General features: G+C 37.7%; 3 protein-coding genes across 10 annotated transcripts in view; 1 reads left to right on the forward strand and 2 right to left on the reverse strand.

Annotated features, from left to right (window-relative positions):
- The window catches only part of LOC100162798 (high affinity cationic amino acid transporter 1), a 15,832-nt gene extending 9,745 nt beyond the window's left edge, over positions 1 to 6,087 (forward strand). Inside the window, exons 4-12 of the mRNA XM_001951928.5 lie at positions 1,746 to 1,850; positions 1,939 to 2,213; positions 3,870 to 3,967; positions 4,528 to 4,667; positions 4,846 to 4,948; positions 5,060 to 5,247; positions 5,337 to 5,491; positions 5,590 to 5,698; positions 5,870 to 6,087. Of these exons, the coding sequence (XP_001951963.1) occupies positions 1,746 to 1,850; positions 1,939 to 2,213; positions 3,870 to 3,967; positions 4,528 to 4,667; positions 4,846 to 4,948; positions 5,060 to 5,247; positions 5,337 to 5,491; positions 5,590 to 5,698; positions 5,870 to 5,976 (1,280 nt within the window). The 3' untranslated portion in view covers positions 5,977 to 6,087. The remainder of the gene's footprint in view (positions 1 to 1,745; positions 1,851 to 1,938; positions 2,214 to 3,869; positions 3,968 to 4,527; positions 4,668 to 4,845; positions 4,949 to 5,059; positions 5,248 to 5,336; positions 5,492 to 5,589; positions 5,699 to 5,869) is intronic.
- Positions 6,088 to 7,755: 1,668 nt separating this feature from the next.
- Mrpl22 (39S ribosomal protein L22, mitochondrial) lies at positions 7,756 to 9,325 on the reverse strand. Its single transcript, NM_001161982.2, has 3 exons — positions 8,954 to 9,325; positions 8,669 to 8,882; positions 7,756 to 8,071 (listed from the first exon to the last, which is right to left on the reverse strand). Exons 1-3 carry the CDS (start codon positions 9,176 to 9,178, stop codon positions 7,851 to 7,853), a joined length of 660 nt encoding a protein of 219 aa, NP_001155454.1. The 5' UTR covers positions 9,179 to 9,325; the 3' UTR covers positions 7,756 to 7,850.
- Positions 9,326 to 11,664: 2,339 nt separating this feature from the next.
- LOC100161469 (serine/threonine-protein kinase tousled-like 2) lies at positions 11,665 to 53,382 on the reverse strand. 8 transcript variants are annotated; one of them, XM_008189801.2, is made up of 15 exons: positions 53,364 to 53,382; positions 51,467 to 51,533; positions 32,535 to 32,623; positions 15,488 to 15,916; positions 15,146 to 15,349; positions 14,806 to 15,053; positions 14,369 to 14,735; positions 14,090 to 14,293; positions 13,487 to 13,578; positions 13,276 to 13,423; positions 13,074 to 13,185; positions 12,876 to 13,014; positions 12,667 to 12,778; positions 12,489 to 12,596; positions 11,665 to 12,327 (listed from the first exon to the last, which is right to left on the reverse strand). In XM_008189801.2, exons 2-15 carry the CDS (start codon positions 51,495 to 51,497, stop codon positions 12,094 to 12,096), a joined length of 2,517 nt encoding a protein of 838 aa, XP_008188023.1. In that variant the 5' UTR covers positions 51,498 to 51,533; positions 53,364 to 53,382; the 3' UTR covers positions 11,665 to 12,093. The 8 variants fall into 8 exon arrangements, with proteins under 8 accessions (XP_008188023.1, XP_029346036.1, XP_001947282.2 ...); XM_029490176.1 differs by lacking the exon at positions 53,364 to 53,382 and adding an exon at positions 52,496 to 52,513; XM_001947247.5 differs by lacking the exon at positions 53,364 to 53,382 and adding an exon at positions 51,839 to 52,435.
- Positions 53,383 to 56,041: the final 2,659 nt, after the last annotated feature.

Raw genomic sequence — 56,041 nt, forward strand, 5'->3', positions numbered from 1 at the left:
AAATCAAAAATGACAGCACCCTATTGAAACTAGCGGATAAAAATTTGTTATGTCATACGTTTGTAAGACGAAGACAACACATGCGGGTGTGACGTCCTCTTAAGTACGTACCTAAATGCTTGAACCTATATAGTAATATAATATGAAGTTTAAAATAAATACGTTTATATCGTTTGATCTTTGATCGCTTTTTTAATATATATTTCTTCAGCGTAAAATAATTATTTATTTATTTATATTTAATATATATAGGTATACAGGGATTTACAAATATTGTGGGGATTATGTTAGTTCTTAAGGACTTCAGAGATCCCTGCCATTTTCGTAACACACAAATTAAAAGATCCTATATACATACCTAATTTTTATATTTATGTGGTTAGATTTTCGTATTAAAAAGTAATAACTATAGTTAATAATAAAAAAAAATACTGTTAATGAAATTTAAAAAAAAAAAATTTTAACATTTATCTTTAAAGGATAAAATCTTTAATTTATTTTATATTTTATTAAAATTGTTTTATTTATTTAAAACTATCAAAACGATGATAAGACTTACGTAAGAAGTTTTTTTGATTATTTAGGCACATATTTCAATTTGAATAATCTTGTTTCAATTGGCTAATTTTCAATTTTGACCTATCGACATTAATTGATTATCAATTCTGTCTTTAGCACATTAACAGTTAAACATCACTCGATCAATTCGTGAATTCAATCATCATATCACATACCTGACCGACCGACCGACCGACCGTTTTATTGAGTTTATTATAGATAGGTAGATAATTTACGAAATGCGTGCATGCGTGCTGTGGTGTGAATGTGTGCGTAATAATAAGCGATTTAATGTGCGTACCTATATCTAACGTACCTATAGTAGTATAGTGAACAAGATAGAACTTTACTCTTAAGTAAAAATCTCAGTATTTACTTAATAGCTGTAAAAATAACCAAAAAATGTTTTAAAAAAATAGGGAAAATGGGAATTTTTAACAAAATATATAATATATATTATATAGATTTTAGTTTTTTTACCAAAAGCATATTACCATAATCTATATATGGAATCATTTTTTAAATATTTAGGTTCATTTTTTAGCTATTGTGTTTACGATTTCTATCATCTACAAACGAATTTTTTCCGAAAAAAAACTCAAATATATGCAAGCAAAAATCCTCAAAACATTTGTGTCTCAAGTACTATAGTGCATCTGCGTATAATTAGCTATAACTATGGACTATTATTGAGTTTACTTTTAAATAATAATAAAATACATTATATAAATAGGTACATATCTATATTTGTACATCTAATATAAAATGACCCTCCACAAATTTAAAATTTAATATTTTCTTTTTTTCAATTTTTTTAAGCTTTAACAAAATTTGAATCATATCTGAGCTGTCATTTTTTAGGTACAATAAAGTGCACGAGATCAGCCAATATTAAATATTAATAATAATATATATTATTATACCTAGGTATATACAGAATAAATAATAACGAGTATCTGACATTTAAATGTAATTTTCTTGAAACATTTGAAGATCTTCATTGTATACTCTGTAATATATTGTTTAATGATTGTCCTTACCTCTATATATAAGGGAAATGTTAAAATAATTGAATATACTTATACATTATACCTACTTAAATAAACGAATAAATGTATATCTAAGTACATGGGTACCTAATACATTACCATTATGCATTACCTATTGAATATTATGTTCTGTTTCAGTCGCTCTGGCTTGCGGTCTCAAAGACTCGGTGCGTCTCAATAACCTATTCACGTTATTGAATTGTGCAATCATGGTCATAGTCATCGTTGGTGGTTCATTTCACAGTAAAAATTATTTAGTTAAACGATTTGCCGTATGCAGAATTTAATGGTTTGTATAAGTTATATCGATTTTTGTTTTCTCGGATCTCAGTCGATTTCAAAAATTGGTCACTACCGAAAGCGGAAGTGCCCAATTGGGCAGGGGAAGGCGGTTTTTGGCCTTACGGTCTGCAAGGAGCATTGCAAGGGGCGGCCACGTGCTTCTACGGGTATGTAGGGTTTGACTGTATAGCTGCGTCTGGCGAAGAAGTGAAAAACCCTCAGAAGTCATTACCATTAGCCATCGTATTATCGCTCTTCATCGTGTTCCTCGCCTATTCCGGAGTGTCCGCCGTCCTCACGTTGATGATACCGTACTACGCACAGGTAGGAAACGCCGTAAAAAAATGAACTCATCTAATAATAGATTACATGATAATTTTTTTTTAAATTGCTCAAACCCAAAAAACCCATATACGTATTATAAATTAAATTTATACCAATGCCAATGAAAGATTCTTCATACTTTTTATTTTATTTTTGCGACTGCCCTATTATTGGTGTGTCAAACTCGGGACAGTCAGACAGTCTTAAAATGATTTTGAACATGAAATCCAATTCTTTACAAAATTGACATAATTGCCTAAAGACATTGATGGTGCAAAAATAAAGGTTTTTACTATATTACAAGTATGAAGTAGCCAGTAGATACCTACCTACAAAGTGTACTCGTAAATTATAATAAAGAATCTACAATATCTACTTTTATTTTGTTGCGAAAATATTTGAATATATAACACGGTATAGGTAGGTGGGACGACTCAAGTCATAATTTCGCTGTAAGAAAGACGTGAATATAATATAAATATTATGAAAAATGCAGCTAATATAATATAAGATACATAATATTATTTATATTATTAATTTATTAATTTAATATTATTCATCATATACGTACAAAGTACACAGTCATAGTTAATAATTAAAAAGTAATAGACAAATAATAAATGATAGCGATGTCAAAAATATGAAAATACAACTAATATAATATAATATACCTATATACACATTAGGTACATCAATATGATAATTTAATTTCATATTGTTTATCATATACGTACAAAGTACATAGTCATAGTTAATAGTTTAAATGATATTAAAAGTTATGAATTAATGATATTTCTCTCAGGTTGTCGTCAATCGGTCGATTATTATCGTCATCATTCATCACATATCTGTTTAAGTCCAATCACAGAATCTTTATATTTTTTTTTATACAATACACGTGTCTTCAAAATAATTTACTAAATCTGATATACATTCTTTATTTCCTATTTAAAACTAGGAATCAACTAAAGTTTCAAATACCTACTGAAATTACATTATTTTCTGGTAAATCTCCCAAATCGACTGGGTTATTGAGAGAATGTTACTCTATGGATTTACACATTGAACTTTATTTTCGTAGTTACCACCTTACCAATGGTACTTACTCTAATCTAATTTATTTCTACTTTAAGTAAATTAACCAACTAACCAGTAACCACTGAACCAAACACGGAACTACGAGCTACATCGGCAACTGCAGCAATATCTTACCAGCTTATGCGACATTTTTTGTTTTTTGACATATTTATCGCTACATTTTTGCTGCAATATTTTTACCATGACATATATTTTATAAATTATATGTTGACATATTGACGAACCATGGATGTACCTGGTGTACCAGGTGGATGATGTAATATGTGCTAAATACTGATATATATTTTAAAAATCTATTTTTGTTCCAAGTGACAAGTTATACCAACACCCATAGGCGCAAATAGGGGAGGGGAAGGGGGCTTTAGGGGCTAAGCCCCCCTAAATGTCCATAGCCCCCAAACATTTCCTACATTTTGTTTTAAGCTTATTTGATATTATAAAATCCCCCACCCAAATCCCAAACGCTATTTGCGCCTATGCCAACACCCCAAGTTTACCAGTTTGACATCGATAATATTAAAATACTTACGAATATTTTAAATACGCATTTATGTCTAGGACGCAAATATGCCATTAAGTCATGCGTTCGACGTTATTGGATGGACGTCTCTGAAATGGATCATAGGAGTAGGAGCAGTTTTCGGGATGTGTGCCTGGTAAGTATACCCAAATCACTGAGAGAACGTAAGTTGCTTGCGCATCCAAATGAACGCAATCCGCAGTCTTGAGGTCTAAAAGGTCTAAAAGTCTTCCACCACGGGGTGCCTTTATATGTATACAACGGCGATGCTGCGCAGTCTAGCGGCAGCGCCAACGGTTGACAGGCGGCACTCGCACTGGTAAAGTGGTGAGAAACCGCAGCAATAGACAAGTTTTGGGCGCCGCCGACTTGCGTTCTCTTGGTGACTTGAGTATAGTTATACTTAGTATGCAATTATGGAAATATAATCCTATGTACAACAATCGAACATTTTAACGGTTGGTGCAGCCATAGGCAGCATTTGGGGAGGGTCACCAGGGAGCAGTTGTACACCTAGAAAAAATATTGAGAGGGCAAATTTATCATATTTAATGGGTCAGGAATTGTGATTAATTTTGTCCTCTCTCCCAACAATTAGAACCAATCACCAAGTGCCACCTATGGCTGCAGATATTAATATTGACAAATAATAAGAATAACAACAATAATATTTGAGTACCTACCTAACGTTCTTAGCATGTTCGGTTCAATGTATCCACTGCCGAGGATTTTGTATGCAATGTCCAACGACGGTCTGATATTCAAAAGTTTGGGGAAAGTACACCCAAGGTTCAAGACTCCATTTTTTGGAACGATATTTGCCGGCATCATTACGGGTACCTACTGAACTATTTTCACTCATATAATAATAATATTTAGGTACCTATTAATGTATTATGTATATTAATATACAGAATGGTGATCACAATATAGAATACCTACCTATTGATTATTGATATAAAAATATTTGTGTTTAATTATATCAATCAATTTTCGGTTTTGTTTTTTTAAAAGGTTTTTTTGCCGCCTTACTAAATCTCCAACAACTAGTGGATATGATGACAATCGGCACTCTGCTTGTATACGTCATGGTCGCTGTTTGCGTACTGTACACAAGGTAAAAACAAAATTTGTCGGACATTTTCGTTACCTACATTTTTCGTAGGACTCAGCAATAACATAACACTACTTTTTCTATGTTATTATCTTGCAACAATTTTTATAATAGATATCAAGAACAGAGCGATATGGACTACGATATATTGGCTGACGAATACATCGAATCTACGGCATTGGTCACGATAAAAGTACAACACACAAAGAAACAAATACTGAAACAATTATTCAACTTCCACAAATTCGTGAGGGCAAACAGTCTGAGCAGTTATGTAGCGTCTTTACAAACGACGTGTTTCAGTAAGCAAAACCATATTTGCCCAAAGATATCGAAATACTTAATCGAAAACCATTTTTACCAGAACATAATAAAAAAATTTCAATTTCAGCAATCGTATGTTTGCCCCTTGGTCTTTATTTAAGTCACTGGTACGAGCTAAACAGTACCCATTGGATCATTGTTCAGGTTCTTGTAGGTGTCATGATTTTACAACTTGTATCCATCGCTATGCAACCAACGTCTAAAACTCCAGTAGCATTCAAAGTAAATCAACTGCCCGCTAATAATAATTATCATAATTCTATTTCAGTAAATAATATAATATTATGGTCTTTATTTTTTTATTTTTTTTTTTGTTACAGGTGCCACTTGTACCACTTACCCCGGCACTGAGTATATTTATAAACATTTATTTAATGTTCTTTTTCGACATATACACGTGGACGAAATTCATCATTTGGATGATCATTGGTTGGTATTTATTACGTCTTTAAAGAATATAAAATGTTTAACTTAGAGCTTATTTATTAATTATTAAAATAAATTAACAGAAGATTCTAGTCATAAAATAATTCTGGAATCACCGCAGATATATTTGTTATTACTTATTATTGTTTGTTAAATTTATAATTTATTTTTTAGGTTTTGCCATTTATTTTGGATATGGTATCACGCATAGCAAGGAAAATAATCCAGAGATAAATATTGTCAACAGTAGTCAGTCAAAAACGTCATTAAACATAGATTGACATAATATTTTTAATATTTTTTTAAAAACATGTTCTCATTACAATTGTCAATTATCATCAATGAAAATAATATACAAATAAAAACATTGTTATTTATAACCTGCATAGCAACAAATGTAATTTCTCATTATAAGTAGGTAATCACTCAGAGGTTTTAGTAATATTTGTCGTCGTATTCCTACACGATAACTAAGGTTAACACACCATGAAATAGTTTGATTCCAAACATAAACTTCTATGTAAATTATTAGGGATAAATTGGGATAGCCACTATACCTATAGTAATGTGCACCATCGTAAGACTTGAATTTGTGTATACATATATAGGCATAAGCATTGACATAGGCGTAAATGGTATATGGTTACAAATCTGGGGGGGGGGGGGGGGGGGGGCTATAGAAATATCAATTAACACTTGTCATGAAAAATATTATACAACAAAATAATTTATAATACTGACACAACGTTAAGTTAGGAAATACTTTAATAGGGGGAGTATAAGCTCCTCTAAGCCTACCAATTTATACCTATGAGGCTAAGGAAAGCAGAGCCAGCTGCAAGTTTTTACTGGAGGCAGTGGTTGTATGGTTGTGTAGGTAACCTACCTATAAATTGTATTTTGTTGCAATAAATTATGCTGCATAAGGGGAAGTGATGCAAACATGATCTCCCTCATATGGTGCCGTGGTGATTCAATAAGAAAAAAGGGTGTTAGGTATATCAATAAATTAAAACATTTTGGTTTGAATGTGGCAACATCACTTTAAATGTTCTATCCTATTTTACTGAATGTATTATGGAATTTTAATTGTACGCGCTCTATACGCAGTATTTCCTTGATTGTTTGATTTATTTAAAAAAAATTAAGTTTAGCATTATTACCATAGGCGCAAATAGCATATGTGATTTGGGGGGGCTAAAACCTTACTTTGATAATATTGAATAAGCTTAAAACAAAATTTAGGAAATATTTGGGGAGCTTAGCCCCTAAAGCCCCCCCTATTTGCGCCTATGACTATTACCGATCCCGGTAATGTTAGTTCAAACTAGGAAAGGGATTGAAAACAGTTATGAAAACGACGATTAAGTTACTTAGATTTTCAAAAGGAAGGAGCTTATTTTAACCGCTGTTAAACTGCGCTATACTATTTATTTAAATGGTGATCTATACGTAATAGAAAAAAAATTGTAAAATGTTATTGTTTTTCCAAAATATGTGTTGGTGACACACCTGTTGAAGGCTTTTTTATTACAAATAAATGTGAAGCAACACATGGACCATAAGATAGCCGCCACTGATGTACCCAGCTTATCTATTTCATTATGCGTTATTTGAAATTTTGTACATATGTCTCGTCGCTTTCATCTCCCAATGGACCACGTTTAAGTTAGGAACTCATGTCATAATGCTATGATATACATATCATTCATCAACAATTACATCAATATAATACGAGTATAACATTTTATAATTTGGGTTGCACAATAACTTAGGGTATAAAATGTATAATAAGCATAAATTATGTTTAAGTTTTTTTTGTACCTTAGTGCAACTTGAGTGAAGACACCCACTGAAAACTTACGCTCATTTAGTCCTTTAATATTTACTCAACATATGTATGTTAAAAATCACATCAATATTCTTTTTTTGTTATAGGTAGGTTATTTGGATATTATTTGTTTAAGTTATGAAATTATGATAATTTGAATAATTTTTTGCTATTATGTTTTAGGTTATTAGCTTTACAAAGACAAAAATATAAAATGAACACATAATTCTTATAAGTTTACAAACATTTATTTTTTTATTTTATTAAATATATATATATAAACAAATACATTTCTTACAACTAGTTGTTATCTTTGAATGAGCCTTACAATGATCCTTGAATTTTACGGTCACGAACCTCATCAACCCAGTGGGCTAACAGAGCTGGGCCTGTCTTAGGCCAGCTATAATAATAATTTTCTGGGGGTGTACCTTCTTCTAATCTTACAAAATAATGACAGTACCTGTACATGACTTCACCCATTCGCATCCTAGCATGTCTGCGCATACCTTTTATCACTGGACCTTTACCACAAAATGACTCAGCTAGAATAAAAAAAAAATGAATACTATTATAAAATTTGAAAATATAATAATAATAATCTGTTCTAAATTAAAACTGTACTTTCAGTGATCATATCATGTACCTACATTTAAACTTATTCACATTTTTAAATAATACTTTATAATACTTAAATTAATTGCCATTATAATTCTAGGTAATAGGTATTATCGTTGATTTTATAATAAAATAAGATGTTGGTTCATTGATATTAAACAGAAAATAAAATTAAAAAATTTAATTTAATTTAACTTCTCATCCAAAAAACATAACAAATGGTTTATAAATAACTCGATAAATAATAAATTTATTAATCTATCTTAAGGTTGCTACAACATAATCTATTAAACTAAATAAGAAATCAAAAATGTTTGAATATACCTATTATATATTACCTGTACTGTTGAACTAAAGTAACTTAAAATTGATCTAAGCATAAATTACTGTTTAATTATTGGTGGTAAAAGGTATTGAATAATGAATATTAAAAAGAAACATTATAACAATGTTATTGAGTTAAAATTAAACACAGAAATGTTAAAACAATGTGATTGACAAAATTAAACAAATGTTATTCTTACCAATCCACAGATTTGTCTTAAATTCAACATTATGTTTTTCGATGGCTAGCTGTTGAGCTTCTAAAATAGTATCTTTAACTATAGTGGCACCTTTACGCCCGACCAAGGGTAATTGTTTTAGTGCTTCGTCCACAGACATGCCACGCACAAAGCTCGCGACATACCACATTTTTTTGGGGCTGTATTTGATATTTAATTTTTGATGACACACAAACTGTAACATTAAAATAAAATAGCATAATTCAAGTATTCAATATAACCACATAAATGCTATAGTTAACATACAGCCGGTCTTCTCTCTTCCCCTGGTTCCTGTGGTGGGTATATAACATCATTATATGATAACCACCGTGTAGGTTCATCTTTAGTACCAGCTAATTTGATGGAAGAGGTGCTGAAGTCCGTCTTGGGAGTAGCAAATAGTGCCACACATTCCCGAAGATTGATGAAACTTGATGGAAGCCTACTATGACAAAGTAACGTCAACTTACTGGTCACACAATTTAACATTTTGTGTTTTAACTTTTAACAGACTATTTTTTCTTAGAAATTTGATGTACAAAAACTATTGTTCTTATTATTTCGAAAAAAATGTTAGTACCACAATTAATGACAAATTTAGAGTTCTAACTAACTTAAAAATAAGTACACAACTGTAAAAAACTCGGTAAAAGTGTGAAACGGCCAAACGAAGTAGGTACAAAATACTATTTTAGTTTTTTTTGTTCAAATGCCAATAAAATATTATCAATAAATAACAATATTATTTGATAAGCAATAATTTATTAATTTACAAGAACCACATGATAATATTGGGCTGCCCAATTTGGGCCTAGGTCTTATCTTTTAAACCGCGTCACGATGTAGATATTATATAATATTATCTACATCGTGTACCGTGTAATGTGCCCAGATGTTTCATTATTTACTACTAGATAGCGTTGAAAATATCGTATAAATCCATTGTTTACCCAGAGTAAAAGGTCTATGTATAAATCCAAAATTATGAAAAATGTAAATAGATACCACGGCTTTGGATCTATCTAAAGCAGTGATAGGTGCTATATTATTAATAATTATGGAAGTTAACCATAGTCCATGATAGTCACCTTTAATAGTATGTAGTTTATGACGTTATGTTAACTAATGTGCTGTTTTTTTTTTTTTTTTACTGTATAGTGAATACTGATTCACTATACAGTAAAAAAAAAAAATATGCAATATGTTATGAATTTACAAAATATTTTGAAACTTCATCATAGCTTTTTTTTTAAATAATTTCAAAAGTATAATGGATAGGTATCGATATGGACGTATAATGTATTAAATAAATATTGTGTTTTTGTGTGAGTACTTTTATTTCTTATTGGCTTATTCAAAATAATTTTGGATTTTGTCATAAGCATAACTAATAAATATTTAATTGTAACTACAAAATAACTATTAATTATAATCATAACAATTTAGAAATTCGCTTTCTAAAACCAGTGTAAAAAACGTACCGGGATATATGCAACATATTGTTTAAGTAGTTCATTATTACACAGCATGATAGTAATGTAGTGTGGAGATAATTTTACACCAATTTTGAATCAAAATATTTCTACGACACTATTCAATCAAACTTTAATGTACTTAATTTAACTTATGGTAGGGACCTAGATCTTAAATATTCAAGTATTAGATCCAATTTTTATTTACTTTCAGTAATTTTATCAACAATAGTTTGTTTTGTTGATATTTTAACATTTATAAGATAATAACCAATATAAGTATAATAAAATTGTTGAATATTTTATCTCATTGTTCATCCTCACAACAATTAGTGTCATCTTTTTTATGGTTTCTAATAAACAGATGATCAATGTTTGAAAAAATTGGCCCCATCACAATATGTACAATAACTTAACAAACCCTACTTTAAAAACATTTACTTTATAGTTTATAGTTGCGCCAATTATGAATATTATAAAACAATTGTAAATGTCCAATCTAAAATATTATTACTAACATCAATAATTAGTTTTAATCAGACAGTCATCAAATACTTCACCAAGTCAATGATAAGTGACAGTATACCAAATACATTGCAATTTATTGTTAATTAAATATAATTGTTAGAAATATATTATTAAATGATCGGGGTATTTTTTTTTTAATATAAATGTTTTTGTGCCGAAAAGATACACTATAAAATGTTTTAGACAGAATTTTCGAAAGGTTTTCTTTGTTATGCTAACTTATTAAGAAAAACACATTAATAATTCATTGATTTTCCTTGTAGAGGAAAAATATGAAGTAATGTGCTATGGTATTTTATTATTATTATTTCACATCCAAGTAGTTAATAAAATCATAAAAATAATATTAAGAATATTATTGAATGGACAAAAAACAAAACCATGCGCAAGGAGTTTATGACAAAAAAATAATAATGCGAACATAAATAGGATACACATTTGAGTAAAAAGATTTAGGTACACATTCTTTTTTTTAAATTCATTTTAATTTTATTTTTATAATAGTAATAATAATAGTATCAATAATAATTATACAATGTTTGTTATTACTAAAGATAGTAATAAACCTTACAACAAATCTAGTGTGTCTAAAATAATAATTATAAAGTCTCATTGGCTCGAAAAAAAACCGCCTTTTAATTTTTCCAAATGTTAAGGAAAAACTATTATTATTATCATATTAATATTTATTTTTCTCCACAATTTCTTTTTGCGTATTTTTTTTTTTTTATCACAACAAAATAAACATTTTTGTGTTAACAATAAACAAACTAAATAACATTTTATCCTCAAAATTCTTAAATCGAATTCACATGTCATTTACAAAAAAAAATCAGTATGTATGTACAAATATATTTATACAGATATACATATATACAAAAAATAAAATGGTGAAACTGTACAAAGCAAAAAATAAAAATAAATTGTGATGATGGGACAATTATATCATTATAATGAAATCTAACATATTAGGTATTTGCAGAAAATAGTTTATAAATTAAAGCTTTCATTATTTTCACATTTGTTTAATAAACAACTAATCTTACTTTTGTAGTGTAAATATTAATGTGTACAGAGTACAGTTAAAATTATTGTCCGCAAGAATCAGGTGATTCTCGAACAATTATCACTATTTTTTATTTAGGTAATAGTAAAACATAAACATCATAAATGTACTCAGGAACTCATTTGCAGCAGTGACAAAAACGATTTGACTAGTACATTCATATAATAATATAATAATAATGATCACTCAATTAAAATTTCCTAAGGCCGTTTGTGAACACCATTTTTTATTTGGTTAAATAATTTAATCCAAATGGCACAAGGCGTGTTTTATATATTGTCCGTTCACATTATATTATTTGTAATTATTTAGTATTTAATATTAACTATATCTTGATCTTAGGACGAACTAGATGCATTCATGTTACCAAACATGCCAGATGCAAAATTAGCGGCTGATATTTGTTGCTGCTGCTGTTGTTGCTGTTGCTGTTGCTGCTGTTGTTGTTGTTGATTATTAGCCGACTGACGGCCATGTTTTGGTAATGGTGGTTGCAGGTATTCATGCCTAGATAAGGTGAACACATCAATACGATCTTCTTTACGGTATGCTAAACAGCAACGGATAAAGCTCTGTAAAAAAAAAAATATAATATTAATATGTATATTATTAGTTTATTTTAATATTGTTAAAATGATTGAGTCTCGTGCAATTTGGTTAACTTAATATATAATATAAATCATAACTAATGTATGAAATTTGAATACTCAATATATATAAAATGTTTACATACCTTTGCTTCATTACTGACGGTAGGTTTATTGGCAAATTGTACTTCAGTAGCCTTTAATATTGTATTTTCTTCTAAAATTGTAGCTTGAGATTGGTTATGACCAAAAGGCTATAACAAATAATAATAATAATCATCAAAAATAAATCAATATTAAGAATAAAAGTATTAGTTATTTTACCTTTTTGCCATACAGACATTGGTAAAATATTACACCAACACTCCAAACGTCCACTTTAGATGATATTTTAGGTGGGTTTTTACCAACTACAAAACATTCTGGTGGCAAATACCTAAAAGAGAATATAATATAGTTAGTTTTTATATTAGATTTATAAAAATTAATATAAATTAATGAAAATTATATATTTTTTTAATTCCATTACTCACCAATATGTTCCAGCTCCCTGTGACGTTAGGTCCATTCCATGATCTGGATTATAATTTTCCTCGTCCATCACTTTACTAAGGCCAAAATCTGTGATTTTTATTTCACCGCAGACATTTCCTTCAGTAAGTAATATGTTTCCTGAAACAAGTTTCAAAATGAATAATCATTTTAATTTAGTTTAAATAAATAATACATACCAGGTTTTAAATCGTAATGTATCACAGGAGGTTTGATCTCATTCAAATATTTAAGTGCAGATACCACTTGCATAACTATTGATCTAGCTTCTCGTTCTGCTATCGTCTTGTGCTTTAAATGTTAAATATCAAAAACATTATTTGAGGTATTTTACAGGGAATTTATATTAGATTTATGTCTTTTGTAATATGTTTGTCTCACCTGTTTTAAATAAAAATCTAAATCGTGTCCATCACAATATTCAAGTACAGTGCAAAACGAATTTGCATCTATTTCAAACACATCGTACAATTTAACAACCCTTGGATGGTCCAAAGATTTATGAATATTGTACTCTCGCAGTGCATGCCTATAAAAACAATATTTATTTATTAAATTTCCAAAAACAAAAACTAACAATTTTTTATATTACTTTATATAATTAGCCTTTTTATCCTCTTTCCAGTCTTTATTCAGTTGGTGAACTTTACATGCTACATAACGTTGTTCTTTTAGATCAAACGCCTGTAAAAAACAAATAAAAATATAATTTTAATTAATAAAATAAAATAATTAGCAACCAATAGTTAACAGCATAGGCGTGCGCAGCCCTCTTGTTCAGGGTATGCAGAATCAGTGGCGGATCCAGGAGGAGGAGGGGGGGGCCAAAAGGGACATTTCCCCCCCCCCCAATCGCCTTAGTTTCCCATTGTTTACAGTGTTTACACTGTGTTTAGCCAATTTTGTACTTTTTCCTCCCCCCCAAATTAAGTACTGGATTACCACAGGCACCCCCTGAAAGTTATTTTAAGAATGTAAAATTCTGATAAAATATATACACAATACACAAATAGTTTCGAGTTTAAACATAATAATATGTACACTCCTGGGCCGCACTATAATTAGTAATTATTTTTTTGCGCACAAAAATTTTTTTTCTAAAAACAATTTTTGCCCCTCAAAGAGCTTCAGGGTATGCAGCTGCATACCCTGCATACCCCCTGCGCACGCCTATGGTTAACAGTTTAGTACTCACTTTGTGGACTTCACTGAAGCCACCTTTTCCCAACAACATGAGCAACAAATAACGGTCATTTAACACAGGGTGATTGTTGAACCTAGATTGGTCTTCATTGTGAATCCTCTTCAGTTCCCTTATGTGTAAATTTCTTTCTCGCTCCAACTTCTCCATTTCCAGCTGCAAATCAGCATCTTCTTTTTTCAATGCTGACTGTCGCAACTGTATTAAAAAACGTATTAAACAATATATCAATTCATTCAGTTGGTTATATAATATGGCTAATATAAAATTTACCTTGAGTATCTCATCTGCTTCATAATACTCTTGCCACGATAAACCTGGAACAGCTTCTGGCTTTAGGAACGTTGCTGTGTCCAATGCGGACGATGGGGCTACAGTGCCGTTGTGCAAGACCGTGCCTGTTGTAGCACCAGTCACTTGGTTATTGTTGATACTTGCGCTGGGTAGCGTTATGGGTGGCGTAACAGAGGGTGTTGAATTGATTGGTACACTGTTAGTAGTTGAACTACTACTTCCTGTACCTGACTGACTGCTAGCACGTTTACGCCCACCAGTTTCGCTATTTGATGGCCGCTTTTTGACTAGCATCTTTTTTTGTCGGTCAATCTCTTCTCTTTCTGATGTTATTTCTTCTTGTCTTCTACTCAATGAATAACAACATATAAGTTATAAATAATCTGACTATAAGAAAAAAAGTGTTTCACACATACCTGGACAATTCTTGAAATGCATAGCCATCAGTCCAATTTTCTTGGAATTGCGCACCAACCCTTTGCGTCACAAACTGGCCAAGTCGAAGTCTGTTCTGCATACACCGTTGTCTCGCTTCTTTTTTTTCAATATTAGACTTTTCTTTCAGCAGCTTTTTTACCACATCTATGCACTTATTTATATGCGACTTGTGCTGTTCGATTGTTTTCTGTTGACTGCTTAATTGGTGTTTCAGTTCTTCATTTGTCTAAAACCAAATAATGATTTATTTTAAATTATAAATATATTATGTAATCATAATTTTATATTATACAAGCGATTTAAATCTAATGTCATTACCCTATTCAAATCATCAATTTTATTATTTCTGAGTTCCAAATCCGAAGAAGCCTGACATTCAAACTCTTGGATTGCATGACTCGTTAAATCAGTCTGTATACATTTTGTAATGGAACTAGAGTTAATCCTAGGTGGGTGGAGTATGGAAACATAGTCCGGAGGTAGTACGGGACTCAATGCTTGAGGCCCACTCGCCGGATTAAACTAGAAACGAAACGAGAAATCATTGTTATTGTTATTGCCGACGACAGACAAGCTCTTCTTCGGTGGACAAGTTTTTGTTTAAGTTTTCGTTTTGGTTTTTTTTATTTATAAAAATATTTTCTTCCGAATCACACTCACCATGGGGTAACCTTGTTGTGGAGGTCCGCCTGGCGAAGGTGACTTCGCCCCACCGTGTCTCATCGGGTTGGACACGGGATGGGAACCGTGCTTGGTGAAGTAGTCATTTATCTTCTTGGTATCGGCAACCGACCTAGGCGGTGGAGGAGGGGGTCCCCCGACCACCATGTTTGGCGGCTGCGGCTGCTGCTGCTGCTGCTGCTGCTGCTTGTTGCTGGCTATGTCGTCTATTTTCCGCTTGCGCTTGCGCTCGGTAGGCGTGCGGGTGATAGAGTTGGCTTTCTCCGGAGTGTCCTGCTCCTTGTCGCTGTGCGACGAACCTGTACTCATATTCGAGTCTTGGCTATGAATAGTACTCCCCGGTTGAGGGTGTGGTAGGTGCATTTGGCCAGCCTGCGGAGCCATCTGCAGCTGAGTCCCGGCTGACATCTATTTAACACACAAAACGAAAATACAAAATTAAAATTATATTATAATTTATAATATTAAATTTGTACATTATACACAACAACCTACACACGGCAATAATATTTTATCACAATCAATAATAATAATTAATAGTCGTCGTGGAAAACATTAAAATACTGTGGGAACGATGATTGTTACAGTGACACGGAGGGGTAGGGGGGGAAGGGATCATCTAGATTAAAATTGTTTTTCAATGTTGCGGTTTTCGCGGACAAGCTTTATCAGGGTATCGATTCCCAATTGTAATAAAAATGTTACTTATATTATTATTATTATTATTCGATGATAATAAACGAAACCCGCAAATATATGTCATGTGTAACATTATATGATACATTTTCCTAAAAATCAAATCTAAATATAAATTATTGATTAAGTCCAGTTTTTAATTATTTTAAAGAACGAATTATTATCATTTATCAAGTGCGAGTTTTGAAAAAACATCCACATAAACCGTACATTAAATAATGACTATGAAATGGACAACTGCAAGTATACAAAGTATACTTATAGACTATTACGTAATAAAAATCGATAAATAAATAATACCTAATTATGAAATAATATTATACGAAAAAATCTATCTGTTTACATACATTGATATCGACTCACTGGCCACCACGGATATAAAATGATGATATATAAATTTTCGATAAATATTTGGAATAAGTTTCTGATACTATTCTTTTTTTTGTCAATGGAATACAAAAAATGAATGGAAAAAATAATCACAAAAAATGCATATCTAACTTTTTTTTTTAAATTATAAAACGCATTGATCCTAAACAATATTTTATATATTATGCAATACGTACAACTAGAAAACGATTAAATCATTTACTATAAAAATTATAAACAGTAAAAAATAATGATCGATGTGACATCATATTATAATAATATATAACATTATAACGACACACATGTATATAGTAAACGAACAAGTGTATTCGCTTTTGGTTCAAATATATAGTTAAAAAAATTCACGTCGACGAGCCACAAGCGTTAGCCGTACTGCGAAAATCTCGACCGCCAACGACCGACAAACGAGGAAAACCGTTAAAGTTTATTTTTCGTCAACCGTTACGCGCGCGGTTCAAAACCGGAATTCAAAGCGATATCCATTCTCGCGTTAACCGCGGCACAATAGCAGCAATATTGTACTGTTATCTACGAAACGTACGGTACATATTTGGTCGTTCAGACTCTCGGAAGGCAGTTTTAGAGCGATTAAGATATGTAAAATCACTTATATTATATTGTGTACATATAGGAATAACGAGTAAACGCGTGATAAGAGGCAATTTCCATCATGTCATCGAGTTGGACGCGATGTATACACACGAAGTATCGGTGGTGCGGTTGACGCCCATCATTCGATGTTCATTATACAGATATAATCCCATTTGAAAAATCCTAAATACACCACCGCCGCAGCAGAGCACTTTACTATCTGTAAAAGCTATTTGAGTGCTGTACGCACATATATTTATAATACAGCACGGTCTGGCCGGAAAATCGGAATCCATTCTCGCGTGACCCCGGAAGTGGCCGGCCACCTTCAACTGTAACTCGGCGGTGTACCTACTACTGCAGAATTTTACAAATCATTATTCGGATCGTCTGCGTCGGATAAAACTGTCGGACCGAGCCTCGCTGTTATACTATAATAGTACACGAAGCTGCTTGTGGATGATACCACGTGCTGACGTGCAGAATTCGCCACTACTGCTGCAGCAGCTATTATAATATCCATTTGGACGCGACTTCAGACTGCGCGTATATAGATAGTATACGATATTGTTACACGGCGGGAGGAGGAAATCGGTCGATTGTCAACACTGTCGGCTTTACAACGAATCGATGTGTACACGCGAGCGAGCGGAACACTGCAGCGGCGACGGCGGCGGCAGGGGTGGTAGCAAATAGTATATATAAGTGTATAAGTGTGTACGTGTATGTTGTATATAAATATATATAGTACAGATAAATATATACACACACACGTGCACAATAGTCAGGGCAGAGTGGAAAGGAGAATAAGTTCGGTGATGAGGAGGGGGGTGGATCGCGCGGTGTGTCGGTTGGTGTGATGATGACGACGACGACGACGACGACTATACGTGGTGCACGGGGGAGGTGGTACGGGGTACCTACCATGTGACGGGGGGAGACGATAGCGAGGGGAATTACATTTCTGTTATATTCAGTTATATACACACAATTTTCTGCCGGGCAGCAGCCACAAGCCCACAGCACACGCACACACACAGACCCAGACACAGCCTCTGTAGCCCGACGTTGCCAAACCGATTCTTATAATACCACGACGACTGTGACGGGGTGAAAGGCGGTGGTTGGAGGGAGGGTGACGTGACCGATCCCCCCGCCGCGCCAGCGACGATCCGGTAAATCCGTTTTTCCACCTCGCCTACGTATTATTATTTAGCCGACGCCACCCGACAACCGGGCGCGATAACCATATTACAACGTGTACCATATTATAATATAGCTCGATAGGTAGGTATATATAATTACATCGTGCAAAAGTAATTGTCGTCATCGTCGTCTTGGTCTGCCTTTTTCATAAAAGCCAATCGATTACAACGAGAACCCTACGACAGTACGACAGTATTGAGTATTGACATACCTCGACGACAACAAACGTAAGATATGAATCGCGAGCAAAATGTATAAAAAACCATTGGCAAGGTATTTAATATCAAGCAAGCGTAGTGTGAAAGTCAATGCCCGGAGCCGAGAAATGGTAGCATTCGGTCGGCTTAGAAGGAGTGTTCACACGTTTTGGGGTCGTCTCAAAAACGAAGGGTTATGTACAGCGGAGACTGAGGATACGTACGCCGCTTCTGCCGAGAAAGAGGAGGTATCGATTAGAAGAAGGCCTATACTCTATATACAGCTGCTGCAGCTAGTAGTAGTAGTACTACTATACTATACTTCTACAGTTCTACCCCTCACACCCATCACATCCCTATATATTATATATGCGTGTTTGTGAGTGTGTGTGACCGTTACCCGATTTTCCACCTTTTACATACATATAACCCGTGCGAACTATTGATTTTGTACATAAACATATAAACATATATATATATATATATACTACGCTTTATATATACTACCCAACCCTTTTCGGCACATCCTCTTACCCCCGTCCACCATATATGGGCAGGAACGACAACTACGACGATGAGACTATATAATAAAAATATGTGTGTACGATACTGGCCACCGCTTCAGCGGACGGCATGGTAAACATAATAATAATATCATGTACCAAGTACCAACTAAATAAAAATAATAATACCTAATAAGCAGCATGTCCAGCTGAAGTCGTATCTATATAACATTAACATTGGTGATTGTTGCTGCAGTTCCTAACCACAGGTTTCGAATTTAATATTATTTCTCGATTGACGTGAACGTATAACTTCTTTTTTTTTTGGTTTTAATTTGACAAAAGCGAGAATCGATAATAGGTTGTCATCGACCCCTCCTCGTCCCCACAGACTACCGTTTGGCAGAAAACAGCATCTCGGATTGTCGAATTTCGTCCGCAACAAAATATAAACACGGTCGCGGTCGCAAAACGAAAGGTATTTTATAGGTACATAACGTTATATATATTAATATTATTGCTTACGACGCAACGTTATAAAATAATAATAATATTATAATAATGTAATCCGGCGGCGGATGTACACGGCCCCAACGACGGCGGGTCACCGAACCTTATTATAACGCAGCGCGCGAGCTACATTCCAGTCGACATTTAACCCGATTTCCTCGCCTATTATTATTTACTATTATTATCATTAATTTGAAATATTTTTGTTGTGTTATTACAGTCGGAAACTGGAAGTCGCGCGTCGGTTTTAGAAATCACCGATTGCTCTCTCGATAACAATAATAATAATAATTGCATAATCTCATCGATATGCACATCACATCACAGCAATATCGGTTATTAGTAGTCGTTACTCGTTACTAATATATTGTTTCAAACGCATAATATGGTCCACAAAAGTACTACCGCCGCCATCGACGTTCTCTTTCCGAACGATATACTTTTTTTCTCCTCAAAACGCGTATCATTGCGCGCGCCGATACGTTTTCGTAAATAAAACGACGACGACGAACCGCTATTACTGTATATATAATACCGCCGCCGCCTGCACACAACGACCGCGTAAATGGAAAACACTAGCGTCCCTCCCTTATATCCTCACCTTCCCCAGTTTAACGACAATAGGGTGTGCCAACCCGGGAGATTTCAATTCCTCGATTACACACGCATATACACACACACACACAAACACACAATGGCATAATGGAAACCTGACAACAGTGTATACACTGCGACGCCGATGCTTAAAACATTCGGTCCAATAATATAAATAATAGTGCGACCGAAAACGTAAATGAAAATTATATTATTCTTACAGCTAATACCCGACGCCTACAGGGGTCCATCTGTTTGGACGTCGTGGTGAAGATTTCTCGAACGACCCTCATACTCGGTGAAACAGCCATCACTGTGTTGTACTACCTAGTAACAAGTAACAATTATAATGTATTTTCTATTGTCTGTTCGCAAAATCACGACTAAAAACGTATACCTATAAAAGCCGTTTTTTACCGGTCGCCCAAACACTGTTCAACACCTGCTCTCGGCGGCGGGGTATTGCAGAACACGAATACTTAAACGAACAAAACAAATACACATTTTGGGGAGCACGAACGAAGTGCTATCGAAAAAAACCCAGTTCAAGGGTTTGTAACTGGTTTGGTACGATATTTGACGATTTCAGACAATATAATATCATGATTTCTTTTGGTATACACAGTAATTTCCCTCGTCTAAATACGATATTCATTGTCGGAAATGCGATGAGCACAAATCGAGTCTTCGAGAAGCGGAAAGAAAACACAGAACTTTGGTATCGGAAACGCATCACTGGAAGTAGCATCGATAAGGGAAACCGAAAAACAATAGTGTCGGCATGGAGTCTGAAAACTGCTGTCGTTCTCGGACGGGAAATCGTCGTAAAACCTCAGACAATGGCCGACCGCAAACAATAAAACGGAATATTCGGGTATAATAAGAACGGATTATGTTCCGAAATACGGGAAAAAACCGTTTTTCAATAATGAACATCGGAGACTGGGGCGCGCGATAACGGTGGCGGTACGGTAAGTATAACGACCACGACGACGACGATGATGAAAATAATAATAATAATAAAATAATGAAATGTAAAGAGACGATGATATCCAAAATGGCGGTCTGATTCACACACACAGACGTATGCGGCGTTTAATTAGAAGAGGCCGAAGAGGCGATCAGGGCACACGGAGAGAGAGCAACACGGCAACGTCGAAAACGGGTCGGTGGCGGTAGCGGTAGGCAGAGAGAGACGGACGGAGAAGACGACAACGAAATGGTAACGCGGCCGCGGCGCTTCGAAGAGAGGTGTTGCGGCGGCGGTAGATGGCGGTGCCGGTTTTGATTAGCCAACAATAACGCATAAGCGAGCGGCAGCGGTAAGAGGTGCCTCCCTCCGCACCTAACCACCCACCAACCCGAAAACTCACCGTAAATACGCACCACATCATCGGCGGGTGACGGCCGGCGGTGGTGCGCGCACGTTGAAACCCGGTCGTCGTCTGGTCGCTGCCGCCGCCGATACGGAACAACAGCGCCATCAAAACGAGAACGACAGTGCACTCGACTACGGTGTAGTATAAGTGTAGTATACTACTACTCTACTACTACTATACTACTACTACACTACTACTACTACTATTACTATTACTACGCCGCTAAACGGTGTGTGTGTATTGTTTTTTTTTACAGGGTTCTCGCAGGCACTTTAATACACGGCGCGCGCTCAGATAACCATCGGCAAAACAAAACCGGCCACCGACGCCGGCGTGCGTATACAGAGCGACTCAAATGTCGGTTGACACGAGAACGCATCACCACTAATAAAATAATATTATCATCGTGTCGTCCTGTGGTATATCAATATTTAATACGCTTGTGCGGTGGTATTTTGAAACGCTCCGCCTCACACGCACACACATATGCCGACGGCTTTAATCGTCATCGTTTTTTTGTGTTTTTTTTAAATATTTCATAAAATGAAACGATTTTATTGTACTGGTCGCGTTGTGTTTTTTTTAGAAAATTCATACCTCAGTCACGAAAACAGCTGACGCCGCCATTGCGTTCAATTATTCGACGCGAAACGCAAACAAATATTATAATATGCTGTACGTGGGAAATTAGCGATCGAGTAAATGTTATTTACATGATATTATACGAAACAGCATAAAAGAAAATAACGTATTATACTGATATTCTATCAACCGATTGGCCTTGTGTCTTTCCCCTCCACCTATACATAAGGATGAGGCCTACTATATGGTTGATTGTTTATAAGACATTCGAATCAGCACAACGATTGACCTTTTAGGTATTTTTCGACTAACAAACGACTTCGTTGTGCAAAATCCTTAAACTAAAACCGTGCATAAAACGTGTCTTGCCAGCTGATTAAGTCTCTAATGCGAAATGTTCGTAGTGGGCACACTACACAGTAGTACAATACACATCACTGAACAATTTTTTTAAACGCACATTCACGATATTTTCTTACTGCCGTTTTCGATTGATAGTCATTTAGTATACATTACTGATCAATTCATCGAATATAGGATTCCATCACAATGAGTAATAATTGGAAATAGTTTTTTTTACGTTTAAAGATAAAAAAAGTTTTCAGTGTTTTATCATATCAGTAGGTACATAATTTTAAGACATTATAAAAACCAACAACTTTAAAATTTAATAATTCAATAGGTAATACATTTACATCATACATACTCTCAAGACTAAACACATAATTTATCTCAGAAACACGAACAATATAAATAAAACAAAATTACTATGATATTTATTATTTTAAAATTGAGCACTTTTATATAAGATATTAAGAAATTGATAGTCAATTATACACTGTTATCTAACATAAATCGTAATAAATAATAACCTATAGGGAGTGCTGCAAATATCGTATAACAATGTTTACGATATTACTTAAATTAGAAATTTCGTTTTTTATAAAAATAAATTTCGATTTGATTGAAATGTTCGATACTCAATAAAGATTTTCGGGAAATCACTTCTAAGTTTGTTTAAAATGTTTAGTCTAATTATTAAAGTTTAAAAGTTTATATACAAATAAAAATACATACAAATTAGTATGTAAGTCGCATTATTCAACAAAGTGAATACCAGTTTTACAAAATTAACTGACTTTAGTAACCTTATTAGGTTAGGTCAGTGTTTATATTTATTAAATAATATTATATTCACATATGTGATCGAATTCTGAAATATGGATCGATTTTAATAATTGTTACTATTCTTAAAACGAAAATCGATATATCAACAATTATAATCGTGTAACAATCACAAATTGTTTAAATATATACGTCAGTCTGTTGATTTGTTAAGTAAATATCGAAAAAAATTCACAAGTTAGCCACTTGTAAAACCAAAGATAAACGGTATTACAATAATTTCAAGTTTACTCGAGAAGGTGATTCTCGGGTTGAACAAAATACATTTATTACATCAGTTCCAACTTAATATACACCTACAATTTACCTTTAATTAGTACCTACACATCGATAACAGTTTATCTGTTATCAACTCAAAATATACGAGAAGTAGCTTATCAACGAACAGGTTTTCGATCGAATGACCTTACACTAGACTTTAGGAAATTAGTGCGCATACATTAATTATGAGAACATCGCAAATACACGTATACCAGATACCTGTATATAAATAAATGGACCCGCAGAGTAAGTAGCTACGAATGTAGAAACCGAAGTTTCGAAAGTCGTCGTGCGTGCCAATAATACGCATAAAAATGTAAACGAAATTAATTGTCGAAACGGTTATTAAAACTCGTATAATATATAACAAACCGACCGTACCTTCGGACTGGTCACTTGGTTGAAAACGGAAAACAATAAATACGAATTCATCGTGTAATATTATATAGGTACCTACACATGTGCATACCGCGGGTTACCATATTATTTATTATAATAAGCGAGGCGGAGAGATAAAATATTTTCTAGTGCGTTGACTCTTGCCCGGGATACGAACAAACTTATATACCGGATTCCATTGCTAGAACATAATGTAATAATATTATTATGTGTATGTGTATTGGACGATTTCCTTTCATGTCCATACATTTATTATATATATTATATTGTTATATACATGTATAAATCGTCGGCTCGGCTCGGCTCGTCGTCGTCGTCGTCACCGGCCCACTCTTCGGGCAGCCCCTACATGGTGCGCCGAGTGTCCGCAACGACGACGTTCGGTTCAATTCAATTGTCTTGTCTTGTATTGTCGGATCGTCGGTCGGTGCGAGGGGTGCAACCACACGCAAGCGCATCAACCACCAGCAGTTCACAAAACGTTCCAAGAAATTCTGTTTTACGGTAACCAATAATATGGTGGCCAGCCACATATGTAGCGAAAAAACACGGAAAAATAAAGTCGGATCAAAATAATATTATTACATAAAATTATGATTTGCTTTTTTAAAACCCGTCGGAGAAACCTTGACCCTAACCCCCCCCCCCCCACCCCCACACATAAAACGGGCATGGACGCACACGCTCGCGGGCCATTAAAAGTCAACATAATATTAATATAATGGACATAACCTCCCATCGATTTCGTACGTCGACGACAACTTACTATAATATTATACAAATCGGACGTCATCCGACGGATTCTCAGCGGATAGTTGTTATACCTCTCGTACATTCCATCGGGGATAAAAAAATCCACCCGAGAACGCGTTTATGTTATTATTTCGCATATCGGTAAAATCTTCTGTAGATCGATCGGACCCGACTAAAACCGACGTAAATAAATATTATATTATTATAGTGGCCATAACTACCCGTCCAATTAGCACGAAATATATAATAATAATAATAATAATAATAATAATAACACAGAACATATATACTATTACAGTATTATAATCAGAAACCGGTTCGACGGGTTTTCGTTACTATGCACACAATATATATTATTGTAGCATAAGTATAATAATATTTAAACGCATCTCTTGTACACGCGGCTCGGAGTACAATAATATAATATGTGCCTACCTACCTACACGCATTATATACCATATATAAGTACGACGCATATATAATATAATACTATAATAGCAGTAAGTAGGTATCAACATTATTATTGTGATCGTAACCGACCAGTGTAATCCGGCACCGTTTAATTTGGTCAACCTGTCTCATATACCGACCAATATTTCTATGAGACAGACGTGACAATATTATAATATATTATTGTATTATTGTGCATACAAGACTGGAAGCCATCGAAACACATCGCATTACATGCTGGATTTCACTCAAAATTGTTCTTTTAAAATATAAAATTGAATTATTTGTAATAATTTAATTTAAAACCTGTAATCTAACGGGAAATAATTAACTTTTCCTTGTGGCTATCAATCCCGCCAACGGTTGTGGCCCGGTTGCATAATTAATAATATAGTATTAAAAATGTTTTGCATTGTTGACGGTTTAATTGATAGTTAGAACTCCTCATAATGACTATTCATCATAGTAACTTTCGTATGTATTATGAGGACTTTAAAGTCCATTATTTCGCTGTACGTTGAAATATAAAATACTATCCACACGGATACACACCTGCGCGCGCATTTTATATGTAATAAAATATTTTTCTACCAATTGGTAGAACTGTTGAAAACACTATAATACCTACATAAGTATTACGATTAATTACCAAATTCGAAACTATTTACACGTATATATTTAAATGAGGCTATGATTTGGTGTCGGAGGCCATTAGACCACTAGGCTTATTATAGTCGGGCCTAGTTAAATATTTGGTGATAACTGATAAGTGACCGATCCCTAAAAGGCACACCCCAATAGTGCATATACATTTTCCATTAAACATTTAAATTAAGTCACTTAAAAATCCCAAGTTGAGCCTATTTGTTTTTAAAAGTAAACAAATCGATTATCGATAACTTCGTCGTGTGAAAGATCTCAAAATTCCAAATTAAGTGAACATATTATATTTAATAACAACGTCTGTATTATCACTTATATTAATAGGTAAGTGCTTAAAATATATAAGCACTTAACTTATACACGCCGGGCACCTTTAAAACAAATATAGAGATATTTACATTCCAGAGGATATAATACAATATACAACATATGGTATTATAATTAGTGACGGATACATCGGTAGAAAGTTTTTAAATTCAAACAACGGATCAGAAGAAATTCCAAAATTCTTAAAGACGATTTTTGTTCAAGAAAAATAATACGATATGTATGTGCGCGCAAACGATTGGAATTCATTAGGGAGTCGTTTGTTCCGTTCGTTGCAGTGAGCATTATATTATGTCGACAAGAGTTTACATTTCAGTAACTAATAGATATTGGTTACCAAAAGACGGTACACTGTGATAATTCATTCAATATTCATTAATTAGTAAAACAAACAATTGCGGAAGTTACGACGCATATACCTATGAACTAAAATACATTTCCAATAACATCTTAAGTAGAATAAATAATAATAATACAATTCCCAGTAGAATTTTAATAGTTTTGGTTGATATAGATAATTAAAGGTGGAGTCGTCATTAGCAAAAAATATGGGTGTATCTAGTGATTAGTATTACAAGGTAGAACTTTAAAATATATTTGAGAAAGAAGGGTAGGACAATCACAAGGTAGCGAAAAGTTTAGTAAGAAATTCTGAAATTATATATTATTCGCATTGTGTCGCCGATTGGCAAGGTTGACATAATAATCCAATAATAATATAAGGGCATAGGAAAATAAAAATTGCGATTTCACAAAAATGAAATATTGCGAAATAAAAATGGTGTAAACAAAACGATTGTGTGGGCGACGCGGCGATCGCTCGGTATACACGGTGGCGGTAGCGATTACGTGGCACGCCGGTTGATCGGCCGTGGCGCAGGTTATGTCTGTCAACAACCGGGGCCCAGGCGGCAGCGACGGCTGAAAGGAACTACCAGCCGGCGATCACATGGCCACGCGCGTTCCGAGCCCACAGACTGACTGACTGTGAGCATGAATGGCACGCCGCCGACGTTCCACGCACGCACACCCGCCCACCCACCGACGCACCGGGTTACTACGTCACACGATATTACCGTGCTACGGCGTACGATAATTACCGTACTCATTGAGCATCGGTCGGCCGGCCGGCGCGCACGCCCACGAGGCATTACGGCACGCACACGCCGTAGCGCTCGCGTGACGTCGCGCACAGCGTATAAACCACAGGGACAGGGTAACGTGTAAATATTATATCATGTATATTATGTGCTCGTATATCAAAATATTATGTGTACAAGTGACGTGCATCGTTTCCATCGAAACGCCGTCGTCGAGTATCGGTTTTTTACCCATCGTTTCCGGGACTTTTTCCGCGGACTATCCACGACGACCTGCAGGCGGACGCGATCAAACGAGCACTGCTGCAGCTGCTGCTGCTGATGTTGCTGTTGCTGCCGATAATACGCGGGCCCGACGACGCGACACTTGACCATGATGAAGATAGCTGTTACTGAACGATGACGACGGCAGACAACAACGACACATGCCTCGGCGGCGGTGGCTCCGGTGCAGCAGCGGCCACACTACTACTTATATTACTAATACTACACTTAACGCTGTAACTGTTACACGTCATGTATAACTAAAAGCGCGTATCGAAGACTAGCGGTGTAGTGGCGGTGTGTGTGCGATGATGGTAAGCGGGGTGGTGGTGATGTCGTCCACCCTTTCCGCGCACACCACAACCGTTTGTAACACTCTTCCGCCGCCTATAATGCTCCGCGGCCGACGTTGATCAATAATACACGCGCAAAAGGCAGCATCAACCGAATCAAACGTCGTCGTCGAAAACGGGTTGAAAACGAAACACCGCGGAAACCCTGCCGACGAAAAAATACACTTCAGTCGCCGCAGCCCCCAGGCGAGAGATGCGCGACTTGAGCGAATAATACACACTGATACTGCACCGTGTGTGCACCACCGAACACTCGAATACGGTCGTCGTCGTCGTCGTCGCCCGTTGACCGCGCCGCCGACAACTGCTAGCCGAGACACGCGCCGCCGTGGCGTTCACCTCTCGACGACGACGACTCAAGGGGTAGGTGTGTGGGTGGGCGGATATAAATTGCGTAAGTGAGATTTAAAAAAAAAACACTCCCGGCGACCAACAACAACAACAACACACACAAACTCGCGGCGTTCGCGCGTGTACTACTCCGTGCAGCCCCGGCGATCGCGCACATTATACGCACGTCGTGTATATGTCATATACGTGTAGAGTTTGTGTATAGTATTTACCATCGAAAGTATTATACGGTTCACACACACCGAGTTTACAGTACGCACCGCCGCACGGCGCTACGGTGATTTTCACTTGTAAACGGCGGCGGCGACGGTTTATCGGGGAGAGCAGCTCTGCGGACGGAGTTGTTTATTACTAAAATAATAATATATTATATATGTATTAGTAGTTGTTGTTATTATTATTATTATTATTATTATTATTGCTGCTACGATGACGACGACGTCACGAGAAAAAGAACTAAATTAAATATGGCGTTCCACGTCGTGTGTATATCATAATATTATATTATATTTCGGGTTACCTAGCTCGATATTCTTTTTTCGTTGTCTACCTCCCCCCCCCTACACACACACACACACACACACACACACACACACTTATCACGGCATGACGACCCTCTATGCCTTTCCCAACGACTTATACACACACATATACACATATTATTCGATACGCGTTTAATACTACACAGCGCGTATGTGTGCGTGGACTTGTGAGTTTTGAGTGGGTGGGAGAGAGGAGAGAAAAATAGACTAATAGTATTATACGAATGCGTTTGCATTTCCTACTATTATATTATACACATTGTGATATTATGTGTACCGTAAAAAAAATATATTACGGGTCGTGTGGTTCGAAATTATCCCACCTCTGCGTCATGTTATACGCGTTATACATACCAAGCACACCAGGTAGATATAGTATATAGGTATATATATTATATAGGGTGTGCTGATAATGTACAGTTGACCATTAACATTGTTTTATACACGTAAACGGGTACGACGAAAAAACGAATACTTGTCATCCTAAATAAGTGTTTGCCCAAATTGATTTTTATTCCGTACAAAACGGGAAAACATGATTACGTTTTTTTAAGCGTACGAAACTACACTGTATTGGTTAGATATACACGAGGAAGCTCCTCCTTGCACCGTGTGAATGGATGTTGTGAACGTTCAACGTTTTAACTAGGAAATCAGCACCGCGGCGATGTCGTTGATAATAATACTCGCAGCTGTTGTAGTACAACCAAAGATATTCTCCGTTTGGGGAAGGGAGAACGATTGTGTTAAAATGTTTAAAACGATACTTGACGCGTGCGCGTAAGCATGTTCGTAATCGAGCGCCTTTTGAAAAAAAAAATATATTAAATTTCAGAATTTGATTAAATAAACATTATTTTCGACACATGAACACATTTTTACATAATATATCACTATTGATAAATTATCGACAGAAATTATTAACCAACCTAACCATTAGCGTTAATCAAATACGATGGTTCAAATTTCATAATACATTCTTTGAAAACATGAATTATTAAAAGATATTCATTATAGTTAACGTTGTAGATAAGGAACATTAATAATAATTATGAACTAATGATTTAGTAATAGATATAAATTTCTTGAAAGTTGAAAAATACGTTTATTTTAAATTTCTGGAAATACTGTAGGTAATATCTAACAACGATGATTACATTTTGAAGTTTTTCAAATATAATATAATATTAACTCATATATTATATAATATATAGGCTACATAATATGTATAATATATATTATTACATAAAGCAATATCATCAACTTAATTATCATCGTTCATTAGTCATAATCGTAATTAAATCCGGAACAATATGGTGGGGATTTTTTTCTACAACCCCACTGAACGTAAAAAATATATAATGGAGTTTTTTAGTTTAGTTAAACAAAAAAAATTAAAATATAAATTATCTAGAATATTATGAAATTATGATGTGTACATAATAGAACAATGTCTAATAAAACAGTTATTAAAAATAAAGATTACTGGCAGAGCAATGTGATGAGATCGGTGTTTAAGTTTTTAATATTTGAAATTTTTTTGAATGACTAGAATTTTGTGGAGGAAAATTAAAACGCGAAATTAATCAATTATATAACATTATATAAACAGTTTTGAAGTCGAATATATTCTTATGAATGTAAATATTAAAAAAAAAAACAAACATGTTCAGATTTTTCAAGATAGTGTGATAATAAAAACACGTTCCGATATATAGAATACCTATGAACTTTATAAATTTTAAAACGGAAAATATTAGATTAAAATAAAAATAAAATATATTATCGACAAACATTATTACATTAATGAGTATTAATAGGAACCTTAAAAACAATTCGAAGAGTATTATATTTTAGAACAAGCAACACGTAAAACGAGGAAACCACTAATATTATAATATCGTGAATAATCATAACCTTAATGAATATAATTTATTAGCCTTGTCGAAACTTCTACATTATTATAATATTAAATATTATGTATTTCTATTTAATCATTCTAATGTTCTATAGGTACATGATAATATTATGATGGTGACGATGACGTACTCGTTCGAAACATCCTCGACACGCGGTCGATTCGTAGTTACCCCCTCCGCAAACAACGATACCGTTAAAAATAACCATTAACATACAAAAAGACGCGTATCACATATACCTATATAATGATAATATTAAAATATTATGCTCAGAGATCGGAGAGCAGTTAAACGATCGCTAGTGTATGCTTGTACCGATTGTCGTCGACAGGGGATTTATAAATAGAAATAGAGACTCGTGCGACTTACGTACGGGCTGGAATGACGAACAGAATTATTGTAGAACACCGGCACTATCATGGTTGTCGTAGTGATTTAGCAGCGGTTTTCGAAGACGATCTTTTATGACACTGGCAAAACGCACAAAAGCAAAACAAAAACCGTCACATGTCGCAGAGGGTCACCTTGAAACGCAATCAAATAATACTGGTAATAATCGATCGTTTCCTGTTCCGAGACGATTAACTATGTAATGGAGAAAACACGCAGACTAGAAGGAAAAAATTTATATATTTTGTACGATAATCGACAACGATTTTGAATACGAATATCGATGTGCAATAGTTGAGTCGTTGTTATAACGCCTACGTCCGTTTAAACGTCGGAAAGAATCCACAGGGACTGTTGAGATATCGAAACAGTTTTTGTGCGTTTTAGAATTTAAAAAAAAAAACAGATTTTCATAACTGGTATGTATATAAATTATATTGGCAGCGACGACGACGACGACGACTTAAGAGTTTCGATGATAACTATAATTTTATATTGTAATGAACGACTACGAGCGGCGCTGTGTGATAACGTCAATGTGACAACAATTTTATGGATATTATTATTGGCCGAATAACGACGTAACACGAATCAACCGATTAAAGAGAAAGAAAGAAAGACACGTCGGCCGTGGTCGCGGTGCATATGTTCGAGCTGCTTCGATATGTTCGATATGCTAATAAATACAAATCGATCGATAATATTTTAAATATCGAATGAGCAAATCACGTACCGGCGCATAATAATATAAACGCATATTATATATATATATATTTTTTTTTCGTCGTTTCCGAGCCAAGTTTTGACAGCGTTATCGAGCAAGCAAACGGAACACGCGACTGTTGCCATTTACACGGGCGGCGGCCGTAACTCTATTTCGATTGCGCGGCGTAGGTACCTAATTTCGCCCGACGAAATAATATATTACTATTGCCTTTTTATTCACAATTATTTTTATATTTTAGACACCATTTTCCGGGCCCGATGAATTAATATATTCTCTATTTCTCTACAGTTATATTATTTCCCCCCGACCCGAATTTTATTCCACTCGACACAGTGTACACAGTTTCTCCGATGTAAATTTTTTATTTTTTCCGTCCGCATCGTCGTGCACTGAAATTTAATAATAATACTATTACAATATTTCCATTTCCTAAGACACCATGCACACGCGCAAAACTGGTACTGTTTGATGGTGTAGGGGGTGGGGGGAGCGCGTCAGCTCAGAGCTCACTACTAATATAACACAAACAAATCATCACTGACGGTGTTATTGCTTATTTATTTTAAGACACCACACAACGATTATAAAATTTATTTTATGCTAAACATTATTAATTATTATTATTACGATACCGTGTGCAGACGACGTGTAATATTATGGTTTTTGTGTTTTTTTTTTTTTTGAGTTGACTTACTCGTGCGCCGATGAACCTGGCTTCCAGTAATTCCTGTTTACGTGGATCCAGCGCAGCTTGGAAGTGATGCTCCATTTTGACGCTAGCACCTATACGAAACACAAAACCTTGGTCAGAGAAACTGTCGACAAATCAACTGAAAACGTGTAGGCAAAATAACATAATAATATTATATGATGGCACGCGGTGGCGTATATTATTATGTTTTGTCTCCGGTTATTAAATTTTACTTGGTTTCCGAGCTGCGCGCGGCGGTGACGGCCTAATTAATCGCCCGCCAGTCTATCTTGGCTGATCTCGCCCGCCTGCCCGAGCGACGATCGGATTTCGATTGAACCACATACAGAGAGAATCTCCCAAATCGCGGATTTCAATCGAACAAAATATTATATTAATACGATTTTTATTTACTCTACGCGAAAGAAAAACGAAAAAATGTGGACCTATTAAACTAAAATATACATAAACACATGACCCTACTCGGCCGTTGTCAGGCACTATAATTATTATTATACGCGACTCGCGATATTGTTCAGGGAAATCTCGTTTCTACGTGGTGATAGCTGCGAGATTGATAGACAATCCGATTGCCGCCGATCGAAATTCATATTCCGCCCGGCCGCCCGTTAAGTCGAAATAGCCTATTTTTAAACAGGTCGCGCGGCAAATGCCGAAGGTCAACGGCAAGTTAATTTTAACCAATCGGTGTATTTTGTTTTCACACTACACATTGGTGGCGGCAGCAACGTGATATTAAAATCATTATCATCATCATCCGTAGTATCGTTCTGCCGTCCAATAAATAAATAATTTCCACTTGTTCCGTACCTTTAATTTTCTCGAAATTTCCGTCATGCCAACAACAAAACGTACACAACAATATTGCGGTACTTTACCACTACCACCACCAACACTGGCGGTCGTCCCCAAACGCACACACAGGCTTGCAAACCAAAAATAAGCGCCGACGGGCGCCGGAAAGATTCTATTCTTATCGGGTTATCGCACTTGGACCAACCTAATCAGAGCCTCCCAGGCCCAAACTCACCGGTATCATTACGTGAGCGCGCCACACACCACACCAGCTCGTCAGGAGACAGCGTAAAGTGGAAACCCGCATTCGGAGCGAACCACCGCACCATAGGGTTCGGTACGCCGCAGCGGTTAGTCGAGGGGTAGGATAATTATTATTCTTCACTCTCGTCTCACGCACACGCCGATGTCGCGCCGTCTTATTATTGGTCCTTGCCCCTCGATTATTTTATTTGTGTGTATAACCGACAACCCACGTCTTCGTAGGGTTGATGGTAGTGGAGCGGGCGAAAGTGGAGATGGTGGCATGATTATTATTCGTATTGTTATTATCTATATTATATAATACGTATACGGACGACGAGAGAATAGGAGACGGCGTGTGTGTGTTTGGTTTGTATGCACGCGGTGGCCGTGTACACGTAATTATGGACATTTTCATCCCGACATTGTGTTCGACCGCCGCCGATATAGCGCGCGACGTTGCCGGTTTGCGTACGGTCGAGAGGGCGGCGGCAGACTCACACTCTCACACACACACGCTAGAGTATACCAAGACATCGACGACGACGACGGCCGCGGTGGTAGGCAGCAGTCGGACGGAGGAGAAACGTACAAAGCTTAATATTGTGTTTTTTTTTTTTCATTCTGTTTTGCTTTTTATATTGTTATTGCGTGCGCACTGTGCACACCGATATTCGTATTTTATAATACACGACGTGTATAATAATAATAATACACATAACAATATAATAGCACCGAGTGCGCTCTCTCCCTCTCACTCTGGCTCATACGGACATGCAGACGGATTACACACACACACACACAATCGGACAGATACACGCACACATGGGCACACAACACACGATGTTATACATATTATTATTATCGAGTATGTGTGTGGCGTACGGGAGTATTTAGAATTCACACGGATCGGGCCGCAGAAGGACCCGGAGTGGAAGAGGGTGTTTGTGCGCGAGGAGGGGAGGTCATCCGCCGGGCTGCGTTGCCGGATCGTGTCCGTTTCACGGCGCGTCTACGGAAAAGGGCAGGACCCCGCCACCGCCCGCCATCGGAGGGAGATGGACTGATTCGTGACACGAGGTATATGCCGAGTAGCAGCAGCGTACGTGTGTGTAGTGTGTGTGTACCGAGTTAGGCCGGCGGGCGGGTAGGCCGGCGACGGTGGCGAGTGGCGACTGGCAGGGCGGCGGGTGGGTGCCAGCCAAGAGAAAACGATCGATTCTCTAGCTATTCTAGCAAACTCCGTTTTATACATATTGTACATACGCGCGACCGTGCGTGTGCGTGTGTACACGTAAAAGCCACTGTGTCGTTGTCGGGCGGCCATGCATAAGTAACACACCGGAGCGGGCACACAGACGTTTGAAAACTCCAGCGGAGCCCTACCCCGCGCGCCCCGCCGTCTCGACAGTCTGAGTCAAGGCAGTAACAGTGCAAACAAAACCCATCGCTGCTGCCACCACCCTCCCGTCAACATTCGGTCATCGCCGCCGACGTTACCCGTTACCCGGTAGTACCCAGTCACAGTCGATTTGACGGTCTTCGAAGACACCGCCGCCGAGATTCTCACCCCCCGTCAAAAAGACGCATCCCTCCCGACCACCGCCGTAGGGTCCTCGAGCATCGTGGTCTCCTCTTCACGACCACTTTACACGATATTATTATTATTACAGACTACAAACGCGTATTGTTGACGCGGGGTATATAATAATATAAAAAAAATAAATAAAAACACTCGACTCCCGGGCGTAAGCACACCGCCGTCATTCTTCTATAATATACTGGAAGAGGTCGTTCAAAAAACCTTTATCGTTTTATTTTTATGCAATATGCGCGCGCGCAAACAAATGTGACGTTAATTCGACCGTGATCAGCGTCAGCCCTCGAGAAAACGAGCTTTTGAAAACATACACGAAACGTCACAACAAAAGCTTTTCGCAACAGTTGAAAACCGAAATGGCGTAAGAACGTGGAACCGGCCAGATCGCAAACTACATAGCTGCCGACCAAGCGGTGTAAACGCACAAAATAATGTGCTTTTTATGCGAAATAAATAAATGAAATAAAAGATTTTGAATACTCGCCACCCCGGAAATCATGCAAGAGTAAAATGAAAAATTGTCCAAAAAAAAATTGCTGTGTGGACAACTTAAAATACATCTCCGGATTCCGGCATACGTTTTAGGGCGCGTTAAACGATAGTAGTAATGGCGTTTTACGATATAATATTATTATACTTAATACCGGCATACCGTTTACGCTCAGCACCGCCGTCGCCGCGCACCGTATCGGCAGTGTTGGTGCAAATCATAATTTCATAATACTACTACTTTCATACAATATGAATATATTATTTACGTTTCGCCATCGCCGTCAAAGACGAATCGATAAAACACGACGACGTCGACAGATATTTAAATAAAAATAATAATAATATGATACAGCTTGATAATGACAAATGCGTTCAATTATAATAATTTTGAGAAAACGTTCGTGGAGCACAACGACGACCGGTTGGCATTTTTAAACGAGAATGAAAAAAAAATGGTGTTCCCGTTGACGTGGAAATGAAAAAATAATAATATCGCAAATGCGATTGCTGCGCAAATTTCGAAACGCAATTAAATAATAGTCGCCAGGCAGCGGCGGCGTGTAATACTCAATGACAAACGAGAAAATATTCGTATTGTCATATATATACATTATACATACATTATTATTATATGTACCTACGTGGTATTTTTATTAATACACACAAATAAGACTCCCACCGGCCGACAGACGACGCTACGTGTGAGATTCGTACTTAACGTCCGCAGTGCAGTTTGTATTGTATTTTACACAATCGTTAACACGATATTATAGTAATAATAATAGCTTGAAAAAAATTCTAATTTCGACGGAACTTACACATCGAACCAACCTACTCAGTGCCGTCCTATAAACTATATTTTTGAGACTCCGAAAATAAGAACAGTTGGGAATCGGTTTTTCCAAAAACATTCTGTTGTGGATTGCAATTCTCCAAATGTACCTACCTACAAATTTAAAATATTTTAAGTATTTATAACATGTGATCAAGTTTTACACTTATTATATGATATGATATAATATTAAATTTAAACAACCCCTCGAACGGACAAAAATATTAAATTATATTTCATTTTATTTCGTTTAACAAAAATATATATGATGTTTAGGCGGGGAGTGTAACGCTGGTTTTTGTAAGATTTGAAAATCGGATCAATTGCATCAATATGGCGAGCGCACAAGTGGCGGCGACGGCGGCGGTTTTTTTAAATCGTTATTCTTGTTTTTAGACGGATATAATATTATTACATTCGTCGGGCCGTTTTGGGGATTTAAAATAGGGTCCCGCTTGGTTTTCTCACGGCGTCACGTTACCGAATTACCGACATTTTACCGTCTACGACACTACGCCGACGACGACGTAGGCGGCGGTGAATCGTTCAAACACAACGACGACGATCATTCTGTTTTCTGTTATACGTTCTCTATAATGTAATGTTATATGGTACGCGGCCACGCGGGAGAGTAAATTATTTTATTCCGTCGTGTTTTTTAAACGCAATTATTATTGTCGGCCAAGAAAATATTATGTTCACTCGTTGTTCGACTCGGTAGAACACTTTGGGGTCAACGAAACTCTATATTATTACTATTACTATTATTTTATATTATAGTCAGACGATCGAATACCGTTTTTTTCTATTTTCACAGTACCTGTAAATTCGATCATGTCGATAATAAAATAATGGTTAGAAACGATTTGCACACGGCAATATAATCATTCACCGATCCAAGTCGAAAAACTCGAACGACGACGGTATCTCTGCTGTACTACCACGGACCACGGTTCACACTACTTCAGATTTAGTACCAGCACAAAAACATAATTTTTGTTTCTTTTTTGTATTCTTTTGATTGTACATTTGTACGTCGACTACGTTCTCAAACATTCTGCGCTAATAGAGCCATTCATTTAATCATCTACTTATTGACAACATGATATTATTATGTTGCTTAAAGATTATTTTTCTAGTTAACCGACGCAGAACACAACGGTACAACTAATTAATATCGATTTAAATAAAATATATGACTCGAATACTCAAAACACTTATAATACGATTATAATATAGGTACTTAAATACTTGTCGGATGATTATTGATAAGTTCGGTTAGATACGAAATGAAAAAACTACCTAACGTTTATGAATATTGTAATCTTACGGGGACACGTCGACGACGCACGGTAAGAAAATCGAAACATTTTAACAATAAAATAGATAGAAAAATAGCTTTTATAATCTGCCCTCTCTAGGTCACATAATATATAAATTAGTCCTTGGTCATGTTACACGGTGTCATTTTTATCAATTAAATATTCTGTACAAATGTCGTTTCAAATGCGGCAAGCACAATTTCTCTTGTGTCGCGTCGTTGTTTGACATATTTTATTAATTATTCACCAAATTATAAATTATCAAAACCGTGAACTCGTCGCGTGATCTACGGTTAGAGGTTTGATGACAGTGTGAAAAGTACATTCTATGCACACAGTAATGATATTATATTATTCCATAAAACAACGAACAATAATTTTCCAATGCTTTACACAATTGCTCTACACGCATGGACCAGTGGAAACGCATTTTCGAGTATTAGCACACAAAAACGTGAGAAACGGTCGAAAGTCTTGCGCGACGCCACGACCAACCGTCTAACTAATCGGATTGTTGTTTTTTTAATATATCTCTTAAACGGAATTAGTCGTAAGCGATTCTTAAGCGCGCGCACATAATATGTCACTGCAAATTGACTTAAAGCGTTATCGACAAAGTGAAACGACGTCATACACTAGTACCTATATAAGTAATACTATCGTGTTATAAAATAGTGTATGATCGGATTCGTTTCGTGTCCTTTACGACACAGTTGTCTTATCGTAATAATATTATTAATTATGAACACTTTTTCAAGCGCACAGAATTATAACGCCTCGAAAAAATAACGTCGGTCGTCGGACACAAAACGTCGAACACCGCCACAGCTCCTATCTACCTACCTACCGACCCGTCCACCTCTAGAGCGCGGAAATGACGCAAAGGCGGAAAAAGCCGACGAAACGGTCTATCGGTGCATGCGTACTCGACGATAAGTCGCGGATTTGGGTTATAGTCGTATGGGACGCGAGCGCAAAAATAAAACACATCGGAATGCGGCGGCAGAAACTTTGGCCGGTCATCTCTCTCTCTCACTCTCTTGCTCGCTCTCCGTCTTTCCCGTCATCGGTGCACACGCACACACACACACAAATAAGTATGCGCGCGCAAGTGTGTGTGTGTGTGTGTGTGTGTGTGTATGTTTGTGTGCGGTGTTCGGTCGCCATTGTTCGCGCGCGCCCGGTTACACTTCTCGGCCGCTTATTTATTACACGACGTATTTATCCAGAGCACATCTCCTCTCAGCTCTCGCGCTCCTCGCACAAGACACACACGCACGCGGTCTCCCGCCCTCCCTCACTTCGCGTACAAAAGACGACACAAGTGGCGGCGGCGGCAGCAGCCGCCGAGTGTTCCACGAATGTGCTACGCGAACTTGCCACGTACACGCACACGACGACGACGACCTATGGAGGAATCCGTTGCCAGAGGCGAATGCGATTATAAAAAAAAATAAAATCCACAAGACATGCATGTATATATTATATATATATGATTTCTTGGCGTATAATAATATTGTAAAGGAATCGAAACGCGTCTTTCGACGACGATGCAGCAATATCGCCATTTACGGATTTCGTCGTCCGAGCCACCACACTACCGTACAACAACCGACCAACCAACACGTGTGTGTGTGTGTGTGTGTGCGCGCGCTTCAATATATTATATTTATGTTATATAGTGTCGTTATGTGAGCAGCAGAGAATAAAATTATATTTAATTGAACAGTCGGCGGAGGAACATTTTGCGGAGGGAAACGGTCGGAACAAGGTAGTGTAGTACCGCGGTGTCGGCTAATATACAGTGGAGGGGGCGTGGTACGGCGGCGGCGACGACGACGACCGTCGAGCAATTTCTCGTACATTTTAGAATAAACGCGAACCGTATTTAAAAAACCCACCGAGAGGTCGAGGCATTATCGATCGGCGGTCGTCCGAAAATAATACGACTACTACAACTATGGTATACACAACAAACACCACTACGACGGCGGCGGACGCGGAGCAACCCTCTCGCCGTAACCGACCGAATAGGGGTTGTCTTTGTGCGAAGTAAGCGTACATGTGTGTGTTTTCGGTATACAATAATAATAATAATAATATAATCAGGACGACAAAGTATGTTCCCATTGAAGAGATGTTTTATAATATTATAAGAAAATAGAGACGTTTTCGACTCGGATGACGAGAAGCGAGTGCCGCCGGAATGCGGAAGAGACCGACCGTAGAGCATAATATTATTGTTTGTACGCGATACGCTTATATAATAATACTATTACAATATTATATTATATTATATCGAAAGTTTTTAAAAACGACTTCTTTGAGGACACACACGATAATAACGATGTTTACATAATATATATCGTATTATCATCGTGTCTACTATGAAGTATATTATATAGGTACACTGTACAGTATAAATATTATACAGTATTAATGATATATATTATATGCAAACATATATTATTGAATTGCATGGTCTTGTGGAACACATACAATTGTACAGGTGTCGAACTAACCTTGGGAACACATCATCATCGATAAATGCGCACCGGTCGCTGCTGCTGCTGACGACGACGGCGAAGGCGGCGGTGGCAGCGGCACGAGGTAACACGACATATGCACTGGCGACGCAACAATATGAACTCTGCGCCTCTTCCATGGGCCGAGGGGAGTAGGGTGGAGGTGGAGTCGGCGGTCGGTGACGGGGAAGATGTGTCGGCGGGAGGGGAGGGGGGTCGGACGGCGAGAAAAGTACACCCCACCGCCGTTCAATCGCTGCCGTTACACTAGTTAGGTACTACTACAACAATAGCAGCCGTTGGCGGAACTCATCGTCCGAGTTTCCACACGACATAATATTGATTTTACAATGAAATTCGCCGACGGCAACCGTTAAAAAAAAATAATAAGAAAAACTCTTCGCGACGTCGGGCATACGCGTATCCTCCGTGGCACAGACGAGAGCGCCGCCTCCGGTGTGCACCGGGTGCGAGCGCGCGCGCGCGCGCGCGAATTCGGACGGGAAGAAAAGCGTTGCGCGTATTTAATTATTGTCCGGGCTTCGGGATATAATAATAATAATATTATTGAAACAATAATATTATTATCGTTGTCGTCGGTGTTATCGCGCCTGCGGGCGGCGTTTGTTGGAAACCATAGGTACGGAGACGACGCACGCGGACGTAGAAGAGAAGTGAACCGAACGGACGGACAACGACGACGGACGGACGCGCACGCACTGTCGACTGGCGGTTTTGTGAAACGATGACGGCGGCCCGCACGACCCGATGACCGGACTCGGAATGGGAATAATGACTTTATATCCTCCCGACGATAATATAATATATATAATATGAAATAATAATAATATATAATATGACAGTGTGCACACGAGCAGCTGCTCTACTCTCGGGGGCCCGCTCTCTATAAAACGCGTGTATTCAATAATAATATCATACACTGCATCAGTGTTATAGTATACCGCTGTGTAGTAGTAGTGTGCATTCCTTTCCTGTGTTTGGTAATAATAATAATATTCAACTACTATAATTTTTTTCTCTCCTCTTCTCTCTCTTTTTTCGATTGCGCGCAATGCCCAATGCTGCGCGACCTTCGCACACCGCGCAACCACCGCACCAGTGTAACCACTCACGGGCTCTTCCCCACCGACACTCTCACACACTCTCTCCTTTGGCGTTCCTACCCTGTTGCAAATTTTCAACGACAATTTTCAACCACCTACCGTGTGCGTATAGCACACCGCGGCCCGCACACGTCCAGCTCCACCACCATTGTGTAACGCGCATACCTAAGCTACCCAACTGCACACTACGATCTTTTCAACTCCCATCACATTTCCCGTTCGTTTACGTCTTCTTTCGGTTCCATCGTGAAAACGGTCGACGATAAGATGTATACTACAATGATATGTGACAAAAGTAGTCCAGACCAGTCGGAACGAGAATATCGCAAAGCCGACACTTTCCTTCGACATGAAAATATACTACAGTATCGGTAGACGAATATCTGCTTAGATTTTCAAACCGACCATCCGACGATCGTTTTTTCATTTAACAATCCGAGACGAATAATTTATAAATAATACGACGCTATAGTAATTTCAAAACTATTTTTGGCCACTAACCGTCGGAGCGTCAAGTACAACTAACCCCTTCGTACCCGTCCGGTTAAACAGAAATGATTACAGCTGATCCATCCACTCCCAATGACGTTATTTTACGAACGTTTGAGATTAGAAGAATCTATTTTTAGTCTCTATGAGACTTTCGAATATGCGTACAGTGATTAAAAATATGTAAGTACGTGCCTGTAAAGGAAAATCGGAAAACAAATCGCACTGATAACGCCAAAAATATAATATTGATAATGATGTATTTGTATTTGTATAGGAACAGTTTACGGAGATTACAAATTACAATATCGTTACATATCATTGTGTATTTGTGTGCGTGTAAACGTTGTGCACTGTAGTTGTTGTGCACTATAACGACGTAGTAGTCGTTGTACCTATATTGTATGCGTGTGTTTCTGTGGTATCGTGAAAAGATATAGCCAAATGAGGTTACACGATCGCATCGGCGGCGGCAGCAATGGGGGAAAAACAAAACTAAGATGGCGCCGCCCATCGGTTTTTAGCGAAGTGGTAAATTGAAATGCACACACGCGCGCGCACGAGCTGGCGTGGCGTCCGGTGTGTATACCGTGTATTATAATAGTCGTGATTTAGTGCAACGGGCAACGGCCGCGTAAACAACAAAAATCCTCGACGAGAGTCCAATATGGCGACTCCTCCGCCAACGGTAATGTCGGCCCGAGAAGCGTACGTGGTGTACGTCGGCGCGTTCCTCTCTATGCATATATAATATATAATGTATTATATTATAATAATGATAATAATACCGGAGAAACACGAAAGGTATAAGGAATAATATAATAGTAATATAACATCCTAATAGGAGAACTCGTGCGCCAGTGTGTATATGTACAAATTATGCGCGTGTTTTGGTGTGTGAGCGCGAGACATTGGGAAAAAATTAAAATTATATAATATAAATAATAAATAAAACCGGAGAACGAAAAGAGGAAAAGACCGAGCGAGAAAAAATGAAATAAAACCGACGGAGGAAGGAAGTGTGTGCGTCTGTACGTGAAAAAGCACGCGCACGGGGCGCGGGGGTGCACGGTTTGGCAACGCCGCCGGATTCGTGACGTCACGGCCGCGGCTGGTACGGCTGAGTGGGCAGTCAGCTGACGACTACTACACGGGCTCGAACGGTAATGCTACGATTATTTTTATCAGCAGGGCACTGCGGGGCACGTCTGATGTCTGGCGCGCGTACCGCGGCGGCGTTTGGTCGTGCACGCGGACCTGGCGCCGCACACACGAAACCTAACAACTTCGGGCACGTCCGGAGAGATGTGGCTCCCGGGAGTGTACCTAATAAATTTCTAGAATAGGTAATAAAAGTAATAAAAGGCACAGCAAAATGTATTAACACAGGAGTCGCGACGTCGTTCCACGGAAATTTGTAATTCGACCGACGATTGATTGATTAATGATACACTGAACTACACGACTACAATTATGTACGGTAACAACAATCGTGTTTGCACATCATCTTACAGGTAAAATCGGAACACATTGATGGCTACAAGTCTACAAATCTACAATATAATGTTATGCCGTACACGTGTGCTAAATTGTTTAATTGCGTCGACAACTCGACAAAAGAATTGGCCAAGTAAAAATATGTGAAGACGTCAAGACGACGAGTTTATCAAATATAAAAAATATAGAGGGCACTCGAGATGTTCATGTTTTAATTTCGAGTGCATATGTCATCATGACCACCGGCGGCGCGGTGGCGATGTTTTTTTTTCAATGATTCAACCGAAACGATATCGATTAATGGAAAGGAAAAAAATTAGAAATCATAATAAAGTGACAATAATAATATAATAGGAGTTCGATCGACGAACCCGATTATTAACGACTACGCGGCAACGCGCCCGCGTTGATGTAATAATATTATTATTATTATGGTAATTGTGTCACATGCGTACACGGTGTTAGCCGGTAGAGGGAACGTAACCGTGCTCCCGGGTCCAAATCCCACAGAAACCACCTACGCCGCCGCCGTATTACTACTACTATTACTTCTATTCGGATGACTCGCGCGCGCGCGATCGTCGCCGACGGCCCAAGCCAGTATAAATGAACGACCGGTCGCGCGCACGCCGCTGAATTGAATTATATCGCGTTTATAAGCTCCCTGTGTTTTTACGCCCACAGGACGACGACGGAGGGTGGTTAGCGGACGAACGGAGCGGCGCCGAGTCTATTGTGTCCGACGGGTCATGAGATTGCAGTGGCAGCAGGGGGGAGGGGGAGGACCTCAAGGACCGGTATGTGCGAGGAGTGTGTATGCCGCCGCCGCCGTCGATGTAATTAGCGAATTCGATTCACTCTCGGCGTTGCCAGACTTACGACAGATTTCACAATCGGAATAGGAAAAAACAATAATAAAACATAACGGGGAAAAACTGGTTGTCAGTCGTCGTTTTTTCGCTATGTTTGCATAGGCCACCACCGACGGCGGCTGCAGCGAATGTTTTTTTTCCATGCACACGCCGCTGCTGCTGCTGCTCCACTAAGCAAACGCGAGCGGTTCACTGGTATTTAAACATAATATACGAATGTATAACATAATATTATAATATTATTGTGTTTGTTGCGATCGAGTAGAGAGAAACCATTCCAAGTTATGAACCAAGGAATGTATTCGTTTTACAACTACGATGACGTGTGTTGTTGTGCATAATATGACGTCTGAAATTTAATTGCAAGTGGCGATCTGATGTATCTCAATCTGCTACAAATTCATACGTGGGTTTGGAGAAGTAATTTTTTGATTTTCTCGCGTTTTACTGTAACTCGCGTAAGGTAAAACTGCTCCACCAATTACGACAAACCAGCTTTTCATAAAATCGACTATAAAAAACGATAAGACGAAACTATCACCAATTGAATTCCATTTTTAAATATTAATAATCATAATTTATTGGCCATCCAGATAAACACTAAACACCAATGTTTAACTTACGTATTAAAGAAATGTACGTAAAAGATAAAAATATATACAATACTTTAAAGCTAAAATCACTACTGAGGATTTCCTTTAATAGGTCAAGTACTGATAAAAAGAAAATATAATAATAATAATATTTCTTTATTCACGGAAAATATGTAAACATTTTTACGTATTTTTTCATAGTAGTCATTCAAAGATACAGTCAAAAAAACTTGGAGTTTGACAAAAAATAAAATATATTACGTATTATGATAATCAGGTTCACATTCATGTCCACACTATAAAATTCAAAGTTGTTTAGGTTATCAAACATATTATTTCAATTTAATTTATATGTAAAATATAGGACATTTCTATCATATAATTATTGTAGGTACAGTGGAATCTTTGAATTCTTCGAATAGACCACTTCCTAGTAGAATATGATTGGGTTTTTTTAAATAATTTTTTTGATTTTGTTTAGTTTATAAAGGCATGTGATTTTTTATGCGCGTTTCTATACAAGTACTTATTCCAAATACATTTTTCTCTTCATCGATTTTTAAAAACCTTGCTTTTATATTTACTTTAGCGGTATTACACAGAACACGATAAGACATTAAGGCCGCTTTCAGATGATTCAAACGAAAAGTCGTGCGCAACGGGGTGGGCCATATAACTAGGGGGAAATGGATTTTCAGAGATTCGGACGCGAAAGAGAGGAAGCGCAAAACGAGCACTCACATCACAGCGTTCAATCGCGGCTCTACAGGAAATAAAAAAAAGCCACCCACACGCAATTTACCCCTCACAATACGGGTTTACCTTTACAGTGACTACGATGTATAATACGAATATGAAAACGTTTACACTCGAAAAAATGCGAACGTAAACACGAAATCTGGTATACAATAATATTGTACGCGTGAGGAGACTGTCTTAGATACGAGAGATAGGCTTATGCGATAAACTTTTATCTATATAAGATAATACGTTTTACGATTATCAAAGAAAATAATAATATAATAACGCTTTTTTGTCATTCACATGTTTTTTTCTACACTCGGCTTGTGTAGTCCGCACCTCAGTCGTCGATCCGGAACATTGTGTACTCCTCTCACTCTCACACTCTCTCTCTCTCTACTGCTCTACGACCGCGTCGCCGACGTAATAATATCATAGGCACCACACGCGCGATTTTATAGGAATCCGTTATTATGTTTTAATTTTTTTTTTACGAAAAACTGTACGTCATATTATTATTATTAGTGAAATATTATACCTTCACCGGAGTGCGTATCTTCCACACTCACCGATCCACCCACCCACCCGAAACAGTCGACCGACTATCAGCTGACTACGTACACACCACAAAACTGTGCGTGGCGGCTGATAGAGAGGTATGCCTACAAAGTTACGATACACGCCATTCGATAATAATATTATAATAATATAATATTATTTTTATTAAGGGCAACTCGCCGATGCGGTTATAATATAGCAACACAACTCAACATCATATACAATATGCTTAGATTTTGTTTGACACAAAACATTTATGTACATTGTATACAACCGATTATATTGGGTATTCATTCGGTGGTGGTATTATTATTATTATTATTACTACACCGTGGCGGCGGTATGGAACGAGTCGACCTATAAAAATAAAACATTACCATCGAGAACTGTGAAGAGGGGAGGGGCGCGGGTTGTAGGTCTGATTTTACATACATATAATATGATTATTGTTTCACAAGAGTATAGATATCAAACGTTCTATTATACATTATAGTCAACGGGAACTATCCGTCTACGAAATAATAACGATATTGAAATATAGTATATACTGCGAGAATGTCGTAGGTGAAAACGCCTTTTACGGTATTATTATTATTATTTGTACAAAAACTGGGTCTCGTAAATGCGTATACAATATTAATATATTGTTTACGCCATTGCACTGTATAACCCGACACTATTGTGTCGTAGCGGCGTTAATCGAGCCGAGGAAGGTAGAAAACATATTATGTAGGGCGTCGTTATAATTAAATTGTAGTGTCAACATAATTCTCCTCCGATCGTTTTCCCGTGGATTCTGCGCAGAGAGCGCACACGCCGCACACGATACGCGCGACGGGCAGACCAGTTTTTGAGCGGAAAAAAAATGCGTTTAAATATTTTATTTGAGTGTAGGCAATAATATTAATTGCGTGCGTTAATGTCAACCGGTCGTTAAACCGAAAATCTTTCATTTTTTTTTTATCATTCCATCGGAAAAATATCGGACCAGCGTTCCTCGGAACGACACGAAAATCATCATTACCGTCAATTACACACGGTTAGGTGTGCGCGCGCGCGCCTGCTTGTATAAAGTAATTTGCGTGCGTGTGCAGTAAGTGTGCAAGTGTGCGTGTGCAAGTCTACGGCGAGGAAAGGGTTACCCGTCGAGCGTTTATCCGGTCACGCTGTGACAATGATCCACGGCCATTCAACGACCTTCCGAAAGCATATTGGCACGGCACAGTGTTGCCATACGGCGTGTCGGAGATTATTTTTAAACACGATAATATTCTCGTCCGTTTCCCCGGCCCGCGCCACCGCGGTCGCCCACGAACACCGTGCGCAGCCGGCAGAGGCTATTTAACTCGTATCATAACAAACGCGCTCGTCCCCCGCGCGCGCACACACACACATGCACGTCGTCTCCACTTGATTTCCGATGCGTTTTTCACTGACGCTTTGCGACCGTCGATTTCTCGACCGCAAAATGGGCGGCGCGCTCGGAATTGTGAATTTTTTTTTCTCGCGTATGATGCAAACCCATAACATTGCAATATTATTAAGACTATAACATTATTATACTATCATTATCATTATTATTTATTGTAGTCGTCGGCCGCGGAGAACGCTCGAGAAAATCAGTGTCCGTTTTGCGATGACCTACTTACTTTAGGTAAACGTCAGTTATTGATCAATCTCTTTCTCTCTTTCTCCTCTCCGTCTCTCACCCTCTGTCTAATGGATACATAAACACAGTGCGCACACACACACACACACACACACACACACACACACACACACACACACACACACACACACACGAAAAACACACAAATAGTGGCAAAACGTTTTGAACTCGTTCGCAGCGATCAAACAACAACCCCTCTGCCGCCGAGCAAACAACTTTTGCAACACTACTTATTACTGTAAACCGTAACCTATCAGCTATCGTGCGCCGCGAGCGCGATAAGAGAATAATAGCGTATTCCGTTTACACGGCTGAAGAAAATCCAATAAGAATTCCAACGTATTTTTTCGTTAACACATTTTGAAACGGCGTTAGCGGAAGGGTGACGAAATCGAAAACTGAGTTTTCCCCCCACCTGGTGTAATACAGAACGCTTTTGGTTGAGGTACCTGTGTGAGATGCGTGTACACGGTGTGGCAAATATACCATAATACTGGTACGGCGTACAGACGGACGAGCGAAAGCGTAAACCGAATTCAGGTTTAATGTACAGTAGTGGTGGAAAATAAAAAAATAAATAAAAATAGAGAGGCCCAATGTAATATATTTCGAAGCTTATTGATCGCATTTCAACACACACACAAACACACACGCACACATACACGTACGCACACAAAAACAGTCAGCTGCCTGCCAGCGAGAGGATAGAAAAGGGGTCGGTGGACATAGCGGAGTCGAGGGATTGTGACGACGAGGACGGCGAGGTGGACGACTATATACAACGACGTCGAGGTACAGGAGAGGAGGTATAACACGGGGCGTTTTACATTATCGCGGGCGCGACGGAATTCCCGGCGACATGGGCAGAGGATTTGCCCGGCGACGGCCGTTTGACTTTGATTTCGAAACCATTATGCGTGGGGTGGGGGGCGGTAAAACGGCAGCAGTGATGGCACGGGACGACCGGGTAGGTAACGGAGCACACCAAGATGGCGGACACCCTGGGAGATCGTTTGTTCGGCCGGGGGATAACTTAACTTTAAAACCCCCTCCCCCACCACCGTTCGCCGCCGTAGCCTTTCGCATCATCCACCCCACACACACGCACGCCACACCACGGCGGTGTATAGTTGACGTTTCTCACCACCACCGTATACATAGTTGCTACGCTTGCTACTATACGTCTACTGTTACGTCGCTCTCAATTCGGCGGGTGTCGTCCAAGAGAATGTGGCGGCGGAGCGAGAATTTGTGCTCACCACGCTGAAGCGGAGTGTGTGTGAAAGAGGTTTCCCAGTCACGGCGAGTGTATTCCTCACGTATATATACATATAATATAATGTACGATCGATGAGTGTGGGATCCACATACGTGTGCATACACACACGAACACACGCCGTCCGCCGGTCGGTGGCGGCGGGTTGAAGTTTTACAACATTTGGTGCTACGGCGTGTATAGTATAATATGTGTATGTGCGGCTATGTTTAACGAAACGACCGGAGCAGTGTGCCCCTCACATAATAAATATACACGTCTCTCCCCGCGTCACCCCGTCACGTTGTCCTCCGCCTACCCGTCCACCTAGTCATCGCGCTTCCTTCTGCTCCTCCGCCCCGGTTACGGCCACAGCAGCCACCGCTGCCACCGCCCGTCCTTCCGCTGAGCTCTCTGCCGTTCAATAGAAAACGCCATTTTATTGTATTGTACACACGCACGAACGTACATACAACCTCTCTGGCGGTTCAACTGAGAAACGACGTTTCGCCCCCCTCCCCCCTGTTGAATATACCACCGCCAACGCCGCCGTTTTTGCGCCCCAAACGCACACACATACACACCACCCCTTCACCCCTCCACCAGCCATCACCGTCACGTCGTACTCCTCGTCCGATATCCTCTCTCATCTACTACCGACATGGTACCTGGTCGCCGGTCGATATATTCAGCCGAGCGCGGTTTGTCGTAATGTAAGGGCGCGAGCGAGATTATATTATTTACAACGAGACGTTAAGATGCGTGGAGTTGGTGATGATGGTGGTAGTTGTAGTGGTGGTGGTGGTGGTGGCGATGCCGACGGTGGTTGTGGCGACCATCATATTATTACCAAACACACTTTGAATTTTGATATTAAAATAATAATACAAAATACTGCGACGGCGGCGACGACGAAAATATGTTCGAATCGTCTACGTCGTCGGGTAATACAGTAATACGTAATAATATGGTTGTAGTTATCTATATACGAGTGGTCCCATACCAGCTCCCCGTCCAGTACCATGGCCCATAAGTGTCGTTGAGAAGTTTTGAAAAATATTTGTTTTCTTTCTATATTATACAGCCGTGCTGTATTATTATATTATGGAGATCGAGGATTATACCGACTACGATACAACTTCCCAACGGTTCGATAGATAAGATATATACCTACTAAGTACGATCACACGCATATTTATATAGGAGTGGATACAGAGTCACAACAGAGACGTTCTTTAACCCTTGTTTGAAAAAATATTGATTCGATGTACATAGAATAGTAACGTAGCGTAAAACGCGACTTTTGAAGGAAACCGTCCGACGCCGACGATTCAGGAATGTCGTTCCTACACACACGGGTATCGGAAAAATATAACCTTTCGACCGCTGGCCGGTGTCCACTACGGCACATAATATCATCATCGCCGCTGCGTAATATCTAATATATTATTGTCGTAACATACCTAATAATATTATTATGGCATATATGCAAACCAACGTCTAGCTGATTATAATATTATTATCGGTATTGTATTGGACCGGGAATAGAGGGAGGCTCCTACGCGGATTTGCGCGGAAAGCGTAAAATAAAATCTCTCGGTCGGGTCGTTGCTATACAATGTTTAACCATATTCGTTATCGTAAACGACGATTTCGGGCGGCGTCGGTCGTTGTGCAGCCGTTTTCACACACAGACACATACAAACACACATACAGATACACACAATTGTCTCGCCGCCGCTCCGGTTTGATCCCGATACTCGCACGCAAACAGTTAAACACCGAGAGAGGATAGGCGGCGGCAGCGGCGGCCCACAGAATCACCGGTGTATAATATTATTACGCCGGTGGCGAGGGGTCCGAGGGGGGTGGGTAGGACACATGACGGAGAGAAGGACCCGCGGCTGTCGGTTTTATTATATTTTTTTTTTCACGTTGGCCTCACTGATTATTAATAGCACCGTGTATTATTTTTTATTTATTTATTATTTATTTATTTATTTATTTATTATTATTTTCGTATCAGATTATTCGTAATATCATATTAAATGTGGTACTCTACTGCGCACGCGCCCGCGTGTGTGTACAACAAAAACCGGCGGCATCACACATACACGCGAATTCATAAAGCTCAGTCACGTCTGAATAAAAATCGATAAGATAATATCATGTGACATTTCGCGAAAAATTTTACACGACTCCGGCTGTTGCAAGTCACCCGACTCGATGGTACCGATTGACGAAACTTATTTTCATAGGTAGTAAGATTGTGAATAAAATATCAAGTTATTTTTCGTTTGTACTCACCACCTCCTGATAGCCAACGGATCTCCGTCATCCCGTCAGTTCATAACGCCAATGTTTCATTTGTAATCTGGAAACAGAAACCAAACGGTTTTTCATTAAGTTCAACGCAAGAAAAAAGATAAGACGTCGACGGAATAATCAACACGGGGGGATATTCGCAAAATCCTATCGGATTATTTCCGTTATCAGCGCGTAGATGTTTTCGCGTGTGATAACGGGCGAGTGTTGATAATAAATCATTAAAATATTATAATAACAAAACAACAGTGGTTCAACACATTAATGTTGACAGAAACAATAACGACGTCGATACTGAAGAATACGATATATATCTATAAATAATAATAATAATTAAACATTGGTGATAAATACCGTTGTCCGAGGTGGCCGCCGTGGTAATCCGACCGGCGGCGACGGCTATGTTAAACCGAGATAAAACGAATCGGCTGCGGCGGCGACGGAGCGCACGCACACGCCGGATGACGGTTTTCGACGATTTTATACGATATAGATTATCACGACAGTACACGAAACACAAAAACGATAATTATTATGTACTTCTTAAATTAAAAAGACGGTCGATGGCGACGACGGACAGCCGAGCATACGATTACATGCAGACTGTCACACACACACACACACACACACACACACACACACAAACACCAAAACGAAAAAATGAAAAACTTTAAAACAAACAAAACAATACGGCACCGGAGGAATATTGATATTATTATTACGACACTCGTTTATCGTAAAATAAGTTTAAAAAAAAATTAACGTATTTCCGGATAACGAGGAATTTGCTCTCTCATGAAATAGATCTATCGAACGAGAGACGACACGATAATACTACTATTATTATTTATTATTATTATTATTATTATTATTATTATTAATATTATGACACGCGCACCGCACGGACAAGTAAACTCGTCGCGTCGATTAAACGGCGAACACTACTACAGCTATAATACAATACACACGCACAACACCATACTATAATAATAATAATAATAATAATACTACTATGCGGTGGCGGGCGGCGACCACGGTCGACGACGGCGACGACGACGACGATGGTGGCGGTGGTGGTGGTGGTGGTGGTGGTGGCAGCGACGACGACGACGACGACGATGACGACGGGTAAGTAGTGCGTGCGTGCGTTGCCGATACACACACTGACGCGGACGGTGGCGGCGGCGGTGGTGATGACGACGAGGCGACGACGACGGCGGCGGCGGCGGCGGTACACATGCGTTTGTGGCTAAACCGGCCGAATTAATAAACAGCACAACCGACACTGAGCTGCTGCCGCCGATGCTTGCTTGGCTGCTGCCGCCGCCGTCAGCTCTGTCCGCTGTGCGTGTGTATGGTTTTTTCGGCGTGTGCGTGCGCGTGCGTTTGTGTGTGTGTGATACTGTATTGGCGATGCGGGCAGGTGACAACGCGCCGCCACCAGCACCACCACCGGCGTCACCGCCGTCACCACGGTCACCCCTCCCAACCAACGCCACCGTCACCAAAACCTCCTCCCCTCGGCCCCCTCATCAGGTTAGGCTAGACCGCCTCCAAAGCGGTGGTACGGTCTGCGAAAACAACTTCGCCAGGCATTACCGCCAACGGCAGGATTTCCTGCTCCGGGTGGTTCCGAAGATGAAGACGCGTGACCCGTTCGATCCGTAGTCGCGGTCATCGTCACGTCCCTTCTCGACCGGAAAATAATGATACCCCGCCACCGCGATCCGTCCTCTCACTCATCTGGAGTTTAGACCCCCCCTCGCCCCGATCCGGGACCCGCAAAAAGGATCTCGCACAAAGATTTATGAAAATCGGTAACGTTATTATCACGCGCGTTATCACACGTTGGGTAGTACACTACTACACTAGTACGTACTTTAGACGTCGTCTCGTGATATCGTTGACATTCATTGTACCGTGGTTACGTCCTGCCGATCTTCCGTTTTCAAATCGCCGCCAACCGGTCGACACCACCGCGTTTCTTCCGATCCTGCATCATTACCGTCCCATCATTATAATATACCTACCACTTGTGTATCGAATTCGATCGAACGATATTCTTTTTTTTCATTCTATCGATGACATTTACCAAAACGCTTAGATTACCGCTCGTCGTTTTTACGTTCCAAAATAAACGCTGTTGTTCGCAGACAACGGTTAGAAAAGGAGTGTTGTAAAGCGCTTCAACACTACTGATGCGGTTAATTATTCCGATGTTCTAGTATTCCAATAACATAATTTTATTGTCTAAAAAAGATAAATATTCTTTTAATCAAAATTAGCAGGAAGTGTAGCGTGTGTATTGTTATCAATAATAATATAGTTATCGTGTACTTTTTACCGAATAAATCAATTTCCCATTACAGAATTATAGAAACATATCGATTCAACAAGTCCTGTTAATTATGCCAAGACACGTTATTAAAATAATATCATACAATAGTTCACGAAAAAAAATGTAATCTTTATATTATATACGTTAATTTGATCAGTGTCAATGAATGACATTAAAAATTTTAATTTTCAAGTATATTTTTTATCTATATATGCCCAAATATTATTCAAGAGAAGTGGTGTACTTAACGGAACTGATAATTTAATTTCGTTAATAAGCTAAGGTTAAGTTCAAATTTAAATTAGTTTATATTAATACCTACCATTTATTATGATCATATCCGATCATGATTTTAATTTGAATACGAAAAAATGTTAAATGTTAAATCTACATAATATTATACTTGGGAATAATATTATAATCTTGATACCTTGAGTTACCTAAATATACTAGTTAGACTGTTATAGAATATTGGGATTGACCGGTTAACGTTTAATAATTATTCTGTTGTTTGGCTTGCTGGCCGTTATTGGTGGATTTTTTTTTTAAATACGTAAATCAATTACGGGACAATGTATATTAATTATTAATGTTTACCTAGTATGAGAACAGCGAAAACTATGAAATACAGTTACCAATATATGAGAAAAATCTGAAACTATTATTTTAAGCATAACCGCATAATATGTCTAAACGTGCATAACTTAATTTACTATCCATAATTAATTCCATATTTTATTAACGATAAAGCATTGAATTAATTTATATTTCAGGTTTGATTTAGTATTACAGAAAAGTTAACATTAAAAATTAATTAGATGTATTAACTGAATACTATAAATAATGATCTATATTTAAATTTTATAGTTAATGCATTTATATATAATTATGTAAAAGAATTTTTGTACTCATTCAGTGATTATGCCACTTCAGATTTTCATTAAGAATGTCAAAGTTCAATTGATTTTATACAATTATACTAATATGATATAAAATAAACTAATTCAATATATTATACCTACAATAAAACATATGGATACCAATTCACGCAATTTTTCTCCCAAACGGTGCCTCTATCGACTCTATCATTTAATAGGAAGTACCTATTATAGTTTTATTAAATAAATTAAAAAAATTAAGTTGTCATAACTTTCCTATTTTTGATTTTTTAAACAAATATTATTTAAAACTGCAGAGTCTATGATAAATATTTATGAAATATTAATATTATACTTACGATTTTCAGGATTATTGCAATGTAATTTTTATAAAAATACGGAATACCGATATACGAGTAGGATGACTTTATTGCTTGAAAAAATATTTGTTACAAGAGAATATTATTATTATAATATTGATTAACAATCATCATATAAATATATTATTTAAGTTATATTAAATACATTTTAAAATAATGATGTCAAAACAGTAAGCTGTACTCATCAGTCATCGTAGTATCATCGGCAATAGTCAATACAGATAAAACGAGCATCTTGCATTCATATACCTTGAAAACTTAACACATTGAAACATATTATTATATACATTACACTTTTTCATTTTTAGTATACGTACATTACCACTAAACGGTAAAATCATAAGAATATCGTTGTATAAATATATTAATGTTCTATAAATTATCGATTGTGTATTTTTTTATTTTTCCGATTATCGTTAATCACTTATCAATTTTACTGTTATAGCTTACTGCTTATTAGTTACTCTTTGAAGTTATAACTTATAATCCACTTAGAATTGAATCACTCTGTACCACTACAATATCATATTTTAGATTCTGAGCGGAGCGATAAATGTATTGATTTTACAATGATATGTTATATTATTTTAATTTTTTTTTGTGTCTGTGTACACGATAAGTAGTCGAAATAATGCTTCGACTCCAGTATCTTGTTCGATGGCAATGTGAAGCTAGTTGGTGCATTAAGGAGGTCAAAATATAATTCCCAATAGTTTTCGAAACGCCGGTTGTCGTTTGCCCATCACTTTTGTTATTTTTGACCTTTTTTGTAAGACATTTGCGCATCGTTCGAGTTATGGGTTATACATCGTTTGCGCATCGATCGTTTAAAATGTACGACCACATCATTTGCGCATCAATATTATTTAACAATAGAACTGAAAAAAAGGTGTATACCCAAAAGCGTTTAGCTTTTCTCAAACTATATGAATATTTGTATTATAATTATAACTATGACTGT

This window comes from Acyrthosiphon pisum, chromosome A2 (assembly GCF_005508785.2).
Source record: "Acyrthosiphon pisum isolate AL4f chromosome A2, pea_aphid_22Mar2018_4r6ur, whole genome shotgun sequence".
NCBI classification, from domain to species: Eukaryota; Metazoa; Arthropoda; class Insecta; order Hemiptera; family Aphididae; genus Acyrthosiphon; species Acyrthosiphon pisum.

Excerpts from the sequence above, each read along its gene's own strand:
- Mrpl22 (NM_001161982.2), bottom strand. The coding sequence starts at position 9,178 with ATGTTAAATTGTGTGACCAGTAAGTTGACGTTACTTTGTCATAGTAGG. Across the intron at positions 8,883-8,953 it reads GGGAAGAGAGAAGACCGGCT|TTTGTGTGTCATCAAAAATT; the intron begins GTATGTTAACTA and ends TTAATGTTACAG. Across the intron at positions 8,072-8,668 it reads TAAGACAAATCTGTGGATTG|CTGAGTCATTTTGTGGTAAA; the intron begins GTAAGAATAACA and ends TTTTTATTCTAG.
- LOC100161469 (XM_008189799.3), bottom strand. The coding sequence starts at position 40,458 with ATGTCGTGTTACCTCGTGCCGCTGCCACCGCCGCCTTCGCCGTCGTCG. Across the intron at positions 15,054-15,145 it reads AAATTGATGATTTGAATAGG|ACAAATGAAGAACTGAAACA; the intron begins GTAATGACATTA and ends ATTTGGTTTTAG. Across the intron at positions 12,779-12,875 it reads CAGGGAGCTGGAACATATTG|GTATTTGCCACCAGAATGTT; the intron begins GTGAGTAATGGA and ends ATTCTCTTTTAG.